We start from the raw sequence: 70765 nt of genomic DNA, 5'->3' as shown, positions 1-70765 counted from the left end.
TCCTTATCCCCACATTACCCCCTACCCTCCCCACTCATGCTCTCACCCCCACCCCAACCCCCCACCCCGTTGTCCGTGTCCACTGGTTAGGCCTATATGCTTGCATATAAGTGCTTTGGTTGATCTTTCCCCCTTACCCCACCCTCCCCTACCTTCCCTCCAAGGCCCAACAGTCCAATCAATGCCTCTCTGTCTCTGGATCAGTCCTTGTTCATCAGTTTATGTTGTTCATTATATTCCACAAATGAGTGAGATCATGTGGTATTTATCTGCTCTCCAGTTCCATCCATGCTGTGGCAAATGGTAGGAGTTCCTTTTTCTTCTTCCTCTTCATAAAGAATACCTTCCAGCATTTCATATAATGCTGGTTTGGTGGTGATGAACTCCTTTAGCTTTTTCTTATCTGTGAAGCTCTTTATCTGACCTTCTATTCTGAATGATAGCTTTGTTGGATAAAGTAATCTTGGTTGTAGGTTCTTGCTATTCATCACTTTGAATATTTCTTGCCACTCTCTTCTGGCCTGCATGGTTTCTGTTGAGAAATCAGCTGACAGTCGTATGGGTACTCCCTTGTAGGTAACTGAGTTTCTTTCTCTTGCTGCTTTTAAGATTTTCTCTTTGTCTTTTGCTCTTGGCATTTTAATTATGATGTGTCTTGGTGTGGTCCTCTTTGGGTTCCTTTTGTTTGGAGTTCTCTGCGCTTCCTGGACTTGTAAGTCTATTTCTTTCACCAGGTAGGGGGAGTTTTCTGTCATTATTTCTTCAAATAGGTTTTCAATATCTTGCCCTCTCCTTCTGGTACCCCTATAATTCTGATGTTGGTACGCTTGAAGTTGTCCCAGAGGCTCCTTACACTTTCTTCATATTTTTTGAATCTTTTTTCTTTTTCGGTTGGGTATTTTTTGTTTCTTTGCATTTCAAATCTTTGACTTGATTCTTGGGATCCTCTTGTCTGCTGTTGGATCTCTGTGTATTATTCTTTATTTCAGTCAGTGTATGCTTAATTTCTAGTTGGTCTTTTTTCATATCCTCCAGGGTCTCACTAAATTTATCGGCGGTTTCCATAAAATTCTTGAAAAACCTTATAAACGTGGTTTTGAACTCTATATCCAGTCATTTTCTTTCCTCCATTTCTGTCATTTGTGACCTGTTTCTTTGTCTCTGCATTTTTTATGCTTCCCTGTGTTGGTAGAGTGGTTTTGTGTGCTAGGTGTCCTGTAGGGCCCAGTGGCTCAGCTTCCCAGTTACCTGAGGTGGACACTCTTGGTGCACCCCCTTGTGGGCTTTGTGCACAGTCCTGTTGTAGTTATGCCTTGATTGTTGTAGGATCACTGGGAGGAATTGACCTCCAGGCCAATTGGCAGTGAGATTCAGCTGTGTCTGCAGTGGGAGAACTTCTGTGCTGAAGACACCCTTCTGGGGCAAGACTTGCTTCAGTGGGGCTTTGGTGCTCACTGAGTCTGCCCCCTGAGTGTGTCCCTTATGGATCTAAGGAGTTGTAATCCGGATGGTCCCCCGCTGACCACTGGGTACACTGGCTCTTGGAGGTTACCCAGCAGGAGCTATGAAGAGAACTTCAGATTCCCCCCCCTTTTTTGGAGTTTGGAGGTGCCCTGATGAGGCCCAGCTGTGAAGCAATGCAAGCTGCTGTGGGGCCTTGGGCCTTCTCTTGGAAGTTCTGGGTCTGTGGCCCAGCTGCAGTTTGTTAGGTAATTTTCAGGTTGCAAAGGGCCAGGGCATTCATATGCAAAAGCCTCTGCCGCAGCCTGGGTGGGGCGGGGTCTCAGGGAATCAAAGGGTGGAGCAAGCAGCTGTGGCGGATTCTCAGCCCTGCCCTAAGGGGCTGAGCGCGTCTCAGTGTCCCGGTAATTTAATTGCTGCGAGCACCTCTGAGGGAAAGCTGCCGTCGAGTTCCGAGTTCTGCCCACTGCCAGACAGTCCAGTTTCTCCCCGTATGAGTCCTGGGTCTCCAGAGACTTCCCGGAACTGGAGTTCAGAGCAGTCGGGAGCTTGTGACTCCCTCTCGATTCAAAAAGACAGCCGCGTCCTCAGGTACCAGCCCCTTTCCACACGCTCGAGCCTCCGTACCTTTGTACTTCCACAGCTCCTGACCCTCAGTGTGCTTTTCTCTTTCCTTCTAGTTGTAGAATTTCCACTCTGCCAGCCTTCCTGTAGTTCTGGATGATGTCTGTTTTGTCTTTTTATTGTGTTTTTGAAGTTGTTGTAGGAGGCAGCAATTTCGGTGTTTACCTATGCCACCATCTTAGTTTCCTCCACGAGACTATTTTTGATCATATTATTTTTAAATGGAATATGAACTTTCCTAATTTAAAATAAGTTATACTAAAGAAAAACAATCTGTACATCACCAGTTATTTCTTCAAACCCTCCTCTCTTTTGTTTTTTCCCAAGCAACAAGAGTTAAGTCTACCACCTACCCCTACACCCCCCCCCCCAAAAAAAACCCACCATGAGAAGATGTCACACTCGAGACCAATATAACTTTCTCTCAATAAATTAAACATAGTCAGCTTGGGACAGATTGCTATTTCTTGAGTTGTGCCCTTGATGAAGTCATGGACATACAGTAAAGACCATGTTATTGAAAAATCCGTAAATTTGAAAGCCACTTGTTGTCATGAGATTCCTCTCAGGCTGGAAATCCATTAGGAGAAAACATTGGATCCACATTTCCTATGCTACCTCACTACAGGGTACATGTTTATTGATTGGGAATAGTGGTGGTAGGGGGCATAGGCAGAATATGAACTATTTAAATATTTTTCTCTATATATAAATATTCAGGTGAATTCATCTCAATTCAATGTGCTTATTATGGTCACCACTATATCCATGCAGGAGTGCCCAGCACCTTTGTCCTTCATCATAGCATATAAATGGATTTTAAAAATCTGTCTAAGTGTGAGGTGAACATTGCTTATATATTCATCTACTGACCTGGCACAGACTTCAGGAGGGGAGTGGAGCAATCTTCAGATAAATGGATGTTCACACTGGGAATAGTCAGAATGGGCTGGAAGGGTGGAGGTGGAAAGGAACTATCAAAACCTGACATAAAGCTACAGGAGTCATCAACAGAGACGTGGTACTTGAAATCATGACAGTCAAGTGAATCACTCAGCAGGAGTCTTGGAATAAAAAGACAACTGAGACTAGAACTCTGAGGAACATTACAGAATGAGGAGGAAAATCATGAATGTAGTATCATGGAAGCCAAAGGTAGAGTAATTTTCTAGAAGCAAGATTTGTTCATGGCATCAAATACTACTGAGAAGTTCCTTCTGAAGTATGTCTGTTGGCTTCCCTAATATGGAATTCACTTATGAGCATAATGAAAACACTTTTAGCAGATGGTTGGGGCAGAAGCCAGATTGCAGTGGATTGAATGCTGATGGGAGGAAAGGAAGTGGTGATAGTGAGTGTGAACTTCTTTTCCCCCTGAAAACCAGAATCTGGGCATTTCCTTTAAAAGTAGAAATATGAGTTACCATATGTTAAATAACAAATGTACAGAAGATGAATATCAAAGTTTTTTTCCATTCCAGCAAACATTTGTTGGGTGCCTTGGCTGTTGGGGATATGAAGAAGAAGTAGCTGTGGTCACTATCCCCAAGGTGCCTCACACTAGTAGGAGTCAGAGATAGGGTCTGAAAGCACAGAAGAGGGAATGTAATTTGTCAGAAGAAGGGGTTGGGAAACTGAGAAGTCTTGCTAGAGGAAATGACATATGTGCTGAAATTAGATAGATGAGTGGAAGTTCTCCTGGTAAAGGGTGGGGAAGGCATTTCAGGTAGAGGGACACATAAGCAAAGGCTTGCATATATAAATGCCTATGTCATGTTTAGTGATGACTAGTGGTTCAGAGCAGATGAGGAACAGGGTTGGACTGTGAAGGGGTCTTTTAGCCATGTTAACGAGTTTGGACATTTTTTTACTTAAAAAAAATTTTTTTTATTGGTTTCAGGTAGGAAGGGAGAGGAGGAGAGAGAGAGAAACATCAATGATGAGAATCATTGATCAGCTGCCTCCTGCATGCCCACAATGGAGATGGAGCCCACAACTCAGGCATGTGCCTTGCCCCGGAATCGAACCGTGACCTCCTGGTTCATAGGCCAACGCTCAACCACTGAGCCATGCCGGCTGGGTGAGTTTGGACTTTTTAAAAATCGTCACCAGAGGATATGTTTATTGATTTTTTTAAAGGGAGAGAAGATGGGAGAAAGAGGGAAAGAAACAGCAGTGTGAGCCCTAGCCAGTTTGGCTCAGTGGATAGAGTATCATCCTGGGGACTGAAGGGTCCTGGGTTCAATTCTGGTCAAGGGCACATGCCTGGGTTGCAGGCTTGATCCCCACTAGGGGGCATGCAGGAGGCAGCCCATCAATGATTCTCTCTCATCATTGATGTTTCTCTCTCTCCCTCTCCCTTCCTCTCTGAAATCAATAAAGATATATTTTTAAAATAGAAGAAGAAACATCAATGTGAGAGAATAACATTAATCGGTTGCCTCCTGTATGTGCCCTGGCCAGGAATCAAACCCGCAACCTTGCCAAAACCAGTTTGGCTCAGTGGATAGAGCGTCGGCCTTCGGACTGAAGGGTCCCAGGTTCGATTCTGGTCAAGGGCATGTACCTGAGTTGTGGGCACATCCCCAGTGGGGGATATGCAGGAGGCAGCTGATCGATGTTTCTAACTCTCTTTCTCTCTCCCTTCCTCTCTGTAAAAAATCAATAAAATATATATTTTTTTAAAAAAACATACCCGCAACCTTTTGGTGCACCAGACAATGCTCCATCCAACTGAGTTACTTGGCCAGGGCAATGAGGTTGGGCTTTAATGTAGATAATAGGAAGCCTTCAGAGGTTTTTGTTTGTTTTGTTTTGTTTTAATATGGATTATTTTCCTAAGTGAAAAAGTAAGTTATTAAGAACAATCAGGAATCAGGAAGTGTGAAAGTGTCTGCATTCCAGCTTTCCTCGAAGGCAGGCATCTATGGGAGGGGCCATCATTGTGGGCCCCAGATCCTGGCAAAACTGGTCTTGTCTCTTCCAGACCAGACAGTTGTTTTGTCTCTTCCTAGAATGCACTGCTCCATTTTGCGTACTCATCCTTCATTGCAGCCAGACCTGACTCTTGAGCCTTACTGCTCTTCAAACTCTGACTACTCAGGACTTGGGGTTGCAACTGGGAGAAACATAACTCAGACAAGCATAAGAGGAAAAGGAAACTTGTGGTGTGTGTAATAGATAAGTCCAGAGATGGATTTCAGGCACAGCTGGATGTAGGCATTCATGCAGTGCATCAGGGCTCTGTCTTAAGCTCCTTCAATATTTTTGACAAACTGGGCACAGTGGTTGCCAGCAGGCCCCAGTTTAGAGGAAATAGTTCCTTTTTGCTTTAGCAGGAAAGTCCCAGGAGGGTCTCTGATTGGTCCAGCTTAGACCTAAACCTAGGCATGGAGACCTCTGATTGGCTAAATCTGGTCCATGTCCACCTGTAGCCAAGGCTCTGTGACTGACAGCCCCTTCAGGACCATGCAGAACTGGGTGGGGCAGCGCCGTGAGAGCAAAGCTCTAGCTCACAGTGCACTATATGTGGACCCTGCTTTCCAGCCAGGGAGGCTTTGTACTTGCTGTTCCTTCCACCTCTTTAAAATGTGGATACAGAGACTGTCAGCTTGGGTCTGTGTTCTGTGAGGGCCCGGATACCTCATGTAGAGGAAGGAGGGGTACTTTGGGGTTCCACACACCTGGGTGAGAATCCCAGCTCTTCCCCAGCAGGCTGTATGACCTAGGCAGGTAACTTTACCTCTCTGAGCCTTATTTTTCCTCCCAACCAGAGTGGTGTTGAAGATTTAAATGAGGTGTGTGGGAGTCAAGACCTGGGGTAGAAAAGAGCCCTCCAGGTGAGACAGCCATGATGAGGATCCCGGGGGAAGATACTCCAGGCTGCGTATTCCTGGGCCAGGAGCTGTGCAGCAGCCACAATGGTCACGTGTCCAAAATTAGAAGGGCAAAACTGCAAGTGGTGAGACCAGTTGAGAGACTTCCATATTGTCTGAGCATGAGGAGATATGAACCTGTTCTAAGAGGGTGGCAAGATGTTAGAGGAGAAGGAAACTAATAGAAAAGTAAAGTAGTTGAACTGATTTAGGAAATAAAGATGATGACTTGATGTTAAATTGATCATAATGAAATTATTGAGCTCTTGAGCTCTGGAATCAGGAAGAATTATGACTTTGCAACATTCCAGTTGTGTGACCTTATACACATTATTTAATATCTCTGAGTCTCAGCTTCCTCATCTGCAAAATGGGGATAATAAAATACCTACCTTATTTATAGGACAAAACAGAATAAATACTTAATAAATGTTAGCTATTATTTTCAATATTATTTTTTTACTGCAAGCTAAACTTCAGTGACTGATGGAAATGTCCAATAGTCAGTTGGAAATGTAAATTGAAGTGCAAAGGGAAGGTATAAACCAGAGATTTCTAATTCACCTTATAGAGAACAGAATTTTGCAGAATGTTCACACTTAGAAGTGGTAGGAGAAGGGGTACAGTAAATTAGTGGCCTGTGAAGGAAAGAGAGGTTCTTACCTTGCAGAAGATCTTAAAATTGCTAAATGCAGTGGCTTCATCTAAGTCTTCAGTTCCTGACCCTGTGCAGTATTGGATGCAAGCGACCTCAGAAAGCCTCTTTTTAGAAATGCTCTTCAGTTTTCATGACATTTTGTTCTCTTCTATCTTCTCTGATTATGCATATGATGTCTCAGCTAAAAGCCTTATAGCTTTCTTGCTCCAACCCCCTCATTTTACAAATGATGAGACTAAAGAGCCAGAAAATGGAAGTAGCTTGTTCAGGGTTCACAGTCAGTTGTTCCTTCCTTGTCTTCCTCCCCCTTTTCTCACTTTCCATGGTTCTTTGCTCTTTGCTCTCCAATATACACTTCCTCTTTCTATAAACCCATTTGTTTGCATAGCTGCTAGGATTGCCTTTAGGTTTATGATTGCCAAATTGAAATCTCCCATCCATGCCTCTCTCCAGAGCTGCTACCCTGACCTTCTGACAGTTAACTATATGTTTCACTAACACTTCACACTTAGCATATCTGAAGTGTCATTTTCCTCCATAAGGCTAGCTTCCCTCTTTGACTCCACTATCTTATTAATGGCACCTCCATTCTCCTAGTCAGCTAATCCCTTATCAAATGTTGTCAATTAGTCCTATATAAATGCCTACATGGTGCAGTGGTCAAGCACACTGCCTCTATGAACAAGACTGCCTGGGACCAAGTCCTGGCTCTGTGATTTTGGGCAAGTGACTTTAGTCTAAACCAAGGCCATTAGAGCTGGAAGAGACCTTTAAGATACTTATTTCTTTAAGCTTCACCCTTTTTTCAGAAAATAAAATTGAATTCCTGAAAGGTAAATTGCCATAGCCTCTAAATGGGAGTTAGGACTGGAACCCAGGGCTATTGGAGCCCTAGTCCAATGCACTTTGTATTTTGTTGTTGTTTTTTAAATATATTTTTATTGATTTCATAGATGAAGGGAGAGGGAAAGAGAGATAGAAACATCAATGATGAGAGAGAATAATCGATTGGCTGCCTCCTGCACACCCCCTACTGGGGATCAAGCCCACAACCCGGGCAAATGTCCTTGACCAGAATTGAACCTGGGACCTTTCAGTCTGCAGGTCAACGCTCTATCCATTGAGCCAAACCGGCTAGCGCCCAACACACTTTGTACTAAACCACATTGCATCTTGCAGTCTTATTGGATCTGTCACTACTGATACTTCCCTATATCAAATGTTTATAACTTCATGCCCAGATTATTGACAAAGCCTGCTACCTATCTTGCAACCTCTGGTCTACTCCCTCCCTAGTTCATCCCACCAAGTTAATCTCCTTAAAACATAATTTCCAACTTGTCATTCTCCTCATTGATAAGCTTTTAATGACTCCTCGTTGCCTACTAAATAAAATTCAAATGTCCAACTTAGGCGTCAAAACTCCTCCAAGCACTGGCTGGGTAGCACATTTGGTTGGAGCATCATTCCACACACCAAGAGGTGGCAGTTTGATTCCTGGTTAGGACACATTCCTGGGTTATGTGTTAGATCCCCGGTGGGGGCACAACAGGAGGCAACTGATCAATGTTTCTCTCTCACTTCTCTCTCTCTCTCTTTCTCTCTCGCTCTCTCAAAAAAAAAAAAAAGAAAGAAAGAAAGAAAGAAAGAAAGAAAGAAAGAAAGAAAGAAAAAAATAATATTTAAAAGTTAAAAAAACTTCTCCAGCCCTAGCTGGTTTGACTCAGTGGATAGAGCATCAGCCTGCAGACCAAAGGGCCCTAGGTTCGATTCTGGTCAAGGGCACGCACATACCTTGGTTGCAGGCTCCTTTCCGGCCCGGGCCCTTGTCGGGGCTTGTGCAGGAGGCAACCAATTGATGTGTTTCTCTCACATCAATATTTATCTCTGTCTTTCTCTCTCTCTCTTCCACTCTCTCTAAAAATCAATGGGGAAATACCCTCTGGTGAGAATTAAAAACAAAAAACTTATTCCAAATCTGGTGCCAGCCCATCTTTCCATGCTTCAGTATCCACACTACCCTTTTTTACCCCATGACCTAGCCATGCCCAATACTCCGTGTTCTTCGAACAGTTCATGCACTTTCATGCCCTGTTGATTTTTCACATATTGTTCTCTCAACTTTGAGTGCCCTTACTTTGATTTTCCTCTTGCCAAATTCTTACTCATATTTCAAGGCCCAACTCAAATGTCTCGATGCATAAAGACTGCAGATTCCCCTAGTTAGAATTAACCTCTATGATAATACATGTGACAAGAGTTGCCATCATAGATGGGTACTTAGTAAACATGAGTTCCCACCTCCCTTCCTTTTTTCACCTGTGTTCCCGCAACATGTTGCTTATACCTCTGTTTAACACTATTCCACTTACTTTATATTAGAGCTGGTTATTTAAACAACTAGTGAGACTTGCCTTGTTCATCTTCACATCCTCCATGGCCCCTAACAGAGTTCCTGGCAAGTGATAGGTACTTAACAAATATTTATCTAAATGAAACAAAAAGTGTGGAGGCAAGCCTTGAGATATCACCTCATTAGTAATTCAGCAAGACCAACTTCTGTTACTGAACATGGAGTGACATATTGAGAGAAGAGAAATCTGGTAAACCCTGTTGGCAGATCTCCAACAACAGGCTTTGAGCAGCCTTAATAATTTCCAACCAGTTTGCTTAAGGGTGATAAGGTAGGAAAGGTGACACAAGTCAGACAAAATTCTTATCCACACATTTTAAAAAATAAGCTGAGGTCAATGTAGTCCCATTTTCTCCAGCCAATGGGTTACAGGTAGCTGGAGAGAATAGTGACTGATGCAGAAGAGGCAAGGAGGTGGAAACCAAAAACTCTTTGAAGCCATTTGTAAAGGGAGGTTACCATGACCCAGGAATTAATCTTTCCCTGAAAAGTGATTATTGACTGAGCTCCTTGCATCATTTCCCTTGGAAGGGTGCTAACTGTGATGGGTGATGCAGGCCAAGAAGGTTGAGATGTATAATACACCTCTATGGTCTCTCAGTAGCAGGGTCTATTCCAGGCAATTGTGGATATGCTTTTAGCTAAGGCTGCTATGCAGATCATTCCAATTTTGGAAGTGATGCCTGGCATATGGCCAAGATCCATTTATTCATTCAGTTGTCACTCATCTAACTTTTTCTAAACAACTACTATGTGCTAAGTACATAGGTGCTCATGCAGAGATGAATGGTTCCTGCCCTTTAAAACTATTCTAATAGAAGAGACACACAAGTAAAGAGACAATATGGTGGGTTACGATGAGTGCTATCTCAGAGATATACAGTGCAGAGGAGAAACAGAAGGATAGAGAAAACGGAGGGAATAAAATCTAAACTTGCCCGATTGGCATGGTTCAGTGGTTGAATGTCGACCTAAGAACCAGGAGGTTGAGGTTAAATTCCCTGTCAGGGCACATGCCCAGATTACAGGAGGAAGCCAATCAATTATTATCTCTCATAATTGACTCAATATTGAGGTTTCTGTCTCTCTCTCCCTTCCTCTCTGAAATAAATAAAAATATATTTTTAAAAAAACTAAATTCCTGAATTTAGCACAAAGGTTACTGGTTACCTCATCACTCCTTAGCCTTTGTATGCAAAGGGTAAACTATCTGAGCTGAGTTTCAAACAATGAAAAAGAGTTGGTAAATAAATGGGGAAAAGGTGTTATAGGCAGGTTTTATCCCAAAGGCAGTGAGAAGCCAATGTATAATTTTAAGCAGGGAAATGATATGATTAGATATACATTTTAGAAAGACCACTCCAAAGAAAGTTTGGAAAATGCATGGGAAGAGGCCATGAATGGAGGTAGGGAGATAGGCAACTGGCTTACTATTTCAATTGTAAAATTATCAGAGTCTATACCAGGGCAGTGGAAGTAGAATAGGAAGGAAGAGGAGGAGTCAGAAGGTATGAGAAGATAAAACTTACAGAGTTTAGTTATTTATTGAATACAAAGTGGTAGGAGGGTGAGCAAGACGGAGAAGCTAATACCAACTCCCCAGATTCTTGGCTTGGACAATTGGGTAGAAATAATACCATTCATTCATTGGGATAAAAGAACACTGGGGGAACAGCAGGTTTGGGAGCAGAATAGATTAGATATTTGGAGTCGAGGAGTGAGATCTGGCTTGAAGATACAGATGAAGCTATGGGAGCATTTGAGACTGCTCTGGGAGAGTTTGAGAAGTGATAAGAACACATGAAATGGAACTCTAAGAAACATTTAAGGGGCAGGGTAAGAGGAAAGCATGGAGCAGTCAGAGATGACAAACCCAGTAGAGGAAAATATAACAAAAATTAAAGGAGACGCCCTATCCGGTTTGGCTCAGTGAATCAACCAAGGACTGAAGGTCCCCGGGTTTGATTCCGGTCAAGGGTATGTACCTCAGTTGCAGGCTCCATCCCCGGCCTTGGTCAGGGAGCCTGTGGGAGGCAACCAATCAATGTGAGAGATGTTTCTCTCTCTCTCTCTCCCCCTCCCTTCCACTCTCTCTAAAAATCAATGAAAAAATATCCTCAGGTGAGAATTAACAAAAAAAATTAAAAGAAATGATGTAGCCATTTTTTAAAAATATTTTTTATTGATTTCAGAGGAAGGGAGAGGAAGAAAGAGATAGAAACATCAATGATGAGAGAGAATCATTAATTGGCTGCTCTTGCATACCCCATCCTGACCAGGAATCAAACCGTGACCCCTTTAAAATCCTGTTTTACAGTAATATTTAGTGATATTTTATTTGGGGGAGGGGGTTAATCCTCACCCAAGGATATTTTTCAATTGATTTTTTTTAAATCAAGAATATCACTGCATTTATTTTTATGCAGGTAATTTTTCTACAGCTTCAACATTTTCTCAAAAATAAAAGAATCCCAAAGCTTAGAACTGGATCACATGGCCCTTTCTCTTCTTACCTCTTCCCCATTCAAAATGCTTGCATCTCTTAATGGCCAGCATCCTCTTGGATCTGCAGTTAGGCTCCACACATTCAAGCCTTAGCACAATCTTCTTTGTGGGTTTAGCCTTTTTTTGGAAAATTGACTTTGTCTGCCCACTGTAGCCACTCTGCTTCCTGCTTCCTACCATAGCGCCACTTTCCCTGGGCGTACAGGGAATCCTTATCCTTCTTATACTGGGTCACTTTGTGAGGCTGATGCTTTCCACACTTCTTACAGAAAGTCTTTCGGGTTTTAGGCACATTGGCCATCTTGGCAGTAGAGCTGTCTATACGATGAAAATGGGAAACTCAATGTCCACACTCCTCACTTCGCTCAGCTCGCTCCTCTCCATTGATTTTTAGAGAGAGTAGGGGAGAGACAGAGAAAGAAACATTGATGTGAGAGAGACACATAAATTGGTTGCCTCCCAAATGTGCCCCAACCAGGATATGTGCCCTTGACTGGAATCAACCCAGGACCCTTCAGTCCTCGGGCCTATGCTCTATCCACTAAGCCAAACTAGCTAGGGCTATTTATTTTTTAATATGTTTTTATTAATTTTAGAGAGAGAGGAAAGGAGAGGGATAGAGAGACAGAAACATTGATGAGAGACATCAATCAGCTGCCTCCTACACACCCCCTACTGGGGATCGATCCTGAAACCCAGTCATCTTCCCTGACCAGGAATCGAACTGGGGACCTCTTGGTTCATGGGTCGAAACTCAACCACTGAGCTATGCCAGCTGGCCATTTTAAAATGGTCATGCTATAATGACAAGTGAGAGAAGATATAAAATAATATGTATTGCAGAGAAGATTGGTAGTTGCCAGAGGTGGTGGGTGAAAGGTAGGCAAACTGGGTTAAGGGAGTCAAAAGAATACAAACACTTCTAGTTATCAAATAAATAAGTCATGGATATATAACATACAGCATGGTAAATGCAGTTAATGATATTGTACTGCACATTTGAAAGTTGCTAAGAGAGTAGATGTTAAATATTCTCCTCATAAGAAAAAAATTATAGCTATGTATGGTGATGGATGTTAACTAAATTTACTGTGGTGATCATTTCACAATATACATAAATATTGAGCCATAATGTTGTACACCTAAAAGTAACATAATGTAATATGTCATTATACCTCAATAAAAATAATAACATGTATCACATGATGAAAATCTTATTTTAAAAGTACATTTCTTTAAAAAGTATATTTCTGTCTTTTATTGAAAAACAACTATAAACTTTTAAACCTATCCTATTTAATAAAGAGGGAATATGCTAATTGACCCTCATGCCATCGCAAAGATGGCAGCGCCCACAGCCACAAGATGGCTGGCAGGGGAGGGCAGTTGGGGGCAAGCTGGCCAGCAGGGGAGGGCAGTTGGGGGTGACTGGGCTGGCAAGGGAGCAGTTAGGTGTGATCAGGCTGGCAAGCAGAAGCGGTTAGGGGCAATAAGGCAGGCAGGCAGGCGAGTGGTTGGGAGCCAGCAGTCCTGGATTGTGAGAGGGATGTGCAGCAGTCAGACATCCCCCTAAGGGTCCCAGATTGGAAAGGGTGCAGGCTGGGCTGAGGGACAGCCCCCCCCCCAAGTGCATGAATTTCGTCCACCAGGCCTCTAATTAATAATAACCATCTCTGAGTGGTGGTGTTACAGACTCTTTTTTTTTTATCCTCATCATTTTTTTTGTATTCTTGTTTTTCCATAAAGAACATGCATTACTTATATAATCAGAAAATATAAAAATTAATATTAAAAGGGGAAAATCAAAGGAGAAGAAAGTTTTGAGAAGGTGGGAATGGTCAACTGAACCAAACACCTCAGAGTCAGTAAGATTCATTCTGAGAGCTGTCTATTGGATTTAACAACAAAGTGACCTTGGTGAAAACTGTTTCAGTGTAGTAGGGAGTAGGGGCAGAAGCCAGATTGGAGTGGAACTGAAGAGTGAATGGGTGATGAAGAAGTGTAGACAGCAAATGTAGAAGTGTCTTTCAATAACTTGGTTAAAAAGGAAAAGAGATAGGGCAGAGGTCCAGTTTAAGATACCATCCAGTTTGAGAATCCCATACTATGTATGGTGGTTTTGAGTATCCTGATGAAAGGTTATGAAGGCCTTCTGATATTCAGATTTGCAGTGTAAGGGTGCCTGGGTCCTCAAACTTTTTAAACAGGGGGCCAGTTCACTGTCCCTCAGACCATTGGAGGGCCGGACTATAGTTTAACTGCTGGCAAGGGAGCAGTTAGGTGTGATCAGGCTGGCAAGCAGAAGCGGTTAGGGGCAATAAGGCAGGCAGGCAGGCAAGTGGTTGGGAGCCAGCAGTCCTGGATTGTGAGAGGGATGTCCAGCAGTCAGACATCCCCCTAAGGGTCCCAGCACACAACAGCGGCAAAAACACCCGGCGGGCCGGATAAATGTTTTTGGCGGACCGCATGTGGCCCATGGGCCGTAGTTTGAGGACCCCTGGGTTAGAGCATAGCGTGCAATTTGAAGCAGCAGCCAGCTCAGAAAATCAATGTCAGACATTGCTCTTCTGATGCAGGGTGGAGGTGGTCCATGGAGAAAAAAAGGGACATCTGTAATACTTTCAACAATAAAGATGAATTTTTTTAAAAAAAGAAAAAGGAACACTCGTGCACTGCTGGTGGGAATGCAGACTGGTGCAGCCACTATGGAAGACAGTATGGAGTTTCCTCAAAAAACTAAAAATGGAACTCCCATTTGACCCCGTGATCCCACTTCTAGGAATATATCCCAAGAAACCAGAAACACCAGTCAGAAAGGATATATGCACCCATATGTTCATAGCAGCACAATTCACCATAGCTAAGATCTGGAAACAGCCTAAGTGCCGATCAGTAGATGAATGGATTAGAAAACTGTGGTACATCTACACGATGGAATACTATGCTGCTGTAAAAAAGAAGGAACTCTTACCGTTTGCAACAGCATGGATGGAACTGGAGAGCATTATGCTAAGTGAAATAAGCCAGTCAATGAAGGAAAAATACCACATGATCTCACTCATTTATGGATAATAAAGACCATTATAAACTTATGAACAAAAATAGATACCGAGGCAGAGCTGCCTCGAACAGTCTGTCAAACTACAGCAGGAAGGCCGGGGAGGGTTGGGGGGCAGGAGTGGGGCGGGTAAGAGATCAACCGAAAGACTTGTATGCATGCATATAAGCATAACCAATGGACATAAGACACTGGGGGATAGGGGAGGCCAGGGGATTGTCAAGGGTGGGGGGAAAAAAAGGAGACATATGTAATACTCTTTGTAATACTTTAAGCAATAAAAAAAATTTAAAAAAAAAAGAAATTGCTCTTCTGGGCTCAGTGACGAACTTATTAAAATTGAGCAAAACACTCCAATGTTACATATATGGCTACATAATTTAAAGTGTGGGATAATCCTTAAAAAGAACCCCTCTCCCCCCCAAAAAAAAAAAATTGTGATGAAGATGAAATAAGTTGTGAAAATTCTCAGGGCTCATGTGATAACAGTCCGGGCTTTTTTTATTATTATTATTCTCACCCAAGGATATTTTTCCATTGTTTTCAGATAAAGTGGAAGGGAGCAAAGGAGGGAGGGAGAGAGAGAGAGAGAGAGAGAGAGAGAGAGAGAGAGAGAGAGAGAGAGAGAGAGAAACATCCATGTAAGAGAGACACATAGATTGGTTGCCTCCTGCACATGCCCCAACCAGGGTAGGGGATCAAACCAGTATAACCCAAGTATGTGCCTTTGACCAAGAATCGAACCCAAGACCCTTTGGTGCCAGCGCCAATGCTCTAACCACTTAGCAACACCAGCCATGGCAAGGGCTTCTTTTTTTTTTAAATATAATTTTTATTGATTTTTTACAGAGAGGAAGGGAGAGGGACAGAGAGCTAGAAACATTGATGAGAGAGAAACATCGATCAGCTGCCTCCTGCACACCCCCCACCGGGGATGTGCCCGCAACCAAGGTACATGCCCCAAACTGGAATCGAACCCGGGACCCCTCAGTCCGCAGGCCGACGCTCCATCCACTGAGCCAAACCAGTCAGGGCGGCAAGGGCTTCTTTATCAAGGTGTGTAGCTCAGTTCCTTAGACAATATTGTTCTGTAGGAATAATGCCAACCTCAGTGGATTCTATGACATAACCCAACTTCGATTATGAGATTAAATGTCAGCAGCGAGAAAGAGCAGTTTATGTTTATTTTAAAGCACTAATTCAGATTCAAAAATCAATAACTGCTTGACATTCTGAAAAGTGCCCTCATGCGGGAAAAGCCATTTCCTACGATATGATGAAGTAACTCCATCATCCTTGTCTTTTGCAGGAGGAAAATGTAATCAAAATGGAAGCCTCTTCAGAGGATCTGAAGTTCTTCCCTTATGCCCAAAGCAAAGGTCCCATAGATTGTGGAATCCTTACTCTGCAGGAGTCTGCTTCTTGGGTAAGCAGAAGGAGGAGGATCCTAGGGGCATCCAACTAGAAAAGAGTTTCACTTGAGGAGGCCCAGGGCAGCAAAGCCACAGAGAAGAACCATAATCTTTAAACAAAAGGCAAGATAAAGATGGAAGTAGAAGAAAGGAGGCCAGCTGGTGTGGCTCAATAGTTGAGCATTAACCTATGAACCAGGAGGTTACTGTTCGATTCCCAGTCAGGGCACATGCCCCGGTTGTGAGCTCGACTGTGTGCAAGAGGCAGCAGATCAATGATTCTCTCACCATCGATGTCTCTAACTCTCTCCCTCTCTTTTCCCCTCTGAAATCAATAAAAATATAAAAATTAAAAATTTTAAAAGAAGGGAGACAAAAATCTTTGGGAGGCATGGGAGCAGGATTTTCCTCTTCGGGTGCGAGGGACATATGAAGGAGAGCAGATTATTTAGAATGAAGGCTGTGAGAGATGAAGATGTATTGGAGCTTCTCTTTTTATATGGTAATCAGAGCCTGTTGCAGGGACTGCTTTGGCAGTTTAAGGAAGGTATACAGGCCCTAGTACAATGTGGCTCAGAAATTAGAGTTGACCGACATCCCAAAGGATCGAGGGTTTGATTCCTGGTCAAGAGCACATACCTGGGTTGCAGGTTCAATCCCTGGCCCTAGTCAGGGCATGTGCAGAAGACAACCAATCTCTCTCTCTCTCTCTCTCTCTCTCTCTCTCTCTCTCTCTCTCTCTCTCTTTCTCTCTCTCAGATGTCTCTCTCACACACACACACACCTCTCTCTCTCTCCCTGCCCTCCCTCCCACTCTTTCTAAAAATCAGTGGGAAAAATATCCTTCGGTAAGGATTAACAACAACAAAAAAGTATACAGGACTAGATCCTATCTTCCCCTTCACACACACACACACACACACACACACACACACACACACACTGCTCTATTGTCTGGGGCTGGAGGTGAGTTGGCTCTATGAAAGGCACAAGGCAGGATGGTGAAAGCTAAGGTTGAACTCAAGCTCTTATGGGTGCCCCTTTTTAGCTCAATGTTCTCTCCTTGGACCAGGTGCTCACGTGTTGGAATCCACATGGATGGGTCTGTCCAGGAATCCATGAAACACATACTCTGGCTCCCTGTCTCTGATAGGATGGATGGATGTGCATGAACAGGGAGGTGGGGAATGTTAAGCAGAAGGCAATGGAGTTTGTGATCTCAGAGGTCTCAATGGGCCTAGAAGTCAGTCCTCTATTTTGCAGCAGGATTGGCTGGACAGATAGAATAGGAGAAAAACTGCCTGGGTTTCCTACCTAAATGGCCCACCATCCCTCCTGCTATAAGCAGTGCATATCAGCAGAAGCCTTGGCCTTCAGGGTGTTTTCAGCAACCTGGCACGCCCCAACATATTGACCTGATAGTGCTGGCTGGTTCCAGGGAGGAACAGGGGTAGTGGTTGTGATTACTGAGGCACGGGGATTCTGGATGAGGCATTCATGGTGTTATTGTTGGCAAATTTGGCTAACAGAGGGCAGAGCAGACAGAAAGGGTATGCACAATGGCTTCCATTTAGGGCCTGGTTTACATGTTTCATTGGATTCTCAGCTTGAGGGGGTGGGTGATAAACCACTGGATTTCTATTTGGAAGACCTGGAAAATGATCCTGTGAACAAAATTTTCTGTATGTACAATATGATTTCAATGATGCATGTGTGTATAAAGAAAGAAAACTGGAAGAAAAGTACTAAACTATTAACAGCTTAATGGGCTCATCAGGTTGTCTTCCCACACTTGGACAATTAGCAGAAATAGTGAACTTCTTCTGTGTCCTTTTCACTACACCCTTCAAGTTTGACACTTAGCCCCATTTTTCTGGCTATGACCTGGACTCCTTTCTGATTCTTCACCCCTACCACACTACCTCTAGTCTCCTTGGGTAAAAATCCAGGATTGGCCAAAACCGGTTTGGCTCAGTGGATAGAGCGTCGGCCTGCGGACTGGAAGGTCCCAGGTTCGATTCCGGTCAAGGGCATGTACCTGGGTTGCGGGCACATCCCCGGTAGGAGATGTGTAGGGGGCAGCTGATCGATGTTTCTCTCTCATCGATGTTTCTAACTCTCTATCTCTCTCCCTCCCTCTCTGTAAAAAATCAATAAAATATATTTTAAAAAAATCCAGGATTGGATTCAACCTAGGACCTTTCTATTTCTGTGCCACCCCTGAGATCCTACAATGCACTATACCCTCAAGAGCAGAGTGATCAGGAAATGGACATCAAGCTGTATTGGCTGAATAAAAGCAACATTAAGACAGGAGCCCAAAAGCCGAATTTTCCATTTCACTTTTTTCACTTGGCTACCTTGTCTAGTATGTCCTTTTGAAAAGGATTTGTGAAAACCAGTAACAATTATTAATATAGGACCACTTCCATCTTTCCCTAGCAGTCCTTACATATAGTTTGAATAACCTTCCACAGCCTGAGCTGGGTCGGCGACATTGGAAATGTTCTGCAGATTTTCAGGGTTTTGCATTTCCTTAATCTCATGGACCCATTTGGGAAGAGTTTTTGCCTGTGTGTCTTAAGTGCCATTTATATTGGAAGCTGTCCCTTTTGACTTCTAAGCCATACAGCAATGCTGTCTCATTGATCAAAGCCATACACAATGCCACATTTTATTCAGTAATGAGGCCCAGGGACCGGCTGGATGATGGACTCCACATGTGAGGCAGTGCTGCTGCATGCCATCTGAGGAAGCCTCAAAATTGCTGTGATGTAATAAGCAGAACTCCCACCAGCCTGCTCATTGATTCTGTTGGTGGGGTCTGAATCGCTGAACTATAATGATGTCACTGGTGAGATGTGTTCTTAAATAATGTGATCAATTTCCTCCATCAATTATCCTGGTCCTGGGTGGAACAGAAATGGGGAAAGTCCTTGATAGGGCTAATGTTTGAGCCATGCCAGAGACAGCAGGCTTATGATTAGGGCCTCTTACCTTGTATGTCTCAAGATTTAATGAAAGGGTTCAGTTGGTTAGATCATCGTCCTGATATGCCAAGGTTGTGAGTTCGACCTCCCATTCGGAGGGACACATACAGGAGTCAACCAATGAATATCTCTCTCTCTCTCTCTCTCTCTCTCTCTCTCTCTCTCTCAGATTTACATTGCTCGGGGTAGTAGTTTTCCTCCTCTCCACTCCATTTTCCTCCCATATCCTCCCTTTTCTCTCCTGCCTTCCTCTCTCTCTTGCAGCATCACTACCTCATCAAGAAGATGTGTTCAGCCCAGCCAGTGTGGCTCAGTGGTTGAGCATTGACCTATGAACCAGGAGGTCATGATTCGATTCCCGGTCAGGGCATATGCCCGGTTTGTGGGCTCGATCCCCATGGTGGGCCATGCAGAAGGCAGCTAATCAATGATTCTCTCTCATCATTGATGTTTCTATCTCTCTCTCCCTCTCCCTTCCTCTCTGAAATCAATAAATTTTTTTAAATAAAAAAGACATGTTCAAGTAGCAATAAACAGGCAGAGAACAAGTCAATTCTAGCAACAGTATTTTTTTTTTACAGCTACAAGCTATTCAAATGGACTTCCTGTAGCCGAGAACTGCAAGCACCCTGAAGAAACTTTGCCAGAACTCCAAGGGACAATGAGTACACATTGATATTAACCTGTAGTTTCCCTTCCGAGGAGCTCTGCTATAGGAACTCTCTCTTCTGGTCAAACAGGTCTGCCCACCATTTCTTAAATATATTTCACAGCTTCCTGTCACCTGAAATGCTTGGCCTTCCATCTCCTTTATGATCTGAGCCCAACTCTGCCTCTTCCATTAAACATACCCTCTTTTCCTACATCTAAATGCTTTCTGGCACCTCATATTTACAAATGGCATTTAGGACATACTCCCTTGTTGCAGGTACAAAGGTACATGTCTCTAACACTGTAGGATGTTCATCCAATTTTTTAAAATGTATTTTTATTGATTTCAGATTAAGGAAGGGAGAGGGAGAAAGAGATAGAAACATTAAAAAAGAAAGAAAGAAACATCAATGATGAGACAGAATCATTGATTGGCTGCCTCCTGCACACTCCCTACTGGGGATTGAGCAGCAACCTGGGCATGTGCCCTTGACCGGAATTGAACCCAGGATTTTTCAGTCTGCAGGCCAATGCTCTATCCACCGAGCCAAACCAGCTAGGGCAGCGGTCGACAACCGGTGGTCTGTGGACCACTCATGATCCGTGAGGTCCGAAAGGTTGGCAACCGCTGAGCTAAGGCATTCGGTTGCCTTCTGTATGCACCCCAACCAGGGGATCAAACCCACCACCTTTTGGTGTACAGGATGATGCTCCAACCAACTGAGCTGCACTGGCCAGGGCCAAAGCACTTTGTATGTTTCCTTAAGAACCGTTGGGATGTTTTCCACTCTTCTGCCACCTGTCCCCAGCATGTCCCCAGCATGAGTATCCAGTAGATGTGCAGTAAAGACTTATCAATTGATGTATTCATATGCCCCGATTTGGCCAAGGGAAGCTGAAGCTTTGGCTCTCTGTGTGGCAGTGAGCTTGGGCTGAGGTGAAGTGCAGAAAGCAGAGAATCAGTTTCTGCTGACTTCACTTTTTTCTTTGCTGCCGTTCAGGCCACAGAATTAATAGGGTCTTCAGGTACATCTTCCTTCAAACTGGACTAATCCTACAGTTAATGGTTAACATTCTTTGTTTACCTTAATGATTGCCAAGATCTGTTGCTGCACATGATACACGTTGCGGTCCAAGTGCCTTGGCCCCGAGGGTAAAAGACCATTTTTGAAGAGGTTTTAGGGTTCTGGGATGGGATTGGTAATACTTTGGTCCATCCCTACTCACTCAAGACATGGACAATAAGCAGAGAGCCCTGGTACTGCCAGGTGGGTGAAGTAGTGTCATCCCCACTTTGACCTCAAGGTGCCAGTAAGCATCCTCCTCAGCATCATATCCTTTTAGAGGCTGGGAGCTATAAGGGATGGAAGGGAACACAGGAACCCTCTCTGCAGCTCACCCACACTACGTATGGCCAGAGGGTGGGGAAAGGTTGAGAGGTGTTGATGAGCTCAGGTCCATGCAGTTCAGTCTCCCAGATGAGATGGGCTAAACATGGGCACACGGGTGACAATGATGCCTCTCTCCCTCTGGAACAGAGCAGTAACTCCAGACTATGTGATCTGTCTACCCAAACCCATTGGAAACTCAGGAGATCAATCTTATTTAATAATTGTGTGTGTGAGGAGGTGGGGCTGGTTAATGTTTGTCTGGTTCCTCTTGGGCTTTGGGCCATATCTGGCTCCAGCCCTGGGTTTTTTGCCCCTCCCCTGGGCTGGGCTGACAATACCTACTGGCATAGTGCAGACACGTCTGCAGACATTCCCGGGAAAGAGCAGCAGCAACAGGTGAGGAAGCTGGGGGCTGAGAGAGGTGGACCAGGGGGCCCTGGTGTGACACAGGGGGGCAGAAATGGGGGCTGGGAAAAGGCTCAGGTATTATCTTCTCTTGGCCTTGGCTTTCAGCAACTTTGATCCCTTCTATGCTTCCCTCCAAGTTGGGGTGAGGAGGCCCCTTCTGCCAGGTGGTGAGCTTGCTTAGCGTCTCTTTGTAGCCCTCAACTCTTATCCTCTTTTCAGGCTCCAAGTCGTTTATCCTCTCAATCTTTTTCCCTGGCTAAGGATTCCCTTCATCCCCACAGGGCCAAGTTCCCAGGAAGATTTGTGAGCCCCCCCACCCTCGCCGCTACCCCCCACCAGCACAGGGTGGCCAAGTTCATCTCTTTAGAACATTTCCTACCACACAGGGTTAGGGTTCAGTGGGACCATTGGGCACTGCTGTTTTCCTTCTCTGATTAGAAGGCAAACCAGGTATTCAACCAATATGGGGGCTGCGGGTAGATGAATACAGTGCACTCAGTAGGCGCAGAGGGCCAGCCAACAGAGCTAAAATTTCGGAGCATGTATTTCCATGTACTTGAGGGAGGCAGACAGACTTAAACAGAGCTTGGAGTAACTGATAATTTGGAGATCTAAATAGACTGCCTTCCAGCTGTTTGAAAGTTGTTCCAGCTGTTAGGAATGGCATGGTAGAATGCATAGACTTAGAAAATGAGATGAGAGGAGGATAATAGAGATAATAAAGAGGGGTTTGAATGGTTAGAGGATAGATGTGGATGCAGCAAAACACTGGGGAAAGGACCCAGGTTTTGGTGAGGAACCAACATGAATCCTAACTGGAGCTCCAGCACTTGCTCAGCTTCATTGAGCCTCTGTTGCCTTGTATAATTAAACATGAGGGCAAAACACACCGGGAACAACACAGAGCATATAAATATCTGGACTTTAACCCAAAGTAAAAAAAAAACAGTTTGGATTTCAAAATCAGGTCATGCCCCTGGATGTTTTTTAAAATGAAACCCTTGAGGTACTAATGTTGGCATAGGGATCAGCTCTCCTTCCAAATAGAAGAGCAAAAATTGAGATCCAAGTGCCCGCACAAGAGTCCTTAGGGGCCCAAAGGGAGCTACTGGCCATGTCCCAGAACACTCAAGAAGGTGAGAGGCTGAAAGCTACAAGAACCTAGAAACTCAGAGGTAGCTAGGCTGTCTGTGGGGCACCCCAAGGGGTAGAAAGAAGAGACAGCTGAAACTTTCTTTGGAGTTGGAGTAAGCAAAGCAAGAAAGCTAAGGAAGGGAAAATAGAACAAACCAGGATGCAACAGAAAACATTGGGAAGGAAGGAAAAGAAAAGAGTTGTCAGTTGATAGGTAAGAGGAGAAGGGGCTACAAGAGAATAAAGCCATACCAGTTTTGAATCTCCCTGTTTCTAAAAACACAAAAAGAAAATTAATTCCAGCCAAAGCAGTAGAGCTTATGGGACAGAATATGGGCTCTGGAGTCAACTTAGCATGGCTCAGATCCCAGCTCGGTCATGTGCTAACTGCGCAACCCTTGGGACCCTTGTACAAATCCCTTCGCCTTTCTTTACCTCAGTTTCCCCATCTGTGACATGAGGACTCAAAGTAACACCTACCTCGTGGGGTTGTTCTGAGTTTTACATGAGATGGTGCATGTGCAAGGGCCTGGCACATGACAGGTGCTCAGTAAACAATTATTCTTAATGTTTCTTGACCACATGTTTCTGAATGTAATGTCCCACTGGACAAAACATTTCTTTATAGCTAACCGTGGTGCCTCCTATAGCAGCTCTGCCTTCAGAACCCTAGGCTTGGGAGAAAGGGCACCTGTGTTCCTGCTCCCCACGCTGGCTTAGCCCCATAGCATGAACTCACTAATGATTTTACATTAAAAGAAGAAACCTTGTTCAAATAAGTAATCTATGTCCTGTGGACCATCCCTTTACCCCTAGTTTCTTTCATCCCATTCCGAAACTTTTCCAGTTGTTAATTCCCCACCCCTCCTCCCTGGAACAGAGAGGACCACCTAGAACTAGATATGGGATTTTTGCCACAACCACTGCCCCTTGCAGTGGGGGCAGGGAATTCCCTGTATTTTCTTCGAGTTCAGGCCTGTGTCCTCACATTCAGTCCCCTGCTTCCAGTATGATCTTCTTACAACTTAATGGCAGAAGTGGTGGGAGGTAGGGGGAGGCCTTCTTGCCTACCTAATGGCTAGAGGTGAATTTCTTCCCTAGAGCAACTGGCAAGCTTGGGAAACCAAGAGGTTACAGTGTACACTTGACATAGGGGGCAGGGCAGCAATGGAACAGTCTGTTCTATCTCGGATGGACACTATAGGTCAACAATAGCATTGAGAAGAAAAAAGAGAGAGATTGGGTTTGGCAGCCCACTTAGTCCCCCAAATCGACATTGTTTTCTCTTCCTGGTAAGGTTCTTACTTCCCTTGATTAGTAACTATGAAAGTGGAGCTGAGCTAAGAACTTTTGCAGGTTGCTTAATAACCCTGGATATTAAGGCTCTTTATACATGAGCAAGCAGGATCTGAGAAGTTCAGTCACTAGTCCAGGGTCATATTCGGTGCAGAACCAGGATTCAAACCCAAAGCTGTGTAACTCTTACCTGTTCCATCTTCTAACTTTCTACTTGATTGTTTGATTCTCTTTCTCGTTCTGGCTTGCTCTCACCATGTATCCACCTGTCCACCCTCTGTATGGGTTCCCTTTCCAGAAGCTCAAGGAGAGGTGGCCAGGGTATGCTCCATGACACTGGATTTGGAATTTACTCACAGGTCAACAGCTTCTTTATTGCTCACACTTTTATGCGTAACATTAGCCTTGGCTTTTGCTGACACTATCTGCAAAAGCACAACTATACTGTGGAAAGAACCTAGACTTCTGCTTCAGATCCTTTTGTGTTTCATCCTACTCCAACACTTCCAAGCTGTGTGACTTGAGTGAGTGACTTAACTTATCTGAGCTGTAGCTTCCTCATCTGGAAAGACAGTCCTTAGAGGCTGGCTAGGTGGAGCAAGAGAAAGAATGTAGCTCTAGCCGGATTGGCTCAGTGGATAGAGCATCAGCCTGGGGACTGAAGGGTCCCAGGTTTGATCCCGGCCAAGGGCACATGCCTGGGTTGCGGGCTCGATCCCCAGTAGGGGGTGTGCAGGAGGCAGCCGATCAATGATTCTCTCTCATCATTGATGTTTCTATCTCTCCTTCTCCCTTACTCTCTGAAATCAATAAAGAAATATATTTAAAAAAAAAAAAAAAGAGAGAGAAAGAATGTATAAGAAAATGCCTGTAACACAGTTCCTGGCTTGATAAACATGAGCTCCCTTTCCTCTCCTCTATCTAGCTCACCCATACCCTGGAGGAGATCTAAGTCTAGGAACAATCCAGCGGACCGTAAGTTTCTAGCAGGGTCATGGGGAAGGGCCTGGGCCAAGAATGTCATGGTTCTCTCTGGTGCCCTCTTACATGTACCTGTCTTTGTTACATCTCCTCCCCCTACGCCCCGGCCATTCTTCTAGTGGGGCTATGGGGTGGTGTGGCGATGGACCGGGCGGGCACAGAACAGGTGGGTGCAGGCTGGGTGTCTGGCGCTGGGACACAAGTGCTCTGTGTGTAGGGTGGGCGGAAGTCAGGGCGTTTGATCTGAATTCTAAAGGGCGTTGTTCAGAGACCCACAAAGGTCCCATTGTGCAGACACTGGGTATAAAGCAGCATATGACTCCCCAGCACCGGGTGGTGATGAATTGGGACGCAGGCGCGGACCCAGGGACCACTCCCCCGGCACAGACATGAGACCATAGGGGACCTGTCTGGGTGGCCTCAGGGATAGGCGCTCCCCAAGGTAACAGGGCTTTTTGGGTTTGCCCCAGCTTCAAACTTTAGGAGCTGGAGGATGGGGAGCTAAAGTGGATGGCTAAAGGCAGAACAAGATGTGCCTGGCAAAGAAAGGGACTAGAAAGGAATGAATGTTGGATGAAAGCAAAAATGGGAGATGGGGCTCAGGGAAGTCAAGTCAAGTGAGTGAGTGAGTGAGTGAGTGAGTGAGTGAGTGAGTAGGAGAGGCTGGCAAGGGAGATGGGGTGATGAGGAAAGTTATGACTATCCTTCTTCCTTTCCTGTCACTGGTTCTTGGAAGGCCTGGTGGAGGGAGGGGGGGTTCAGATGGTGTTATGGTGACTGGCCTGCCCCGGCTCTCTGACAGCTTGCTTTGTGGCTCATGTCTTACAGGTGTGAATGAGGCAGGATGAACTGGACAGGCTTGTACACCGTGCTCAGTGGCGTGAACCGGCATTCTACTGCCATTGGCCGAGTATGGCTCTCAGTCATCTTCATCTTCAGAATCATGGTGCTGGTGGTGGCTGCAGAGAGTGTGTGGGGTGACGAGAAGTCTTCCTTCATCTGCAACACCCTGCAGCCTGGCTGCAACAGTGTCTGCTATGACCATTTTTTCCCTATTTCCCATGTGCGTCTGTGGTCTCTGCAACTCATCTTGGTTTCCACCCCAGCTCTCCTCGTGGCCATGCATGTGGCTCACCAGCAGCACATAGAAAAGAAAATGCTGAGACTTGAAGGCCATGGGGACCCCTTACATCTGGAGGAGGTGAAGAGGCACAAGGTCCACATCTCAGGGACATTGTGGTGGACCTATGTCATCAGCGTGGTCTTCCGGCTGATGTTCGAGGCTGCCTTCATGTACGTCTTTTATTTGCTCTACCCTGGTTACGCCATGGTGCGGCTTGTCAAGTGTGAGGCCTACCCTTGCCCCAACACAGTGGACTGCTTCGTGTCCCGCCCCACGGAGAAAACCGTCTTCACTGTCTTCATGCTGGTTGCCTCCGGCATCTGCATCATCCTCAACGTGGCCGAAGTGGTGTACCTCATCATCCGGGCCTGTGCCCGCCGGGCCCGACGCCACTCCAATCCGCCCTCCCGCAAGGGCTCAGGCTTTGGCCACCGCCTCTCACCTGAATACAAGCAGAATGAGATCAACAAGCTGCTGAGCGAGCAGGATGGCTCCCTGAAAGACATACTGCGACGCAGCCCTGGCACTGGGGCCGGGCTGGCTGAGAAGAGTGACCGCTGCTCTGCCTGCTGATGCCACATACCAGGCAGCCTCCCATCCTGCCCCCACCCTGCCCAGGCCTGAGTTGAGCCTCCTTCTCCTTTGCCAGTGCACTGGCCTCTACCTGCCAGGGAGAGAGAGCTCCATCAAAACTTTCCTTCCCCCCTACTCCCCTTCCTCCCCCATCCACCCTCCCACCCCCTCCACCCCCCCACCCCCCGCCTGCTGCCTGAAGGGCTGAAGAGGTAGGAAGCCTGAGTGCTCAAGATTATTGAGGGTGTGGGTTATTGAGGGTCTTGTTGCCTGTACCCCTTCTTCTTCCTTCTCCTTCCCTGGGGCCACTGGGGATAAGAGATAGGATGCTCTGACAACATCTTCAATTATGAAACTAATCTTAACCCTGTGCTGTCAGATATCCTATTTCTGGAGTCACATCAATAGGGAGGGAAGTGAGCAAGGGAGGGTGCTGTGGACCTGTGGGTGGAGAAGGGAGGGTAGCAAGAAAAAGAGGAGCAGCACTTGTAGCCTCAAGGAAAAAGAGGACATATCTGGGGTGGAGGAGTTAGGGAGAGAGAAAGAAGCAGGCAGATAAATTGGAATGGGGGTTGGTCAGGGCTGCCTTTGCCTCTAGTCCCCAAGGCCTCTCTCTGCCTGAAATGTTACACATTAAACAGGATTTTACAGTAAATGAAGGGGTGGCTTGTGTGTTTGTCAAGTTCTTTCTCCTGTAACCTCTGACCTCTCTCGGCTGAGCTGGCCTTGGCTTTTGCTGATCAAGAAAAGAATGGGTGGCAGAAAACAGTGATTTGAGGAGCTGAAGCTGCAAATGATAAACCGCAGCCCTACTGGCCCACAAAACCAGCCCCTGAACTGTTCTCCCCTGAGTTCTGTTGTTTTTTCTTTTGGGGTTCCCCCCCCATTTTTAATAACATCTTTATTGGGATCTAATTCACTTACTCCCTTCCTCTGATTCTATTTAATTTTTTATCCATTTTAAGTATAAGGTTTTTTGAGTTCTGATAATTGTGTGCAGTTTTATAAATGTGACCACAATATATTAGAAAACAGAAATATCTCAAAAAGTTTCCTTGGCCCCCGTCCTCTGAATTTGAAAATATTAAAATGACAACACCCTCTGGGGACACAGGAAATGATAGAGAAATTTCACAGCTCTTAGAGAGGAGCACACATTCCCTCCGTACCTTGGTGAAGGCCCCTCCTCTGTACTCCTGGGAGAAATAGTCCCCTTTCTCCCTTGAAATTCAGCATTCTTGGCAAACTAGTGCCCCACAAGCCACCTATCCAATTATGCAGTGACTTTGACCCCTTTCCTTGAGACCTAGCCCCTAATTCTTCCCTCCTCCCCAGTTTCCTTCCCCCAGAGATCAATGCCACCCACCCCAGAGATGACTCCACCCCAGGTCAAATATTGCATAGCAACGGTTTCCTCACCAGCATAGCATCACTCTCCAAAGCAGCAAGTAGCCTCCCCTTCCCCTGTCAGCTGTGGTGGGAAAAGGCTCAGGCAGGGACTTGACCTAGCAGTGTTCCAGTCCAGCTTCTGTCACTTATTAGCAAGGTGTTCCCTTCTCCAAGTCTCAGTTTCCTTGAGCAAATAGGGCTGGCCTCACACATCTCTGAGCTCCCTTTAACACTCTGTGCCTCTGGGATTCTTAAAAGTCTTCTCCAGTCTCAAGGAGCTGGGGAGTCCCCTCTCAGAATTGCCGCCCTCACCAATGGCCCCTCACAGTAAAATTCCCCCCCACAGCAAATTTCTCTCCTCAGCTTTCCTACCTCCTAACAGAAAAAAAGGTTTTGCCACTCCCTCTCAGAATGTGCTGGCTTCCCGTGGGAAGAACAGAAGGAAAGAGAAAATCAGGCATAATCTTATCAGAATTGCTCTCCTCTAGAAACAGTCTCTCCTTCCTACAGAAAGCATGGAAGCTTTCTTCATTCGAGGCTGCTTCTCCTTCAGAAAGGAAAAGAAAGAGTAAGTGGTCATTTCCCCCACAGTCAGCAATCCGAGAGAGAGCTTCCTCCTCTCTTAAAAGAGATACATCCCTTTCCTGCAAGAAATTTCCTTTCTCCTTAGAAACCGACATCATACCCTGTCAGAGGAGAGGTCTACACCCCCTCACGGTGGGAGGGATTATTTTTCTTCTTGAAATCAATCTGCCCCTCACCCATAACACAACACACATAGAGCATCTACTCTTTTCCCAAAAGGCCATCAAAAGAAAGATTTTCTTTTTTCCACAAATAAACTTCATGCCCTCCTTGCACTGAGGAATGCTAAATACATCATCACCTCAGAAATCTCCTTTCTTTTAAAAATAAATTCTACAAATCCTCTTTGAAAGAGGCACCAACTCCAGATCCAGGCTTTCCTCTCCAGGGGGCAGTGGTGGGACAGAAAAGCTATCCAGCTGGTGTTACAACCAAAAGGAGGACACTTAACTCTTGTGTCCTGAACCAGGTGGGAGTAGGCCAAAGGAAGCTTGAGCAGAGCCGGTGTACACACGTCACAGGGAGGGAGGAGGAAGAGTAGGGGTAACCCCGGGACTGACTTTTTTAAAAATATATTTTTATTGATTTCAGACAGGAAGGAAGAGGGAGAGAGAGACAGAAACACCAATGATGAGAGAGAATCATTGATTGGCTACCTGGGAATCGAGCCTGCAACACGGGTATGTGCCCTTGACCAGAATTGAACCCTGGACCCTTCAGTCCACAGGCGGACGCTCTATCCACTGAGCCAAACCAGCCAGGGCCTGGACCTGACTTTTTTATTTGAGGCTTTGGTCACAAGAGTGTAAGGGAGAAACAGGAGGCAAATGGGGCTTAATACCTGCCACACAGGAGACAATGTATTGAGTGATTAGGGTAGTGAAGAGGACTTTGGAATCAGGAAACCTTGGTTTCCATTTATTGGACAGGTAATACCCTCTCTCAGTCTGTTTCCTCATCTGCAATATAGGGTTGATAATAACCTTTCTACTTCTTTCTCTGAGCTTCTGTGAGAATCAAACAAGATGTGTTCAAAAGTTGGTTATAAAACCTAAAGTAAGGTAAGATCGTATCAGAACCATAAGACCACAGCCTTAAGGCATGCTAAAACTTGCAATGAACCATAAAGGACTGAGGCTAGTTCAGCTAAGCTAGAGTTAGTGGAAAGAACTTGGCAATAATAGGATTGGCTCCCCCAGGGAACGGCCAGCAGTCCAAATAGCAAAGTCCAAGAGATTTTGCAAGCTTCCCTTGAGCATGATTCATTTAAGGGTCAATATTTAAGGGGTCTGAAAGGTGGCAGAAAGGGCCTAATAACAAGAGTTACTGACACACTCTCGAGCATGGTACTGGGGCTTTTAGGGATATTTATGATCTTTTAGACTTAGAGGCATCTGTGTGCAGAGCTGCCAGGAGCTGGGGGCAAAGGGACAGTCAGCTCTTGGATGAAGGGACAGGCTGAACTAGGAGAGTAATCAAGTTTCCAGCCAGCTGAAATGGGATTTCAAAGCAGGCTGAGGTATCCATAGAGAATTGGCATGGCAACCATGAACTGATTCAGAGACCCAATCAGATAGCCTGGGTACACACAGTGGCAGCTAGATGGAAATGCCTGCCTGTTCCATTTACTGATTCCATAATACTTCAATGCCAAGCCAAACCTATGGTAGAGAAGGGGCTATAAATACCCACCAAGCTAGACCACTTTGATTCCTGGACTAGGCCAGGCAGAACCTGTCAGGTGGGAATATGATTGCGCCATTGTAGGGGAGGAAAATAAAGCGGGCAAAAATCACACCATATCTTCAGATTTAGGCTAATAATCTGCTGTGGAAGGTTTAAGGAATGGAATATCTAGAGGTGAGGTGGGAAAGATAAACTATGATCAACTTATGTTGGGCCATATATGTCACTATAAGGGGTTGAGACTGTCCTATAGGTAGGGGAAAGGTTATGAGTGGGGGAGTGCCAGTTTCAGATATATGATTTGGGAGTTCACTCGGGCAGCCACACAGAAAGTAGATTAGGGATTGGGAAGAGAAGAGGCAGAATGGCCAGCTATGTATAGTCTAGGTAGGGCCCATAAAACTAGGACAGTTGTAGAAGGAATAGGAGAAGACAGATGTGAGAGACACTTTGTAGAATCTACAATAGGACTTGATGTCTGAGTGTGGGGAGATGGAGGAGCCAAAGATAATTTGGACATCTCCTTCCCCTTCCTTGAGGGCAAATATCTAATTGTTCAAGACAGCTCAAATGTCATTTACTATGTGAAGCTTTCAACTTTCTCCTTGCCAACCCTCCCCAGTCCCTTGGCAAGAATGAGTCTCCCTTCCCTTCTGAATTTCTGCCATACATTGTAGTGTATGTTGATTAGAGTGCTTATCAAATTGTGTGGCAATCACTTGCATAACCTTAACATACAGGAGGTGCTTAGCCTGTTCAATTAAGGGCAGTAGGGACAGAATATAGGCATGTGCTTAGGTTCAGCACCTTGAAAGAGTAGTGTGTGCTCAGTGTGATTAGAACAGAGAATGCATGGGATTTGGTGGAGGTCATAGTAGGAAGTGAGGCTGGCAAAGTAGATTGGGGCCAGTTTGTGAAGGTGAAACCGGACAACCAATGGGTCCAGGCTGCCTGTCACTACTTGAGCTAATTCAACAGAGACAGGGTTAAATCATATATGAGCATTTATTCCAGTAATGCCAGCATTATGGGAGAGCAGCAGGTCACCTAAGAAAATCTGCTCTGGACCCCACCATAAACCAGCTGCTTATATTTGATAGAATGATGGTTACATGGGTAAGTAGGAATTACAGGCATCTGGAAGTAGGCAATGGGGGCTGGGGCGGGATTCCATTGTTTGGGCAACAAGGTTGTTAATCTTTCCATGATAATAGGTAGTTCTTGAATGGGAATGGACCCCATTCCAAGGTTGACTCCCAGGTCCAAGGTTGACTGTCAGGCCCCAGGGCTGTACAACTCCCAGCCAGGTTAGAATGTCCTTTCTTTAATCAGAACAAGGCAATTACAATTAACCACGCATGATTAATATTTCTTATAACAATAGCTAGTCTCCAATATTCTATTTTTGCCCCTAACAAAGGAACTCATATAATGTGCATGGAAGTTTGCACAGGAGTTTGAACTCTCAACTATCACATGTAGCAACTCTTGTGACTTCCAAATTAGGCCCCTACTATACTTACAGGCAATTCTGTACTCATAATCATAGACTGACTGTGGAGATCTTGAGGAGATCCAGGTCAGGGCAGACCTTTGCACAAATAGATACATTAAGGTTGATGGTGAACTATGGAAGAAAGAGCAATGATTTAACAGTGGACTTCAAGGAGAAAGGGTAATTTACACAGGATGGTGACCACTGTTCTCCATTCCAACTGAAGGAAGTCTCTCTGAAAAGTCAGTATAGCATAGTGATTAAGAGCATGGTCTACTTCCTACCTGTGTGACTTCAGTTAAGTTACTCAGCCACTCTGTGCCTCTGTTTCCTCATCTGTCATACAAAGATAATTAAAGTCCTTATGTCATAGGGCTATAGTAAGGAATAAATGTGCTGATTATATATAAAGCACTTGGAAGAGTGCCTAGTTGATAGTAAGTTCTATACAAGTGTGTGCTGTTATGATTTCATCTTCCCATCTTTTCCATCCTCCAGCTATTCACCAACTTATTCAAACACTGAGCTAAACTCTTTGTTGCACCTAATTAACATGCTTTCTTGACTGTTTGGTTGTCAATTGTCACATGTGTGTGCTTAAGTAAGCAAGTCTGCATGTTTGCATACATACGTCACAATATATATGACCACATTTGTGTATATATGTGGCAGGATGGCTGTGAAGAGCATCTTAATTCTCAATGTGTATATGTGCATATGTATAGATATATATGTGTGTGTGTGTGTATATATATATATATATATATATATATATATATATATATATATTAGAGGCCCATTGCATGAAGAGATTTGTGCAATAGGCCTTCCTTCCCCTGGCTGCTGGCACTGGTTTTCCTCTGGCACCCAGGACCCAGGCCTTCACTCTGGCTGCAGCAGAGAAGCCAAGCCAACTCAGTCTTCAGTCATCTTCAGTCTTCGCTCGAGCCGGAGCCTTCAGTCTTGGCTCGGCGCCTGGGTATGCAAATTAACCGCCATCTTTGTTGAGTTAATTTGCATACTCATCCTGATTGGCTGGTGGGCATAGCAGAGTGACACCAATTTGCATGTTTCTCTTTTATTAGTGTAGATATTTTATTTTTTACAGAAAGGAAGAGAGAGGGATAGAGAATTAGAAACATCGATAAGAGAGAAACATGGATCAGCTGCCTCCTGCATACCTCTACTGGGGATGTGCCCGCAACCAAGGCACATGCCCTTGACCGGAATCAAACTTGGGACCCTTCAGTCCACAGACCGACACTCTATGCACTGAGGCAAACCAGTTAGGGCTGTAGTTTTTTTTTGGTTTTTTTTTTTTTAAATATATTTTATTGATTTTTTACAGAGAGGAAGGGAGAGAGATAGAGAGTTAGAAACATCGATGAGAGAGAAACATCGATCAGCTGCCTCCTGCACATCTCCCACTGGGGATGTGCCTGCAACCCAGGTACATGCCCCCGACCGGAATCGAACCTGGGGCCTTTCAGTCTGCAGGCCGACGCTCTATCCACTGAGCCAAACCGGTTTTGGCAGGGCTGTAGTTTTAATGAAAAGGAAATGTCTCGCCGAAACTGGTTTGGCTCGGTGGATAGAGTGTCGGCTTGCGGACTGAAAGGTCCCGGGTTCGATTCTGGTCAAGGGCATGTACCTGGGTTGTGGGCACATCCCCAGTGGGGAGTGTGCAGGAGGCAGCTGATCGATGTTTCTCTCTCATCGATGTTTCTAGCTCTCTATCTCTCTCCCTTCCTCTCTGTAAAAAATCAATAAAATATATTTTAAAAAAAAGAAAAGAAAAGGATATGTCTCAATCATAATATAGTCCGAAACTTTATTATCAAGCTTAGAAATCACAGGTGGATGAAAGGAAAGGAGACTACTTATGGAGCATACAGTATGGACCAGATTTGGTGCTAAATTAAGCACTTACATACATCATCTAAGTAATAGTGAGGTAGCTATTACTATACCCATACATGCAGATGAGGGAATGGAGGTTCAGAAAAGGTAAGTAATATGTCCAAAGGTTGCACAGCTTAAAGCTGCAGAGCTAGAATTAAAACGTAGACTTATGCTAATCCAAAATCTGTGCTGTTTCCTTTATAACAAAATAAGTAGTCTGTGTTGCCTGAGGGAGTACTTCAGGACACAGGGTGGGGTGGGGTGGGATGGGAGAAGCTCATTTTGAAATAATATCCCTAAATATTAACTTGCTGAAAAACAACATGTGCATGTGGGGATCCCAAAGGTCAAGGGTGAGAAATGGTGATTTCAAAAGTTTATATTGATTTAAGGGTTCAGAGGGCACGGGTTCTGAATAACTGTCTCTCTCCATCTTGTCTGCACTACCCAAATTGTCTTGCTTCATGGAGATGGTCTTCTGTATCCTGCTCCAGGCAGAGATCTCTGGAGAAGCCCTTTTGCTCCAGATTGCCTCCTTGTCTGAACACAGGGCAGCTCCTTCCTCAACTTTCACCAACTTTCAAAGACAGGCTTGGTTTCCCAACCAGCTCGCCTTGCCCCTCCCCCTCACCTTCCCTTCAAGGGACAAAGCCTTTCATTCCACAGTTAGAGATAAAAGTCTTGAAATGCAGATGCCTTAGAGAATTTATGCCAACTAACACTCATTTACACTAAAATATAATCAGTAAGCCTAGAAACAAGGCTGGTAATGTTGTTTCCCAAATTTTTATCAAGTCCCTTTCCTTCTCAGCTGCTTTTCTTCAGCATATTGTGTGCCTTCCTTCAGGCCATGCTGATAATGTGGACAATAAAAGCTATTGTTTATTAAGTACTTGCTGTGTGCTGGGCACTGTGCTAACAAGTCAGCTCCCTTAATTCTCACCACTGGTTGAGGTAAGTACCATGATTGTCCCCATTTAAAGATGAGGAGCCCAGCCAGTGTGGCTCAGTGGTTGAACATCAACCTATGAACTAGGAGGCCACGGTTCGATTCCCCATCAGGGCACATGCCCGGGTTTCAGGATCGATCCCCAGTAGGAGGCGTACAGGAGGCAGCCGATCAATGATTCTGTCTCATTGATGTTTCTATATCTTTCTCCCTCTCCCTTCCTCTCTGAAATCAATAAAAATATTTCTTTAAAAATAAAGAGTAGGACACTGAGGTCCACATCGGTTAAGTAACTTGCCCAGGCCACATGGCTAGGAAAGAATTGACCAAGCTAGGGAACTAGAACTCATGTCTGCCAGACACCGAAGGCAAAACACGGAACATTTCTGTTCCACTGCCCCCCCTGTATTTCTTCAGCACCCAGTTCTCCCCCACCTCACGCAGACATGCTAGAGTCACTTGAAACATGAAGCATAGCCTGCCAATTCTTTGTGGCTTTTCATCGCTTTGAGGATAAAACATGACTGCTCTGGTTTGCCAGGACCAAGGGCTTTCCCAGGATGCTGGACTTTCATCACTAAAACTGGGAAAGTCGTGGGCAAACTGAGATGGTCAGTCACCCTAGCAGGGATTGGAATGGCCTTCAATGCCTTTCACAACCTGATCCCTAGTTTCTCAGCAACACCTCTCACCACTGCTCACCTTTTTTACTGCACCCTCTCCACCTCCTCTGCAACCCAACCACCCTTGCCTGAAGACATTCCACGTTCTCATATACCTCCATGCCTTTGTGCACACTGATCTCTGCACCTTTATTCTGCCTTACAAGCTATGCTCACTCTTCATGAAAACCCAGCACCCATGTCACCTCTGTGGTCTTGCTTTCCTGGGAGAGAATAAGTACAATTACATTCTGCCCTGGTCATTCTATTGACATGTGAGTCTTCTCCAGGGTCAGGACTAGGGTGAGGCAATTGAGGCACCTAGGGTGCAACATTTCAGGAGGCATTCACTCTCAGGGTTGTGCAAATGCCAATCCTGTACACGCATGGTCCCAGCTGTGAGTGCCTCCTTATATTTTGCGCCTTAAGTACTTTGATTGCCCTGCCCTAGTCCCAGGCCTGGTCCTCCCTATCAAACTAGGGACTTTTCAAGAGCAGACTACAGCTTCTTAGTCAACTTTATATCCCTAGTGACCAGCACAAGGCTGGGCACAGAGTCTAAATCTAGTTGAACAAATGACATCAGACACTTCTCTGTTCCAGCAGGGGAAAGAGGTAGGAGAGCCAGGTGACTTTGAGCCCTGTTGAGGATGGGAGAGGGAGAAGGCAAATTTAATAGACTTCATCTTGGCCTGGGGTATGAGACAGTTTTTCATCAGATAGTTCTGCCTTTGGCATCTGGCAGATTTGGGGCTTCTCCCACTTTTCTGGTCTCTCCCTGTCAGTTCCTTTCTCTGCTTAACTGGAGATATTTTTCCAAGGTACCATTTTTGTCCTCTTCTCTCTTCATTCTATTACTCCCCTCAGTGATCTTGTCCTCTCCCACAGCTTCAGCTAGGAGCTGTTTGCAGATGACTTCTTAATTGACACCTCATGCTTTATGCTAAGTGAACGTCAGACAGAAAAAGACAAATATTATGTGATCTCACTTATTTTTCTTTTTTTAAAAATATATTTTATTGATTTTTTACAGAGAGGAAGGGAGAGAGATAGAGAGTTAGAAACATCGATGAGAGAGAAACATCGACCAGCTGCCTCCTGCAAATCTCCTACTGGGGATATGCCCGCAACCCAGGTACATGCCCTTGACGGGAATCGAACCTGGGACCTTTCAGTCTGCAGGCCAACACTCTATCCACTGAGCCAAACCGGTTTCAGCTGTGATCTCACTTATATGTGGAGTCTAGAGAAGGTGAACTTGCCTGGTCAGTGTAGCTCAGCGGTTGAGCATCGACCTATGAACCAGGAGGTCACAATTCAATTCCCAGTCAGGGCACATGCTGGGGTTATGGGCTCGATCCCCAGTAGGCTGCTTGCAGGAGGCAGACGATCAATGATTCTCTCATCATTGATGTTTCTATCTCTCCTCTCCCTCTCCCTTCCTCTTTGAAATCAATAAGAATGTACCTTTTTTTAAAAAAAGCTGAACTCAGAGAAACAGAGAGTAAAATCGTGGTTTCTAGGGGCTGGAAGGGATATAAATTAAATCGGGAGATGTTGGTCAAAGGGTACAAACTTTCGCTTATAAGATGAGTAAGTTCTGGAGCTCTAATATACAGCATGGTGACTATAGTTAACAATACTGTGTGATATACTTGAAAGTTTCTAAGAGAATAGATCTTAAATGTTCTCACCACAAAAGAAGAAATGGTAATTATATGATAGGATGGGGGTATTAGCTAACACTATGGTGGCCATCATTTCGCAACATTTGTGTATCAAATCAACATAGTGTACACTTTAAACTTAGGCAGTGTTATATATCAACTGTATTTCAATAAAGCTAGAAAAACTAGACAGTCTCTCTTCTATGCCTCAGACCCACATTTCCAACTGCCTAGTATAAATGGCAACATCTAGCCCTAGCCAGTTTGGCTCAGTGAATAGAGTGTCAGCCTGCAGGCTGAAGGGTCCCGGGTTCAATTCTGGTCAAGGGCACATGCCTGGGTTGTGGGCTTGATCCCCAGTATGGGGTGTCCAGGAGGCAGCTGACCCATGATTCTCTCTCATCATGGATGTTTCCATCTCTCTCCCTTCCTCTTTGAAATCAATAAAAACATATTTTTTTAAATGGTAACATCTAGCATAAATATTACTTTTCACATGCATTTTCTCACTGACATTCACAAGTTCCCCAAGTCAGGGCAGAGTAAAAATGCATTTTTAGGTAAGGCTCAAAGAGGTAGGCTTGCCCAAGTTTCAGTGGCAGAGATATGATTAAAAATTCAAGTTTGAGTGTTCTTTCTGCTATGCCATGTTACACTGCCCACCATGTGGATGTTTATATAGTCTTGAACCCAACATGATCAAAACCTCAATTTGTTACCAACCTCTTCCTACCTCCCAACTCCTCAGACAAAAAACAAACATAAAAACAAAACCCCATCTATTTTCCAACTTGGGTAAAGGCATCTCCCAATCAAAACATGGGATTTATGCTTCATGTTCAATTCTTTTTTGTTTCTTGTTTTTTGTTATTTTGGGGTTTTTTTTTTACTTCATGTACAATTCTTTTTTAAAAAAATGTTTTTTATTTGAGAAAACCATCAATGTGAGAGCAAAACATCAATTGTCTTCCTCCTGCACACCCCTTACAGGGGATACAGCCCAAAACCCAAGCACGTGCCCTGAGCAGGAAACAAACCGGCGACCTTCTGATGCACAAGACAACAACCAACCAACTGAGCTACATTAGTCTGGGCTTCATGTACAATTCTTTCCTCTCCCCCAGATCCTGCAGACTTGGCCTTCATGTCTTAAATTCATCTGAATCCATTTTCTCTTTTCCTTCTGTATCCCCACAGCTCCCACTGAGGCCCACATAACTTTTTTTTTTTTCAGGATGGCTTTTTTAAAAAATTTAAATTCTTTATTGTTTAAAGTATTACATATGCCTCATTTTTCCCCATTGACCTCCCAGCCACTCCCACCCCCCAGCACATGCCCTCACCCCTACTGTCTGTGTCCATTGGTTATGCTTATACCCACGTTAACTTCTCAGCCATACTCTTTTTATTGATCTCCTGGCCTTCAGACCTGCTACCACCCCTGTCCTCCATATTGTTCTAGGGATCTTCTCCCTAAAACAGATCTGATCCTGTAATTCCCTGACTGGAAAAACCTCAGCCTTTGCTTGTGCTAGTCCCCAACTCCTCCCACTTACTGAGGCCCAGGTCAAATGTCACCTTGTTCAGAAAACTCTGATGTAAACTCCCTATAATCTCTTTCTTAAATTATTTATTAATTTTGAGAAACATTGATGTATTGTTCCATTTATTTATGCATTCATTGGTTGAATCTTGTATGTGCCCACAAACCCACACAAACTTGGTGTATCAGAATGACACTATAACCAACTGAGCTACCAGGCCAGGGCTAACCTCCCTATAACCTTAAAGTGAGTTCCTTATTCTTCTACTCTCCCACAGCACTAGATATTTCTTTCTGCCTCTTACAACTAACTATGCACTGATCTTTTCCTATCCCCTCTAGCCTGGGAACCTGCTGGGGATAGGATCCTGGTCTAATTAATCTTTGTCTTCTCTGAATCTAAGTCCTTAAACATAATAGGTCCTTAATAGCTAGCTGTAGAATAATTTTTTCCCTTAAGTGTCTGGAAACTTGTTATGAAAAGGACCGTATTCCAAGTGGATTCATTCAGTGAGGTAGGTAAAAATGATTCTCAAACTGAAGTGGGGCACTTCACTTCTTCATGTTCTAATAGATTTGACAATGTCTGGCATGGCTCTTCCATATCCCTCACCCCTCCGAACACTGTTCTTCCTCCCCAGGAAAAGGCAAAAGACAATTTTAACTCTTTATTTGAAACAAACAATTCCAGAGACAGAAGGTTAGTCGTGACAACAGCTTCTCACTACAACACAAGGGCGGGCATGGCTCACTGAAGGGATAGGCCAGGTACCGCAGAACAATATATACAATTTAAACAGTGGCTAAACTGGTAACAGTTATAAAAACACAAAAAGGAGGCTAGGGAACAGCAAAGCCAATAGGAAAAGAACTGGGTACCCCCTTTGCTGGACACTAATAGTTTTCTGGAACTACAAAAGCAAGATGGGGAAGAGAGAAGATAGATGTAGGCAGTGGAGGCAGGACACAGGTCCACAGCTCCTCCCTATTCTCTAACCACAGATCCCATCCTGCATGACCCAAGACCCCCACAGGCTTGGCCTGGCTCTTATGATGGGGGAAGAACAATAGTCTTTGCCTATCACTAGTTGATTGGAACCCAGCCCCAATCCAAATCAGAAGGTAGTTTTTGCCTTGGGCACTGTGTCCATTGAACTAAAGGGAGGCAGTTACAGAAGGGGGCTAAGCATGTTGACACATGGCTCATACAACCTAAGATGGCAGAGAAAGACAAACACATAAACCAAGGGGACAAAAGTTTGCTCCCCATACTTAGTCATTCTCTGCCTTTAAAGAAAAGAAAGCATGTGGAAGTTTTTTCAATTGCAGCACCAAGGATTGGTGCTTGCAGGAGTAGGGAGGGGAACAAGTGGCCAGGGGGTTCCAACAACCAGTTATCTCAGGGGAGGGGAAGAGTAGCTAAGCTCTGTGTTTTAGGTAAATGGTCCCCCTTGTTACTTTCAGAGTTTCTTTCATATCTTTCATAAAAGAACCCTTTATCATGGTACTGGGGAAGAGCGGAGAAAGGAGTGGGCACAGGGCAGAGAAGGCAGCTGAATTCTTCCCTTGGCCAAATCTAGGAACAAGGGGCTTTACCTACGTGGGATGGGTCAGGAAACCCAAAGCCAACAGGATCACCAGAGCTATTAACACTCCATCCAGAGTCTGGCCCCAGCAGAAGGGGTTTACTCTGAAGCACAGAGAAAATGGCCTAGCTGGTTTTTGCCTATCACTAGTTGATCAGCCCTCGAGTAGAGAGGACTGGGGCCCCGTGGTTGTCAAATAGTTTGGAAGAAGGTAAAAGCCAGGGGTTCCTAGGGAAGGCAGGGAATGGATGAGTAGAAAAGGGCAGTCATGGCCCTTCAGAATGAGTAGCATTGGTTCCTGGGCCAGTCGCCCTGTGGGACATGGTGACAAGCCAGACACTGGTGTGAAAGATGGATACAGGTGGGTTCAGTCCAGGTCTTCATCCCCAGTACGACCCAGCTCCTCATAAATCTCACGCACAGCTAGAATGCGATTGAGCATACTCTCCAACATGCTTCGGTCCATGGGGATCACAGAATACCAGAGAGGTGACTCGGCAATGCAGGACCGCTCAGGTTGCAGGTAGAACACATCGTTGCGAGTCCGGAGGCTTTCAGGACTGCAATGATGGGGTGGGACAGATCAGTACTGAGGCAAAGTGGATCCCATGGGTCCCCATGCTAATGCCATTCCTGCAAACCTGCCAACTCACCATTTTGAGAGATAGAATTCATAGAACTTGACAGGGCAGCGGAGGGGATTCATGCGGTTCTCACGCTGCTCTAAGATTGGGGCTTCATCTTCTCTCTTCCGCTTCCCAGAACCCATGTCTGTAGAGGAGGCAAATAACTCAGACTTGTTAAAAGCAGTCTCAACAAGCCACTCTAAGTGCACAGTGGGAAGGCCTCAGGACACATATTACAGGCTCATCATATATAATAAAGTGGTAATATGCAAATTAACTCTCACACCCTCATGCCATCACAAGATGGCTACCTAGGAGGTGGAGCTTTTGATGCTGCATGGCATAGAAACCGACCGATCAGAACCAAATCTGGGTGAACTGTGAGGAGCCAATGGCTGCCTAGAAGGTGGATCTTTTGACACTGACTGACATAAAAACCAAGCAATCAGAACCTAATCTGAGTGAACTGTGAAGTCAGAACCTAAGGTGGGGGCTGATGAGGAGTTTTAAGGGCAACAGCTGTTTGATGTAAGGTATAAGAAAGCGGTTCAATTTTTTAATTGGGGAGGGTACAGGCTGGGCTGAGGGAACTACCTCCCCCCCACACACACGAATTTCATGCACTGGGCCACTAGTAAAGAAAAAAGCAGAAGAGTCCGTAAGTCTCCCCACACCAGCCAAACTTCAGAGTGATGCTCTGTAACCCACTCCCCCTACCCCATTCACATTGTGCAAGTCTTTACAATCTTGCCCTGTTGCAAGGTTGGGCTTACCTTCTGGGATAAAAAAAAAAAAAAAAGGCATGATGGCCCTAGACCCCATTAAACTAGTCTAGGTAGAGGCTCAGATTCCAAGAAGGAACCGTGGGAACTGCACTCAGATGGGTCAGGATTTCAGGGCCAGAACAGAAATCAAGGTGCAGTTCTTGTTATACCCAACAGCAAAAAACCACGGAACGACGGTCTTATTGTCAACTTCTCCCACAGACCACATACCCAACAGCTTCCCATCTGTCCGCTACCCCGCCAAAAGTAGACAAGAAAGTCAACTTCCTTGAAATGAGGAAAGGTGGAAACAGGCAGCTGGGTAACCTCCTATTTATGCAACAACCACTAATCATCAGGTTAAAGGACTGACTGTTTTTACTTGTTCTGCAAACGTACGAATGGAAGGATAGGGAAGACAGTGATAAAGGAAAGGGCCCACCTAGCAATTAAGGTGGAGCATGGAAGATGAGAACAGAGAGGGAGGAAAGCAAAAGAGGGGCAGCCTCATACCTCGCCCTTTCCGTTGGCGAACAGGAGCGTAGTAGCGGATGCTCACCACCTTGGTGGTGCCCCGGGGGGTGGTGCACTTGCGGGACTGCCGCACTACGTTGGTGAAGGAGAGCTGCATGTGTTCCTCAGCTGTCTGCAGCCCAAAAAACTTCGTGTTGAAGAACATGAGGGTGTTGAGAAGGACAAAGGGTGAGTAGACACCCAGCTGCTTACACTCCCAGAGGTGTTCTTCTTCCACTCGGGAAAACACTGTATCTGCAATGGTCAAGGAGAGGCTAGTCAGGAGCGAACAACTACCCAAGCCCTGATCCCAGACATTCTGCTCATAAGCATTTCTGTTTAGTAAGTTGCCACTGTGCATAAAACCCTGACACCCTGCTGTATTACACAATAGGACTAGATGGATTTTTATATAGTTTCCACCTGCATTTGGAGCTTCTCTCACCACCCACACATTATAGGTAGGTAGATGTAAAGTTTGAGGAGTCCCACAACTTCTCTTTTTTTTCAATTACCACCCAAACTCAGGCCACCTTTTGTGGTTCCAGAAATAGTTGTTCAGACTTAAGTCTTGATCCCCTTCTCATATTCAAGGACAGGGGCTCTGTGTCCTCAAACTCTCAACTTCAAGGCACCCAGCTAAATGCTCCTGCCCTCAAACTCTCTGTGAAGAGTGACAGATCAAACAGCCTGGGACTTTTGGAATGGTGTCTCTGAAGAATGGATTGAAGAGTGTAGGGGTTGCTAAGTCCCTGTCCCTTACTGTTGGGAAGGAGTGTGGGCTGCCAGGTACTCAGAGATTTGTTGAGTTCTTGAACGAAAGTCAGGTAGTAAAGGTCCGTGAAAATGTTCACCATTCGGTTATTTTCCAGCAAGTACTGGAGAAGGAAAAAGAGACACACATAAAGCTAGACTCTAGGTCCTAGAGAAAAGACAGTGATACCAAAGGCCCCAGGCACAACAACCTTGATAATTAGGAGATGGTGGTAAATAGCTGCTTGATTTCATGACCCAGAGTGCTTTTCGCCAGGTATACCTACAACTCTGAGGCACCAAGGCCTGGCTGGAAGAGGAGGAGGCATGGAGGAGATGGGTCATAGCAGCTTCTTCACAAGCACAGACCCCTTGTCAGGTAATGATGCCTGGCTGACCTCTCCCAGTGGGTCCTAAACATTACTCCACCACCCGAGGAGCCCAGCTCTACCCATCCCTCCCCCCCTGGAATGGGTTTGAGGATTACAAAGGGGACCCAGAGAGCAATGAAGATGGCTCCTTGGCCAACAGTCCTGGGACACAGCTTTTATTTTAGAGGAGTATTGACATGTGTTGTCCTGCTTGGAGTAGGAGACAAAAGACTGCCTGCTCAGGATAGCAGACAAAGTGAGGACCAGGGAGTGGACAGAATCATTTCTGCTGGGACATTGCCTGCTGTGTTGCTGTGTTGAGAGTGACTACAACTGAGGTGGTGTGCAAGGGGTACCTGTTGGATGCCAAGACACAAGTAGTAAATGCTGTCAGGTTCATATCGTTCACCGTTGGGTCGAGTGATTTCTCTCACAAACTGGGCCAGGCCATAGTTGAGCTCAGCAGCTGAGCAGGCCAGAATATCTTCTTTGATACGCATAGGTTTCGCTGCAGTGATATGTAGTGAAGGTGGATAGGATTAAGAAAACTTCACATTGAGAATTTCATTTAGCTCCACCATTAATTCCTTTATCACTTAGTCATGTCCAGCTCCAGAACAAACCACCAATTACCAAAAGAGCCCTAAGCCTTGAAATCTAGACAGCATCTCCCCTTATTTTGCAACTCCTCCCAATGTTCACAGGACACCCTTGCATAATGACAGCCTTATCATTCATAGACATCTTCAGCTGAATCACAGCCCTGCTCCTTTCCCCTTCCCCTCCTCCTCTCATCCCTGCCTCCCTCCCCTGGGTACTTACGGCCAAAGCGCAACTCATCACCTTTGCTGGTTTCTCCATTGGCATATTTTGATTGCACCCAGCACTTCCAAGCATTGACACCATATGAATAGTTAAGTCCAGTACAGCTTGGCTGGCTGCTCATGGAGTCCCGGGAACAGCTCTCTGAAAGCACCAGCCGCTTTTGACCCTGGAGGGAAAAGAAAGGAGGTGGGTTGAAGGAGATAAGATCAGGAACACCATGGAAACTAGTCAGGACAGTGTTTATCAGCAGGGGAGTGGGGGACTGATATAAGAACACTGCTATGGAAGCACAGAGCCCCAGGAGTAGCTCTGATGACTTCGGGAACTGAGGAGAGAGCAAAGTTTGTGCTCTGAATGATGGAGAAAGGCAGTCAGCCAGGGAAGGTTAAACTAAAGCTGCTGACTTGGCTATGAAAGCACCCCATCCCTAGCCCTTTGAGCCTCCATCCCTCTTCTGTGGATACGGCAGCCCCAGCCCTCACCTTCCTCATGGTTCGGGGAAGGTCTTGTTCAGTAGACACGTCCTCAGGCCCTACCAGGCCACAATCAAAGAGGAAGTCTACACTGGGGTTAATGTCCAGAGGATCTGTTAGAGGTTAAAGGAAGCAAACCGATTTTTAAGATCTCAACACTGTACCCCTCCCACCCCACCCTGCTACTTGCACACCTGACTTGAAACAAGCTTCTCAGACAGCTCCAATTGCACTCAGTAGGAACCAGCAAAGCCAGATGAAGAACATGCTCAGAGGTACAGAGATGCAAAAACTCACAACAATGGGAAAGCTCTTAACACTACTGAACTGCACACTCAAATGTGGTAAATTTCATATTATGTGTTTTACCACAATTAAAACAAAACAAGCCCGATCAGTGTGGCTCAGTTCGATTCCCAGTCAGGGTACATGCCCAGGTTGCGGGCTTGATCCCCAGTGTGGGGCGTTCAGGAGGCAGCCAATGGGTAATTCTCTCTCATCACTGATGTTTCTGTCTCTCTCTCCCTCTCTTTTCCTCCCTGAAACTAATAAAAATATATTTAAAATAAATAAATAAAACAAAACAAGACTCAAGTGTAAGATCGTGCATCTATTCCAGTATCTCTGCCTCTACTTCCTTGACAGCTTTTTGTCACTGGTCACAAGGAGCACTGTTAGGGTCATGATCCAGGTCACAAAAAAAAACCACACTCTTTTCCTTATGGCACAAATGCTACCGTACCCAGTGGGCATGCCTTGAATTCCACTCACTCTTGGGGAAGTCTGCCTCCAAGTCTTGCCCAGGTTCATCCAAGACATTGGCCATCTTGACAGCCATGGCCAGGACATCATCTCGAGCTGGCCCAAACAGGTCACAGTCTTCAAGAAGTCCCTCTGCACTCTGGTTGCTCACAAGATCTGGGAGAAAGAGAAGTTAGCTTAGTCACTGCAGCTCTTACCTAGCTCCCTCACAGGCTTTCAGGGGCTGATTGCAACCACACCCCCATCCCACTAGGTACCAAGGTTACCACTCCCACCCACTTAGGCAGAGACAGACTAGTAAAACCCTGACCCCCTCATTGCTGCTGTCCATGGCATACCACAAAGGTCAGATGAGGCCTTGTCTAACTCTTCAGCTTCTGCAATCATTTCTGCCATAGCCAGGATGTCGGCCTCCAAGGGGTTGGAAGGGATCTTCACCTTCAGCTCCTCAATAGTCTCCACAATCTTGTCTGTGCTCTCCAAGGTAGTGGGCAGGAACATGGGCACAGGCACCTAGAGACATAAATTCCAACTAAATGCCAAGAACCAACCCAGTGGATGAGAGGGACAGGTGGTGAGAGTAAGGGGCAGTGGTGGGTCAACTCTGGACAGGAAACTTACCGGGATGGGCATTGAGAAAGGCACCGGGACTTTCTGGCAGTACAGATGCATAGGCACTGGCACAAAGATGGGCACTGGGATGGGTAGCACAATCACCTGTGGCTTCCACTCTTCTGCTGACAAGAAAGGGGTCTTCTCAGAGCCCATGCTAGGTAGGTCACATCTGCCCACTACCTGATACTTGCCTGTCATCCCCAAAGCTCATTGTCACAAAACTGCCCTTGCATCAAAGGTGGAGAGTCAACTCTGTGATTCTGGGACAACCATATCCATGAAACTTCATCCACCTAAGAAACCCCCTTGTCCAGCTCCTAGGCACAGGGCTGCAGGCCTAGGACTATAAAATAAAGCCTGTGGTATCCAGGTACCCTGGCTCACCTGTCTGACTCCCTTTGGACTTCATCTCCACTTTGCAGGAGACCCCCCGATTCTGCATCAGAGGCTTACACATGGCAGCTTTGTTTTTGCGTGGCGTGGCTGGGGGTGGTGCAGAGGGAGGAGGAGTAGATGCAGTGGGAGCCAATCGGATCTTCACAGGGATCTGCAGACAAAGGAACGTTAGTGCCACCAACTGCTAGACCCTCCTCTGAGACCATCCTCCCCCTTGGCTTTTGCCCTGACCTTGCCCAGATTCCCAGTTCCCTCTGGGGTCTTCACTGTATTGCTGTTCTCCACTTTGGTTTGAGAGGGTGTCTGGGGCTTTGCCTCAGAAGACTGACCTGTAGATCAAAACAAATGAATGTTTTCTGCTGTGGAACCAGCTCTCCATTTTCATCATCCTGTTCCAGGAGAGCTTCATTAAGAGATACATCAAATGTGAACAGGAAGTCTAGAATTTCTCTTCCTCACCACCCCAGGCCTAGTCTTCTCTAGGCCGTAGACAGTGGCCAGGAAGGTTCTTTTGCCCTGGCTGCCACAGAGAATGAAAAAGATTAAGCTTCCCCAATGACCTATAATTTGAGCTCTTCCATTTCATGGCCCTCAGGAGTTTGGTACCCCTGGAGTACCCCAGAGGGGCCAGGATAATAGTCTTGAAACAGTAATGGCCTTCAGTTTCACTAAAGGCAGAGCCTATGCTGATGCTTCCTTCTCTCTGAAAATTAACCACAGTCCCAACATGCCCCATCCTACCTGGTATCCATTCCCTAAAAATACATCCGTTATAGAAAATCAGTGGAAGGTAGCTCTGGAAACCTTTAAACAAGACTCCCCCTAGTATCTGCAGTCCAGAAGCTAAAAGAAAGCACAGTACTAGGAGCTCTGGCCAGGGATGAGATGAAAGAAGAAGAGAGGGGCTGGGCCCAGGATTAGAGTCCAGGCTAGTTCTAACAGAGTGCCTCCTGCCCGGGACTCACTGTTCAGGAGGCTCTCGGGCCCACTCTGGGTGTCCAAGTTGGGTTGGTTCTGCTGGCTGTAGAAGCGCAGCAGACACTGTTGGTTGCAGAAATGACGGATCTGCCCGCGCCAGTGGATGGTCTCTAGCAGCTTCCCCTGTCGCTTACAGGCATGGCACCGGGCAGCCTGCGGGTATTGACAGGATGATCAGACCTGCATCCCTAAAACATGCTGAACCCTTTGCCTTGGGATAAGCTCTTCCTTTGGAGGCTGGTCAGCTGGAGCCCCCTCCCTGGAGATTGGCCCACACCTGATCACAGCACAACAGCCTGTTGCCATCTCCACCCTTTCTGCTCCCCCTTACCTTGCAGTACCACAGCAGGTACTTGCTCTTACAGTCCTCACTGCAGAAGTCCCAGGTGCTGCCATCCAGCTGCTCGGTGACTCCACGCTGGCAGGTCTGGGAGCAGTAAGTACAAGTGATGCAGCACAGTCCCAGCTTCTTAGTGAAGTCCTGTTTGTAGAGCAGCACACAGCCTGGAAAGAGTCCAGAGACACAGATCTTCATGACCGTGAGACCTACCTTTTCAAGGTGGTACAACTGAAAGCTCTCCCCAACAGTCTCTTGGGCCCAAAGCCTTAGGATGGACAGGGGCCCGAGCATCCTGAGTAGAAGGCCCTTGCCCCAAGATCGCATCCCAAGCCCTCATCCTTTCTCTGCCAGTCTCCCTGCTGTATGGCACAAGGCCTCCGACCCCTTCTCCATTTCCTTACCTTCGCTGCAGAAACTCTTTTCCACGCCGCTGAACCGGAGTTTCTCATGCAGGAGTTTCTCCTGCCGGCAATGCTCACACTGGGACACCACACCCCGAAGCCGCTTGAAGTCCTCACAGCAATCACGACAGCAGAACTGGAACACCTGGTCCTAAGATGGGGTCACAGGGCGGGGAGGAGAGTGCTGTGACATCGGGACCTGGCAAGAGCCAAGTGGAAGGACCCCTTAAGACAGATGTCTAGTCATATGGCAAGATGTGGGCAGGGTGGGGGTCTTACCTGCCAGTCCAAGACCTCAGGCTTGCCACTGAAGAGGCTGTGGCAGTAGTGACAGCTCAGGTGAATGCCCCCTTCAGGGCTTGTGCGCTGGAGGGAAGGAAGACAAGTAAGGGAGGGGCAAGAAGTGTGTGGTGGTGGGGGCGGGGGGAGGTCAGACTTGTTCTTTGCTCTGCCCAGGCCTACCTACCCCAATTTTCATACCCTCTCTATGGCGCCACACCCTTTATCCCTGGTCTAGGATCTAAAGTACCTGGAACTTGGTCCAGCAGCTGGGGCTGCAGAATTGGTAGACTGTGCGATCGACCTTGTTGTAGTAACAGGGGTCAGAGAGGCTGCGGCGGCAGAAGCTGCAGGGTCGGGGAGGGCCTGGGGCATAGAGAGAAAGGGAGAGCGAAAGAGAGAGGAGAGAAAGAGAGCACAGAAGGTGTAAGGTAGTGCAGAGATGGAGAGATGGAACAGGAAATCCATGGGAAGATGTGGTTGGGGCTGAGGTCAGGCAGCAGGGGTTACTTTAGAAGAAGAGGGGAGTACGGGGTGGGGAGATAGGAGGAAGGCCAGCAGGGGTCTCAGAGAAGAGGGCTTTGCACCTACCAGTGAGCCCTGCCTGCTTCACTTTGTAAGAGGTGGTACAGCAGAGGGAACAGAACAAGCTCGTCTTGCCATTACGATCCACATGTGATAGCATCTCAAAGTTCTTACACAGGGTCTTGCACCAGACACAGGGGTACACACGTGTGTTTTTCTGTGAGGATGGGGAAGGAGAGGCTGAGGCTGGATTTGTCCCTTCACTTTATTTTTTAAATTTTTAAAACATGAAATATTTCAAGCATACAAAAAAGTATAGATGATGATATAACAAAGACCTGTGTATCTACCAGCCAGCTTCAAAAAATAAAACATAACAGATACAATTGAAACCCCCTTTATTTGTTTTATTCCTCCCAGCCTCGACCCATCAGGCACCTTTATTTATCACCCAAGAACCGCACCCCCTTCCACAGCCCTCTAATGCACTACTCCCTCGGCCCCACCTTCTTGTATGCCCCCAAGCAGGTTGTGTTGCAGAACCGCTTTTGTTGGCCCTCATGGAAGAGGAGCTCGGGGCCAGGGGTCCCGGTCTTGGTGTAGATGTAAGCCCCGCACTGGTCACAACAGTTGGTTTTCAGTCCCTTGTTGGCCCGGAATTTGGAGAAGCAAGAATCACTGCAGAGCCGGTGCACCACGCTGCCATTGCTGACCTCATGCTGGACCTGCCACACACACACACACACACATATCCTAAGCTGGGGTCTGACCATCACCACCCACCCCAATGCAAGGATAGGCCACCCCACCTCACCCTAGACCTTCACAGCATACATTGTACCCAGGGACCCCCCCAACCTGCACATCAGGCTGCCGACTTGATGGTGAGGTCCTGGGAGGCAAGGAAGGCCAGCTGCACACATCCTGGAGAAGCTCTAATCTTGAATACACTTCCTCACAATGGCTGTCTTTCCTCCCCACTCCCCTCCTCCACAGGGCCTGGCCCCTGCAGCCCCAGCATTGCAGAGGCAGGTCAGGACTGGCCAGGCTCTGTAAACCAGCCCTCATTGAGCTTCCTCACCTCTCCGGTCTTCTGGCATATGCTGCAGCGAGTAGCATCAGCAGGATCCCCAGACTGGGGGATTGGGCGCTGCTGCTGGGCCTCATACAGGGAGAGGCAGACGGATGTGCAGAACTCGTGGAAGGAGCCTCCTGAACCAGTCTGCGCCACAACCAAGTCCTTGGTGTTCCAGATCTCCCTGCAGATGGGAACAGGCTTGAACATTCATTTGTTTCATCAGCTTCCAGCCTTCCCCTGGGATCGAGGACCACAGAGCAAATGCTCTCTGAGCCCCTACCCAAACTGCCTCTCTCTCTGAGTTCCACTAGGTTCTTGCCAACATAGTCTCTGTCTCACCCATTATTCCTGGCCTGATGCCTGCCCTTTCCACACCCCAGTACCCTCACGTACTTCTTGCAGAAGGTACAGGTCTTTTTGCCTGAGGGCTTTCTGGAGAAAGTGGTGAGACAGGATGAGGAACAAAAGAGCTGAGGCAGCCCCTTGCGTTGGTAGGCCGTCTGCCCCTTCTGCAGCGGTGTCCGGCAATGTGCACAAGTCATCTTGGTGCCCACCGCAGAGCGCCCAGCCCTTTGTGCCACACTGGAGCGTAGGGACATGCGAGGAGAGCGCCGGGGCCGGAATGGCACAAAATCCTCATCATTGGGGTCATCTACCATGGCGTCAGAATCCTCATCTGACACTGGAACTGAGGAAGGGGGGAGGGGCCATGAGAAAAGGCTACCAGGCCATGTCTCCAACCATCCCCTGACCAACAGGTAGCTCTACTGCTCCTGGGATCCCCTCAGTTCTTGCCTTTATCTCCTCCCCCACCCCATCACATTGATAACTTAAGCCACGGTGTCACTCTCCCTTAGGGAGGGCTCTAAGTGGGGAGATTCTTCAGGACAGGGATTGCAGAGCTGAAACAGGAAACTCCATTCTCACTGCTCTTGTTTTCAATCACCCCCACTGCCCCTGGTTCCCATGCCAACCCAGAGCACAGATAGGCACGTCACACTCTGCATGGAGCCAGGAGATCCATGGCGGCCACTTCCCACTCATCCCACTGGGTCACATTTCCTCAAGTCCTACTCACTGCTCTCAGTGGAATCCACAACCTCAGGTTTTGGAGGTTCTACTCTTCTAACGCGCTCACTTCTCTTCTGTACCTTGGAAACATGGGGAGGGAAAGAAAGTTGATGTCAGGGGCAGGCTAAAGGGCCAGCTGCACTAGCACAGGGTTTAGGGGGTACAGAGATGGGAGGGAGGAGGGAGAGTAGGGACCCTTGACCCAGCCCGTAGGAGGAGGGGAGAAAAGGAGGCTGGACTTTGCCTTAAGAAGCAGTAGACACAAGAGCTCCCTCCCTCCTCCTAACTCTCCTCACACACACCCTCCGAACATCTGGGAGGGAAAATAAAGGGTTGTCCTTCCTAGAGATATAGGGGGAACCAGACTCCTTCCAATCCCCTCCCCCCTCACCCTCTCAGGCGGCTTCTCACTCGCCTTTCCGGTCAGGCCATCTCCTGCAAAGGAAGCAGAAAGCAGCCTAAATCTTCAACCTGCCCTCACACCCCCTTCCTGGACCAACTTCATTCCTGGGGAAGAACTTACTCAAAACTGAAAGGAAAAACTCAAGTGCCTTCTTGAGGCCCCTCTCAGGGTTACCTCAAGCTCTGCACTAAGGGGAAGGTGGTGGTGCAGATACTCTCCATAGAAAAAAAAAATCCTCCCAGCTTTCTGTCCCAATCACTGGGAGTTAAGGAAGCACAGGTAACATACCTTTCATCCAGAATTTATAGTTTACCAACAAAATCCAATGTAATCCCCCAAAGGTAGGTAGCAAGGGGAGAAGGCAGGTCCCCTGGACTCAGGTGGTTATATAAGCATTAAGACCCTGGTCACAGCCTGGGAGAGCTACCACTAGGCAGAACAGGGGAGAAATGAGAGCCTCTCCAAGTCTAAACTGTCCCTCCCCTATCAGAGACTCAATCCTAGGCCCTGCATTTCTACCATTCCCCTAAATTCATGATGCTGCCGGAGGCTCCAGAACCTAGTCATCATTCATAAAACCCAGAATCCCTACTCTCATTTAGAACAAAACATCTGGAAAGATCTTAAAACCAAGAAGCCTGGATTCCTCCCCAAATCCTGAAGGAAGGGCCTGGCACCAAAAAAACCACTGGGCTACAAAAAAGAGAATCTCTCCCACCAAATTCACTCTCTAACCCACCCCCTGAAACATCACCCCTATTCCTCCCCCACAGTAGCTGAGCTTCCCCCCACCCCTACCTTCCTTAATCTTCATCACCCCTCCTTCTCCCTCCCAAACCCCCCACTCCTTCTTCATACACATCCTTTCATCTCTCAAACCTTCTCCTCCCCCTCCCCTTCTTCCCCAAACATACACATTAGCTCCTCCTTACTCCCACCCTCTCTCCAACCTTGATTCTCAAGCTGAGTAGACAACCTACCTGGTAAGGAAGGGTGTGCAGGGGGGCTAGGGCCCCCAGGTTTGGTCTGAGAACTGTTGATTCCATCCCCCAGAGTCTCTCCCACTGAAGGGCTGGGGGGGCCATTTGGGCTCTGTGGCTGCCCCTGGGGAAGATCCTCCTCCTGCCCAGAGGAGCCCCTTCTCCCTGTAGCTATGGAGGTGGTCTCCTCCTCTTCAATATGTGGGGACTGAAGATTTATTGGAGAATCTGGAGCCAAAGGTTCTAGTAGCCCCTCGGGTGAAGAGGGATTTGCCCCAGTCCCTGGGTCAGGTGGCACCACCTCAGGGGTCTGGCCCCCTGGTCCAGGCTCTAGGGTCTGATCTCCTGCATCCCATGCGAGGGTCTCCTCAGGACCATGGTCCACCTCTGTGGGGGAGGGGGCTTTATAGAGCAGCCCCCCCAGCCCCAGCAGCTCAGTGGTTCCATCCAGAACTCCAGGGTCTTTTTCCAGGCCAGCAGGGGTATCAAGCAGGTCCAGGGCTCCAGAGGATGGAGAAGGGCCAGGGGGTGCCCATCCTCGAGTTGGGGCAGTCTGAGATTCCAGTAGATCCTCTCCAAATTCCATGTCTACTGGAAGGTCTCCAGCCAGGGGCTTCTCTGGCAGGGTCAATGGGTCAAACGTACTGGGGAAATCACTGGGGTCCATGAGGACGGCTGGATATGGGCTGTAGATTAGGGGTAGAAGAGGGGGCAGAAGAGGTGGTCTTCGCCAGAATTCCTTCTTATATAGGCTCTGGGACACACCCCATCATCCACTCGGATTTCTCATGAACAGCCCCCACCACAAACGACGAGCATTTCTACAGGCTTAGTCCAAATGACCACTCCCCCCCCCCACCACCACCACAAACAGCGCCCCCTGTGGGGAGAGGCGGTTCCCACCCTGGCCCTGCGCCCACACTTGCCAGGCAGTTAGTCGTTGGCCCTACCAGCCCGCCTGCCCCCACCACCCCAGTGCAACTCCGTTTCCCTCCCTCTTTACCTTTCACCCCCCCCCAACTGAGGCTGAACGCCCCATTAGAGTCGCCTAGGGCCGTTGCCACCAGGAGCCTTCCCGCCCCCGCGATATCAGTTTCTACCCCCTCCACTCGCTCCTAGAGCCCCCCAGCTCTCCAGTCTCTACCTACCCTGTCTTGCCCCACCCCCCTCACCGCGCTGCAAGGCCCTCCCTCAGCCCTTCCCTCGCCCCCACAAATTGCCCTTCCTAACCCCTCCCCCCAGTTACCTTTCATTTTAGTTCGCCCACTTCCTCAGCCTCGTCACCCTTCCCTATAGCTCTCTCGGTCTTCCTTCTCCTGTTGCCCACCCCCCACCTCAGGCATTTACAGGAAGACATTTTGGAGCTACGATCTTTCTCAGACCCCCCCCCCCTCCCTGTTTCTTCAAGATCCCACCTGCAGGTTCGGTTCGGCTAGATCAGGCCCGACCCCTACCTGCGGCAGGGTTAGTGTAACGGCTATAAGCCTAGAACTGCAGACAGAGACGGCCCCGCGCTCCTTCTCCACCTCCCTCCCTAGCAGCCGGGACAGGGGTCGCGGCCCCTTTAAATGGCAGCGCAGCTCGCAGCGCCTAGCGCTCTGCACCAGGCGGGCGGGCGGCGCCAGCAACCAACCCCATTGGCTGGCTCCAGGAGGGGGCTCGCGAGACAGCGACGGCCCCCGGCGCGAGACTCCCAGCCCAGTGGCCGCCTGGAAATTGTGGAGTGGAGCCTAATTCTTGGAGATGGAGCTTGAGCCCCCGCCCGGGGCCCCGTTAGTTAAAGAGGAAAAGATAGGCTCTGGAGCCTTGAAGCCCGCCCCCGAGAAAGGCGGCACCCCCTTTCCGCCGAAGGGCCAAGTACACTAAACCACAAAAAACCGATCAACTCACCTGCTTCCCTTACCTGGCTCAAGAGTCTGCCCCCCTCACACCCGTGCCCGCCCTACCTCCTGGAGCCCACTCTACCCGTGATCCCCTCCTCTCATTCAAATGGTTCCCGGTCCCCTCCCCCACCCCATGTCTCTTCGCTTCCCACTCGCGTTCAATCCCTCGGCGTCCGCCCCCCTCAGCAGTCCCTACCTACGCCATGCAGCAAGCGCCTGCCAAGATTACCCTCCCCCCAACCCCACCTCTCCGGGGCCCGCCCCCTGGGCGACTGTTGGGGGTAATGAGTGACAGCAGAGGGTGAGGGGAGGTAGCGACCCAGCCCTCACGTGCTCCTCCTCCCCTCGCCTGCAGCCCCGACCCCCCCTAACCATTCTGAGAGTCTTAGTTGTGGAGTGTCTTGAGCTTGCTCTCCAGCTACCCAGGGCGGGTTAAATGGCTCTGGCTCAGTAACAACGCCTATGCAGTAACTGTTAGTTGCCGAAGACTCCAAAACCAGGTCCTGCAAAGCCCCCCCCCCCCCCCCCCCCGATTCCCTCAAGGGTCTTAGGGTAAGTTCTGGGATCTTCTCCCAGAGACTTCCCGCAGGGGGCTCCCTGCGTTATCTCTTCAGTAGGTTTCCTCATGGGGGGCCCGTAGCTCTTCTTCCTTGTTTCTCTCTCTCTCTCTCTCTCTCTCTCTCTCTCTCTCTCTCTCTCATCTCAGTCTCTCTCCCTCCCTTTCATTCCGTCCTGGTCGACCTGTTTCCTCCCCCCACCCCCCTCTCCCTCTCCTCCCCACACTCCCCTCTCCCTCTCCCAGGCGCATACTCTCTCTCTCCCAGTCTCTTTTTGTCTTAAGTCTCTATCCCTCAGCCTCTCACACTCACAAGCACCCACACGCACGCGCACATATGCTCCCCTCCTGGATGGTCCTTAGAATGTGGGTGTGGCTGAGGTTGAGGCTGGATAAGTGGAGTAGGGGGGAAGGGGCACTAGCATTGGGCCTACTAGCTTTAAAAAATATGTGCCAGGATCCATTTTCAGTCTTCATTATAGTTTGAGCACTTTACAATCCCCGCTCCCCACTTTGCTCCTCCTACTCCTAGGGCTGAAGACTCCTTAGAATCTGAGGTACTGGTGAAGGCTCAGGCTAGAAGGAGTCCTGCCACAGATTTAGAAACAACGTTTGGTGCCCAGTGCCTACTCCAGTCTGCCTCTGCTTTGGGCCTTTCTTCTTTCCCACACTAAGCCTTACAGGGAGTTTTATCCTCCCTTGTCTCATTTACTTTGCCAGAAACCTTATCCTTCCTGACTCCCCACATGGCCTTGAGGTTATCTTTGCTCTCTCCGTATACACGGAGATAAAACCAAGAGTTTTCCCAGTTTCTCAAACCCAGCTTTCTCTTTCTCTTAACCAGTATTTTGTGTACCATTCCTCCACCTTCTGCTTATTTATAGGCCCCTGTTTCTCTCTTTGCATTTTCAATTTGTTCCATCTCAGTTGGGATACCTCTTTGTATATTGCCTGTCCTTCTCAACGCGCGTGCTTGGATCTTTGGCCACTCTGATTGTGGAGAATACCTGGTGTCAAGTTGAGGAGAGACAATCTAGGACAGTGATGGCGAACCTATGACACGCATGTCAGAGGTGACATGCGAACTCATTTTTTTGGTTGATTTTTTTTTGTTAAATGGCATTTAAATATATAAAATAAATATCAAAAATATAAGTCTTTGTTTCACTATGATTGCAAATATAAAAAAATTTCTATATGTGACACGGCACCAGAGTTAAGTTAGGGTTTTTAAAAATGCTGGCACGCCGAGCTCAAAAGGTTCACCATCACTGAAGGGGGTGGTTAATGGTGTATTATTAATCCAGAGACAGCTCGGTTGCATAAAACTGAGTGGGTTCTGGAGAGATACACCAGGATTCTAAACTCATTTCTGCTCACTTTTTAGCCAGTTGACTTTGGACAAGTCACTGGGTCTTAGTTTTCTCACCTTCAAAAAGATATAAGAAAACAATATAAATGTTCAATCATATGGGAACTCTGTACTTGCAACTCTTTTTCTTAAATATAATTCTTTATTGTTGAAACGATTACATATGTCCCCTTTTTCCCCCCACTGACCCCTTACAGCCCCTCCGCCCCCCCCCATCCCGCCTCAGGCCTTCACCACCTTATTGTCTGTGTCCATGGGTTATGCATATATGCTTACAAGGTCTTTGGTTGAATACCTCCCACCCTCACCTTCCCTCTGAGAATCTGCACTCTATTACATACTTCCATATCTCTGGATCCACTCCTTTCATCAGTTTATTAAGATTCCACATATATGCCGAAACCGGTTTGGCTCAGTGGATAGAGCATCGGCCTGCGGACTGAAGGGTCCCAGGTTCGATTCCGGTCAAGAGCATGTACCTGGGTTGCGGGCACATCCCCAATAGGAGATGTGCGGGAGGCAGCTGATCGATGTTTCTCTCTCATCGATGTTTCTAACTCTCTATCCCTCTCCCTTCCTCTCTGTAAAAAATCAATAAAAATATATTTTTTAAAAAAAAGATTCCACATATGAGTGAGATCATGTGATACTTGTGACTGGCTTATTTCACTTAGCATGATACTCTCCAGGTCCCTCCATGCTGTCTCAAGGGGTAAGAGATTCTTCTTTTTTCCTGCTGCATGGTATTCCATGGTATAAATGTACCACAGCATTTTTATCCACTCATCTACTGATGGGCACTTGGGCTGTTTCCAGATCTTAGCTATTGTAAATTGTGCTGCTATGAACATAGGAGTACATACATTCTTTCTGATCGGTGCTTCAGGTTTCTTAGGATATATTCCTACAAGTGGGATCACGAGTCAAATGGCAGTTCCATAATTAATTTTTTGAGGATCCTCCATACTGTTTTCCATAATGGCTGCACCAGTCTGCATTCCCACCAGCAGTGTACTAGGTTCCCTTTTCTCCACATTGTCACCAACACTTATCATTTGTTGATTTGTTGATGGTAGGCATTGTGTCTGTGTGAGATGGTACCTCATTGTCATTTTGATTTGCATCTCTCTGATGATCAGTGACTTTTATTTTTATAAAACTTTTATTTTTTGTTTTTTTAAGATATATTTTTATTGATTTCAGAGAGGAAGGGAGAGGGAAAGAGAGATAAAAACATCAATGATGAGAATCATTGATTGGCTGCCTCCTGCACAACCACTACTGGGGATCAAGCCCACAACCCAGGCATGTGCCCTTTACCAGAATCGAACCCGAGACCCTTCAGTCCATAGGCCAATGCTCTATCCCTTGAGCCAAACCAGCTAGGGCTGATCAATGACTTTGAGCATTTTTTCATATGTCTCTTGGACATCTGTATGTCCACTTTTTATTTAGGTCCTTTGCCCATTTTTTAATTGGATTGTCTTCCTTTTGTTAAGTTTTATGAGTCCCTTATATATTTTGGATATTAACCCTTTATCAGATGTATCATTGCCAAATATTTTCTCCCATACAGTGGGCTTCCTTTTCGTTTTGTTGATGGTTTCTTTTGCTGTGCAGAAGCTTCTTATTTTGATGTAGTCCCATTTGTTTATTTCCTCCTTCATTTCCTTTGATTTGCACTAGGAAATGTATCCATAAACATATTGCTATCAGAGATGTCTGATATTTTGCTGCCTATGGTTTCTTCTAGGAATTTTATGGTTTCATGACTTAACATTTAAGTCCTTTATCCATTTTGAGTTTATTTTTGTGTAGGGTGTAAGTTGGTGGCCTAGTTTCTTTTCTTTTCTTTTTTTTTTTTTTGCATGTATCTGTCCAATTTTCCCAAAACCATTTACTAAAGAGACTCTTTTGACTCCATTGTATGTTCTTACCTCCTTTGTCAAATATTAATTGAGCATAATGGCTTGGGTCATTTTCTGGGTTCTCTGTTCTGTTCCATTGGTCTATATGTCTGTTCTTGTGCCAGTACCAGGCAGTTTGAGAACAGTGCTTTGTAATATAGCTTGATATGTGGTATTGTGATCCCTCCAACTTTGTTCTTCTTTCTCAAGATTGCTGCAGCTATCCAGGTTCTTTTTTTATTCCATATAAATTTTTTGAGTATTTGTTCTAGATCTGTTAATATTTTAATAGAGATTGCATCGAATCTGTAGTATGGACATTTTAATGATGTTGATTCTACCAGTCCATGAACACAGTATATTCTTCCACTTGTTCATATTTTCTTCTTCTTTTTTTTATCTTTATTGTTCAGATTATTACATTTGTTCCTCTTTTTTCCCCCCATAACTCCCCTCCTCCCAGTTCCCGCCCCACCCTCCATCCTCACTCCCCACCCACTGTCCTCATCCATAGGTGCACGATTTTGTCCAGTCTCTTCCTGCATCTCCCACACCCCTTTCCCCCACAAGAATAGTCAGTCCATTCCCTTTCTATGTCCCTGATTCTATTATGATCACCAGTTCATTCTGTTCATCAGATTATTTATTCACTTGATTCTTAGATTCACTTGTTGATAGATGCATGTTTGTTATTCATAATTTGTATCTTTACCTTTTTCTTCTTCCTCTTCTTAAAGGATACCTTTCAGCATTTCATATAATACTGGTTTGGTGGTGATGAACTCCTTTAGCTTTTTCTTATCTGTGAAGCTATTTATCTGACCTTCAGTTCTGAATGATAGTTTTGCTGGATAAAGTAATCTTGGTTGTAGGTTCTTGGTATTCATCACTTTGAATATTTCTTGCCACTCTCTTCTGGCCTGCAAAGTTTCTGTTGAGAAATCAGCTGACAGTCGTATGGGTATTCCCTTGTAGGTAACTGAGTTTCTTTCTCTTGCTGCTTTTAAGATTCTCTCTTTGTCTTTTGCTCTTGGCATTTTAATTATGATGTGTCTTGGTGTGGTCCTCTTTATATTCCTTTTGTTTGGGGTTCTCTGCGCTTCCTGGACCTGTAAGTCTATTTCTTTCACCAGGTAGGGGAAGTTTTCTGTCATTATTTCTTCAAATAGGTTTTCAATATCTTGGTCTCTCTCATCTTCTGGCACCCCTATAATTCTGATGTTGGTACGCTTGAAGCTGTCCCAGAGGCTCCTTACACTACCTTCGTATTTTCGGATTCTTTTTTCATTTTGCTTTTCCAGTTGGGTGTTTTTTGCTTCTTCGCATTTCAAATCTTTGACTTGATTCTTGCACTCCTCTGGTCTGCTGTTGGGTGTCTGTATAATATTCTTTATTTCAGTCAGTGTATGCTTAATTTCTAGTTGGTTCTTTATCACAACCTCGAGGGTCTCATTAGATTTCTTGAGGATCTCACTACATTTATCGGCAGTTTCTAGCAAATTATTGAAAGACCTTAAAAGTGTGTTTTTTAGCTCTATATCCTCCATTTCTGTCATGTTTCTTTGTCTCCGCATTATTTATGCTTTCTTGGTGCACCCCCTTGTGGTCTTTGTGCGCAGTCTTGTTGTAGTTAAGCCTTGATTGTTGTCGGCAATGGGGGGGGGGGATTTGACCTCCAGGCTAACTTGCTATGAGAGTCCGCTGTGTCTGCAGTGGGAGAGCTTCTCCATATTTTCTTCTATCTCTGTTTTCAACGTCCTGAAGTTTTCCGAGGACAGGTCTTTTGCTGTGGGAAACTGATATAGGGTTAAGCCTCGGTCTGACCTGCTGGCAAAGTCACAAACAATTCCCAGCTTAGAGGGCACAGTCCTCTTAGCATAATTAGGCTTGACCTTATAACACTCCCTAGATCTTATCTGGGAAGCTAAGGGGCTGAGGAAGTGCAGGAAGTATAACCATGGTGTAAACAAGTGAAACTCACAAGAAAAGTGTAACTTTGGTAACCACTACCTTGTTTACCGCTCACTATAAAAAGCTTGGTGAGGCCTGAGCACAGTGGAAGTCCTTCCTCTTGAGTTGGACTTGCCGCCTGGTCCCCCAATATTCCCAAATTATCTAGTGTCTTTTCTTTTTCATTTGTTGTGCGGCTCCTCTTCCAGACCCGAACCCTGAACCACGCAGGACGTGGAGGGAAACACTTACGACATTTTGCTTCCTTGGTTAAATTTATTCCTCAGTATCTTAAATTTTTTTGTTGCAATGGTAAATGGGATTGTTTGTTTAGTTTCTCTTTCTGATAATTCACTATTGGTGTATAAAAAAGCCATCGAATTTTGGGTGTTGATTTTGTATCCTGCTACATTCCCAAATTCATTTATTAAATCTAATAGTTTTGTTGGTGGTCTTTAGGTTTTTCTATGTACAATATCATGTCATCTGCAAATAATGAGAGTTTTAAATCCTCCATTCCAATTTGGATGCCTTCTATTTCTTCTTGTCTGATTGCTCTGTCTAGGACTTCCAGTACTATGTTGAATAAGAGTGGTGAAAGTGGACATTCCTGTCTTATTCCTGTTCTTAGGTCAAATGGTTTTAGTTTTTGCCATTGCATATGATGTTTGCTGCATGTTTGTCATATATGGCCTTTATCATGTTGAGATATGCTCCCTCTGTTCCCAGTTTGCTGGCAGTTTTTATCAAAAATGGGTGGCCCTAGCCAGTTTGGCTCAGTGGATAGAGTGTCAGCCTGTGGACTGAAGGGTTCCAGGTTTGATTCTGGTCAAGCACACATGCCTGGGTTGCGGGCTCAATCTCCATAGCCGATCAATGATTCTCTCTCATCATTGATGCTTCTATTTCTCTCTCTGAAATAAAAAAAAAAATAGTTTTAAAAAATGGGTGTTGGATTTTGCCGAATGCTTTTTCTGCATCTATTGATATATTCATGTGATTTTTGTCTTTCAATTTGTTTATGTGCTGTATCATGTTTATTGATTTGATTTGTAGATATTGTATCAGTCTTGCATCCCTGGAATAAATCCCGTTTGGTCATGGTGTATGATCTTTTGAATATATTGCTGGATCCGATTTGCTAATATTTTGTTGAGCATTTTAGCATCTATGTTCATCAGGGATATTGGCCTGTAATTCTCTTTATTTGTAGTATCTTTATCTGTTTTTGGAATTAGGATAATGCTGGCCTCATAAAAAGAGCTTGGAAGTGTTCCTTCCTTTTGGATTTTTTGGAATAGTTTGAGTAGCATAGGTGATAGTTCTTTGAATATTTGGTAAAACTTCCCTATGAAGCCATCTGAACCAGGGCTTTTGTTTGCTGGGAGTTGTTTTGATTACTGCTTCTATTTCATCAATTGTTATTGGCCTATTCAGGTTTTCAGATTCTTCCTGATTCAGTTTTTGGAGATTGTATTTTTCTAGGAATTTGTCCATTTCATCCATTTTGTCCAGTTTGTTGGCATATAGTTGTTCATAGTATTTTCTTACAATCCTTTGTATTTCAGTGGTGTCAGTGGTTACTTCTCCAGTTTCATTTCTGATTTTATTTATTTGGGTCCTCTCTCTTTGTTTCTTGATGAGTCTGGCTAATGGTTGGTTCATCAATCTTGTTTATCCTTTCAAATGACCAGTTCTTGGTTTCATTGATTTTTGTTTTTTTTCGTTTTGTCTCTATGTCATTTATTTCTGTTCTAATATTTATTATTTCCTTCCTTCTACTTACTCTGGGCTTTTCTTGTTCTCTTTCTAATTCTTTAAGTTGTAGGGTTAAATAGTTTATTGCTAGTTTTTCTTGCTTTTTGAGGTAGGCCTGTAGTGCTATTATCTTCCCTCTCAGGACTGCTTTTGCTGTGTCCCAGATATTTTGGGTTGTTGTGTGTTCATTTTCATTTGTTTACAGGAAGTTTTTTATTTCTTTCCTGATCCTGTTGGTAACCCATTCATTGTTTAGCAACATGCTATTTTGCCTCCATGTATTTTATTGTTTTGGGGTGTTTTTACTGTATTTGGTTTCTAATTTCATTCCACTGTGATTTGAGAAGATGCTTGATATGATTTCAATCTTCTTGAACTTGTGGAGACTTGTTTTGTGTCCTGACGTGTCTATCTTTGAGAATAATCCATGTGCACTTGAGAAAAAATGTATATTCTGCAGCTTTGGGGTATAATGTTCTATGAATGCCTATTAAATCCATCTCATCCAGTGTGTCCTTTAGAGTCAATGTTTTCTTATTAAGTTTTTATCTGGAAGATGTATCCAGTGAAGTGAGCAGGGTGTTAAAATCCCATGCTATAACTATATTGTTGTCGATTTCTCCCTTATAGTCCTCTAGAAGTTTTCTTAATATATTTTGGTGCTCCTATAATGGGTGCATATATGTTTACCAGGGTTTATATTCTCTTGCATGATTTATGCCTTTAGTATTATGTAGTGACCTTTGTTAACTATTGTGATGACCTTCATTTTGAAGTCTATTTTGTTGGATATGAGTATTGCTACTCCAACTTTTTAAAAAATAAATCTTTATTGTTCAGATTATTACAGTTGTTCCTCTTTTCCCCCCCATAGCTCCCCTCCACCCAGTGTCCACCCCACTCCCTGCCCTTACCCCCCCACACCTGTCCTCGTCCAGGTGTACCATTATTGTCCAGTCTCTTCCTGCACCCCTTACACCCCCTTTCCCCTAATAATTGTCAGTCCACTCCCTTTCTATGCCCCTGATTTTATTCTATTCACCATTTTATTCTGTTCATCAGATTTTTTATTCATTTGATTTTTAGATTCACTTGTTGATAGATATGTATTTGTTGTCACTTTGTTGTTCATAATTTTTATCTTTACCTTTTTCTTCTTCCTCTTCTTAAAGAATACCTGTCAGCACTTCATATAATACTGGTTTGGTGGTGATGAACTCCTTTAGCTTTTTCTTATCTGTGAAGCTCTTTATCTGACCTTCAATTCTAAATGATAGCTTTGATGGGTAGAGTAATCTTGGTTGTAGGTTCTTGCTATTCATCACTTTGAATATTACTTGCCACTCCCTTCTGGCCTGCATAATTTCTGTTGAGAAATCAGCTGACAGTCGTATGGGTACTCCCTTCTGGGTAACATTTTTCTCTTGCTGCTTTTAATATTATCTCTTTGTCTTTTGCTGTTGGCATTTTAATTATGATGTATCCTGGTGTGGCTCTCTTTGGATTCCTTTTGTTTGGGGTTCTCTGCACTTCCTGGACTTGTAAGTCTATTTCTTTCACCAGGTAGAGGAAGTTTTCTGTCATTATTTCTTCAAATAGGTTTTCACTATCTTGCTCTCTCTCTTCTGGCACCCTCATAATTTGGATGTTGGTACGCTTGAAGTTGTCCCAGAGACTCCTTGCACTATCTTCATATTTTTGTATTCTTTTTTCATTTTGCTTTTCCGTTTGGGAGTTTTGGGCTTATTCGTATTTCAAATCTTTGACTTGATTCTTGGGATCCTCTAGTCTGCTGTTGGATTTCTGTATATTATTCTTTATTTCAGTCAGTGTATGCTTAATTTCTAATTGATCCTTTTTCATATCCTTGAGGGTCTCACTATATTTCTTGGAGGTTTCTAGAAGATTCTTGAATAACCTTATAACCGTGGTTTTGAACTCTATATCCAGTAGTTTGCTTTCCTCCTTTTCTTTCATTTGTGACCTGTTTCTTTGTCTCTGCATTTTGGCTGCTTCCCTGTGTTGATAGAGTGGCTTTGTGTGCTAGGTGTCCTATAGGGCCCAGTGGCCTAGCCTCCCTAATTACCTGAGGTGGACACTCTTGGTGCACCCCTTTGTGTGCTGTGTGCACAGTCTTGTTGTAGTTAAGTCTTGTTTGCTGTTGGTATCACTGGGAGGAATTGACCTCCAAGCCAATTGGCTGTGAGGACCAGTTGTGTCTACAATGGGAAAACTTCTGTGCTGGAGACACCCTTATGGGGTAGGACTTGTGTCAGTGGGGCTTTGGTGCTCACTGAATCTGCCCAGGTTTTAGGCGGAGAAAGGCCATGCCATTCATATGCAAAAGGCTCTTCTCACAGCTTGGGTGGGGTTGTAAATTGGTTGGGGCGAGGTCTCAGGGAATCACCCGGGTGGAGCAAATCGCAATGGCTGCCAGCCTGCTCTGACTCAGAGAGGTCCCTGGGGTCTGTGTCCCATGGCCTCATGCAGGAACAATGACTGCTGCGAACACCTCTGCGAGGAAGCCACCCTCACATTCTGGCCCACTGCCAGACAGTCCAATTTCTCTCCGTATGAGTCTAGGTCCCCCAAGTCTCACCTGGAACTGGATTCAGAGCAGTCGGAAGCTTGTATCTCCCTCCTGATTGAGAAAGACAACAGCACACCCAGCTGCCAGCCCCTTTGGCACACGCCTCCATACCTCCACACTTCTACACCTCCACACTGCCTACCAGACTCAATGTGCTTTTCTCTTTCCTTCTAGTTGTAGAATTTCCACTCAGCCAGCCTTCCCATGGTTCTGAATGGTATTTGTTTTGTCTTTTAGTTATAGTTTTAATGTGGTTGTACGCGGCAGCAAATTCAGGTGTTTACCTATGCCGCCATCTTGGTTCAGTCTCCCTCCAGCTTTTATTTTTTCTTTTCCATCCCTTCACTCTCATCCTGTTCTGAGGTGGGTCTCTTGTAGTCAACATATAGTTCTGTCATGTTTTTGTATCCATTTAGCTACCCTATGTCTTTTGATGGGAGCATTTAATCCATTTATATTTAAGGTTATTATGATTTTTAATGTATTTTCTATGATTTCAGAGAGGAAGAGAGAAGGAGAGAGAGATAGAAACATCAATGGTGAGAGAGAATCATTGATCAGTTGCCCCCTGCACGCCCCGCAGAGTGGATGGAGCTCACAACCCGGGCATGTGCACTGACTGGGAATTGAACCATTACCTCCTTCTTCATAGGCCGATGCTCAACCACTGAGCCATGCTGGCTGGGCAGAAGGTTATTATTGACTAGAGGCCTGGTGCACAACATTCGTGCATTGGGGGATGGGGGGTCCCTCAGTCCAGTCTGTGCCCTCTCACAATCCAGGACCCCTCAGGGGATGTCTGCCTGCGGTGGAGACAGGAGAGGCTCCTGCCACCGCCACTGTGCTCACCAGCTGTGAACCCAGCTTCTGGCTGAGCCACGCTCCCCCTGTGGGAATGAACTGACCACCAGGGGGCAGCTCCTGCATCGAGTGTCTGATCCTCGTGGTCAGTGCGTGTCATAGCGACCAGTTGTTCTGCCATTCAGTCGGTTTGCATATTAGCCTTTTTTTAATATATAGGATAGGTACTTACTTATTGCCATTTTAATTCTGCATGCCTAGGTTTCTGTCTCTATTTCTTCTTGGTACAGTAGTCTGTTGGGGGCCAGATGTGAGCTGGCAAGGTCCTTGCACCTGAAGGGGCTAGCAAGGCTGGGACCCTTACCCACACAGTTTTCCCAGACATGTTTGGATGGCGGTTATCAGTAGAATAAGAGCAACCTTTGTAGAATGAGAACAGCCTTTCATGGCTTACCAAGAAGTCTGTAACTATTTACTGAGATATGCTGCACTGAGAACTTGTCCTTCTGTTCTGTCCCTCCCTTAGAGATTAAGAGGAACAAAGAATACATTCCTCTTGACAGACCTCCTCTTCAGTGTGTTGGGTATAAATAGGATTGGGTGGCTAATAAACTTGCTTCAGTTCCTCGAGAGCTGTAGTCCTCCCAATCTCGCTTTCCGGTCTTTCTTTCTTTAGTCAATTCCCACCTCCCTGCCTCAGCCTGGCTCAACCTGTCAGGCTGGCCCTGACAGTAGTCCCTTTAGCATTTCTTATAATGCTGGGTTGGTGGTGATGTACTCTAGCCTTTTGTTTTTTGTCCATAAAGCTCTTTATTTGACCGTCTATTTTGAATTATAGCCTTGCTGGATAAAGTAATCTTGGTTTCAGATCCTTGCTTTCCATTACCTTGAGTACTTCATGCCATTTCTTCTGGCCTGTAAAGTTTCTGAGAAATAAGGTTTCAGCATTATGGGAACTCCTTTATAGGTAACAGTTTGCTTTTCTCTTGCTGCCTTTAGGATTCTCTTTGTCAAAATATATATATAACCATAATATGCAAATAGACCAAATGGCGGAACAACCGAACAACCGGTCACTATGACGTGTGCTGAAATGTGGTGGGTGTCAGCTGCGGAGGATGGTGGAGCAGGTGAGCGGGGGTGCCACACCAAGACAGGGCGCCGGTCGCTGTCATCAGGGCAAGCTTCTGGTGGTTACTGAAAATTCTTTGCTCTCATGCACTGCAGTCCCACCCAGCACTTGCACTTGCCGCTGGCGCCAGCTCTGCTTGTACCCGCTGCCTATGCTGGAGCCACTGCTCGCACCTGCTGATGGCGCTGGCCCCCGCTCTCACCCCCTGCTGGCACTGGCCCCAATTTCTCCGCGCAGTCAGCAGTTTCAAGTGGGGCCAGCAGCTTCAGCACGTGGGAGCAGTGAGAGCGGGGCTGTGACAGGAATGGCTGGACTGGGTGGGGGCATGGAGGATGGGCCAAGAACTGCCCCTGTGCCCACCACAGCCTCACATCCCACAATTCCTTTCAAAGTGCATGAATTCATGCACTTGGCCACTAGTAAATAAATTTTAAAAGATTCTCTTTGTCTTTAATTCTTGGCATTTTAATTGTGATGTGTCTGTGTGTGGGCCTGTTTGGATTCTTCTTGCTTGGGGTTCTCTGTGCGTCCTTGACTTGTGTGACTTTTTCATTTACCAGGTTAGGGAAGTTTTCTGCCATTATTTCTTCAAACACATTTTCTATCCCTTTCTCTCTTTCTGCCTCTTGTGGCACAGCTGCTATTCTAATGTTACGATTCACATTGTCCCACAGTTCCCTTAAGCTGTCCTCCTGTTTTTCAATTTATTTTTTCTTTTTGGTTCTCTGATTGAGTGATTTTTTTCAACCCTGTCTTCTAATTCACTGATTGGATCCTCAGCTTCCCCTAATCTGCTATGTATTCCTTCCAATGTGTTCTTTATTTGTGCCAATTCATTCTTTATCTCTGTGTTCACAATTTCTATATCTTTTTTCATGCTATTGAGCATCTTTACCATCATTATTCTGAACTCTATATCAGATACATTTCTTATCTCTATTTCATTTATCTCTTCTTCTGCAGAATTCTTTTGTTCTTTCATTCGGGGGTTGTTTCTTCGTCTCCTTATTTTGCTTCCTGTTTGGGATTGTTTCTCTATCTTACTAGTGGTTCTCAACCTTCCTAATGCCGCGACCCTTTAATACAGTTCCTCATGTTGTGGTGACCCCCAACCATAAAATTATTTTCGTTGCTACTTCATAACTGTAATTTTGCTATTGTTATGAATCGTAATGTAAATATCTGATACGCAGGATGTATTTTCATTGTTACAAATTGAACATAATTAAAGCATAGTGATTAATCACAAAAACAATATGTAATTATATATGTGTTTTCCGATGGTCTTAGGTGACCCCTGTGAAAGGGTCATTCGACCCCCAAAGGGGTCGCAACCCACAGGTTGAGAACTGCTGCTATATTAGGTAGACCTGGTATGCCTCTCAGTCTCTAGTGCAGCACAGTGTCAAACGCTGTGTCTGCCTAATTAGATCATGCAGATACTCAAATCCTCCACAGACCTCCTCTGCCTACTGACTGATAGAATTCCATCTTGAATTTCCCTCTGGCAATCATCCACAGGTGTGGTAAGAATTTTTTCAACAGGGTGGGGCAATTGCTTCTGCCTGGAGGCTAATTGTTATTCTCACTCTCTTAATGGGCCTCAGAAGCTCTGCACAATGGGGCAAGGTGTTTTCCAATAGGGTGGGTCAGCTGTATCCCCCCCACACTCCCACTAGTCAAAACTGCCTGTATAGCAATTGGCTGCATGAGAAAGATGACCTTGGCAGTGTGTGGGAATGGCTCAGCACAGGAAACCAGGGTGTCTGCTTTCTGAGCTGTAACCCCAGAGCCCCCAATCCTGGCTTCTGCTCACACAAGTCCAGTGCACTCTGCTCTACCTCTGCCAGAGCACAAGGTGGGTGGCTTCACAGGGAATTTTGTGGGTTGGCCCTTTAAGAGGGTGCCTGAATTTCCAGCCATCTCTCCCTGGCAGACAGCAACCCTGTTGCGTTTCACAATCAGATGTTATATGGGCACCCTTCTCAGTTGTGGTGCTCTCTTCTGGGGGCCCCAGCTTGGGGATTAGACCCCATAGTTCTCAGTGGCAACCCCCACAGCTGAGATATCTCTCAGGAACTTCAGGTGCTGTCTGTGGGAACCTGCCAGTCTTTTTGCACCTCCCTGCCGCCCCCCTCCCCCCACCTCCTATCAGTCTCTATGAGGTCTCCACTTTAGGTCCTACATTATCAGGTTTCTCTTCAGCATGTCTTCCGTTGATTATTCAGGAAGTTTTCTGTATTTTAGTTGTAATTCCAGTTTGGTTCTGGGAGTGTGTCCATGCAGCATCCACTTACTCCGCTGCCATTTTTAATCTCCTCTCAGCTCATTTTTTATGTAATCATAAAACTTCCCTAAAATATAAAGTCTATTAAAAAACTGACACATGAAAATGCTCCTGACACATTTTTAGAAAGTAGTTAAAATAATACTTTGTAGGGAAATTCTATATATATGTACACATAGCAAAAGACTAGAAGCTAATAATGGAGATATACCTCATATTGATGCTATTAAAATACGTGGGGTGAGGGATGGACACTGGGCAGGCCCTGGGCCTATTTCCTTTGGGGGCCAGGGACCACCTCCACCAGGTGCAATCAGCAATGGCTAGGACCTTGCACACCGCCTCCCCCCAAAAAAAGATTGAGATGTATACCTGTCTGACATATAGCAGGTGTTTCATATATAGTGATTACTATTAGCATTGTAAGAGAAATATATCTGACTTCATGCATGGTCAGGGACTTCACACCCTGGAGCCTTCATATTCTTAAAATATTTTTTTTCTTTGACTAAGCCAAGAGTGCCCACAGTTAATAGGTTTGAGTATGTATCAGCCACTGATGAAAGGCTCTAACAAAGAATGGGTTGATTTGGGGAGGGAAGTTATAGGGTAAGAATCTAGCATACCATTCAAACACTCTTCTTCAGCCTTGAATGTTACAGTTACACATACCAGTAACTGTGGTTTTTAACTCTATATCCAGTATTTTGCTTTCTTCCATTTCTTTCATTTGTGACATGTTTCTTTGTCTCCACATTTTGGCTGATTCCCTGTGTTTGTTTCTATGTATTGGGTAGCTGCTGAGTTGATAGAGTGGCTGCACTTTTTAAAAACATACATATTTTCATTGATTTCAGAGAGGAAGGGGGAGGGAGTGAGAGATAGAAACATCAATGATGAGAAAGAATCACTGATTGGTTGCATCCTGCACACCCCACACAGGATCGAGCCCACAACCCCAGCATGTGTCTTGACCAGGAATCGAACTAGGACCTTCTGGTTCATAGGCCAATGCTCAACCACTGAGCCATGATGGCTTGGCTCACTGCTCTTTTTTTATGTATATCCTTTCAGTCCTTTTTTTTGTATACATATTTTTTACAAAATTGGAATTATCTTGTACAATGTGTTCTACAACATAATTGCAATGATTGTATATTGTTTCAGCATTTGGATGCACTATGCTTTATTTATTTAACTAATTACTGCTGGGTGTCAAACTTTGATTTTCTCATGACAGGCAAATATACATATAACTTAGTCAAACAAATGGAGGCATTAGCGCTGTACAGTGTTGCTAAAGTTAGAGTGTCAGCCCTCACACGGAAGGGTCACAGGTTCAATTCCCAGTCAAGGGCATGTACCTGGGTTGCAGGTTTTATTCCCGGCCCAGGTCAGGATGGGTGCTGGAGGTAACCAACCCATGTGTTTCTCTCACATCAATGTTTTTTTTCTCTCTCTCTCTCCCCTTCCCTCTCTCCCTTCCATTCTCTCTAAAATCCTCTAATGAGGATTAGCAAACAAAAAAACAACAAATGGAGGCACTATTCAGCTGTCATTGATTAGGATGAAGTTCACTCTTTAAAACTCAGTCTGGAAAGACATGGATACTTTTTAAAATTTTTTCCCCCAATTACAGTTGACATTCAATATTATATTAGGTTCAAGTGTATAGTATAGTGGTTAGACATTTATATAACTGATGAAGTGATCCCCCTGATAAGTCTAGTACCCCCTGACACCATACATAGTTATTACAGTACTAGAGGTCCAGTGCATGATTCATGCACTGGAGGGGGGGTGTCCCTCAGCCTGGCCTGCCCCCTCTCACAATCTGGGAGCCCTCAGGGCAGGAGGCGACCCAGTGATCAGGGGTAGGTGACGCCCCCATCACATCTCTGCTGCTGCCACTGCCGGCAGCACAAGCCTCGGCCGGCTCTGGTTACCTGAGCCTTGGGTGGCCCTGGGCGGCTGGGCAGCTGCCATCCGAGGCTTGTCTGTGCCTTGGGCCAGCCCTGGGCAGCTGGGCAGTGGACATCCAAGGCTTGCCTGCACCTCGGGCCGGCCCTGGGTGCCTGGGGGGCTGAGAGCAGGTCCAGCCACACCGTGCGTGTGCCACCCCACCCTGGCTGGGCTAAAAGGACTGGGGGACTCCGGTGGGGTTGAGGGGACTGGGCACTGCCATCTTGTGGCTATGGGTGTTGCCATCTTTGTGATGGTGTGACGATCAATTTGCATATCCCCTTTTTATTAGATAGGACTAGAGGCCCAATGCACAAAAATTCGTGCAAGAGTAGGCCTTCCTTCCCCCAGCTGCTGGCACCAGCTTCCCTCCAGCACCCGGGACCTGGGCTGGCTT

General features: G+C 45.9%; 2 protein-coding genes and 1 pseudogene across 11 annotated transcripts; 1 reads left to right on the top strand and 2 right to left on the bottom strand.

Annotated features, from left to right (window-relative positions):
- Nucleotides 1-11487: 11487 nt before the first annotated feature.
- Nucleotides 11488-11897, bottom strand: LOC132224081 (large ribosomal subunit protein eL42-like; annotated as a pseudogene).
- A 12880-nt stretch (nucleotides 11898-24777) lies between these two features.
- Nucleotides 24778-27208, top strand: GJB1 (gap junction protein beta 1). The gene is made up of 2 exons (XM_059678478.1): nucleotides 24778-24851; nucleotides 25686-27208. Exon 2 carries the CDS (start codon nucleotides 25702-25704, stop codon nucleotides 26551-26553), a length of 852 nt encoding a protein of 283 aa, XP_059534461.1. The 5' UTR covers nucleotides 24778-24851; nucleotides 25686-25701; the 3' UTR covers nucleotides 26554-27208.
- An 11877-nt stretch (nucleotides 27209-39085) lies between these two features.
- Nucleotides 39086-54271, bottom strand: ZMYM3 (zinc finger MYM-type containing 3). 10 transcript variants are annotated; one of them, XM_059680071.1, is made up of 25 exons: nucleotides 54250-54271; nucleotides 52171-52856; nucleotides 51179-51222; nucleotides 50795-50867; nucleotides 50110-50404; nucleotides 49720-49897; nucleotides 49145-49363; nucleotides 48705-48855; nucleotides 48364-48479; nucleotides 48114-48200; nucleotides 47835-47985; nucleotides 47425-47597; nucleotides 47081-47246; nucleotides 46347-46444; nucleotides 46104-46266; nucleotides 45726-45841; nucleotides 45443-45617; nucleotides 45114-45260; nucleotides 44352-44455; nucleotides 43867-44035; nucleotides 43401-43552; nucleotides 42684-42798; nucleotides 41921-42175; nucleotides 40671-40788; nucleotides 39086-40577 (listed from the first exon to the last, which is right to left on the bottom strand). In XM_059680071.1, the coding sequence occupies exons 2-25, from the start codon at nucleotides 52835-52837 to the stop codon at nucleotides 40385-40387; spliced, it is 4125 nt and encodes a 1374-aa protein (XP_059536054.1). In that variant the 5' UTR covers nucleotides 52838-52856; nucleotides 54250-54271; the 3' UTR covers nucleotides 39086-40384. The 10 variants fall into 10 exon arrangements, with proteins under 10 accessions (XP_059536054.1, XP_059536053.1, XP_059536059.1 ...); XM_059680070.1 differs by lacking the exon at nucleotides 54250-54271 and adding an exon at nucleotides 54061-54146; XM_059680076.1 differs by lacking the exon at nucleotides 54250-54271 and adding an exon at nucleotides 53625-54049 and having other exon boundaries at nucleotides 43888-44035.
- Nucleotides 54272-70765: the final 16494 nt, after the last annotated feature.

The sequence above is a fragment of the Myotis daubentonii genome, chromosome X, assembly GCF_963259705.1.
Source record: "Myotis daubentonii chromosome X, mMyoDau2.1, whole genome shotgun sequence".
Taxonomy (NCBI): domain Eukaryota; kingdom Metazoa; phylum Chordata; class Mammalia; order Chiroptera; family Vespertilionidae; genus Myotis; species Myotis daubentonii.
This window is presented reverse-complemented; position numbering and strand designations above follow the sequence as displayed.

Bases quoted from the DNA above. Each gene is read 5' to 3' on its own strand.
- GJB1 (XM_059678478.1), top strand. From the start codon at position 25,702: ATGAACTGGACAGGCTTGTACACCGTGCTCAGTGGCGTGAACCGGCAT.
- ZMYM3 (XM_059680071.1), bottom strand. From the start codon at position 52,837: ATGGACCCCAGTGATTTCCCCAGTACGTTTGACCCATTGACCCTGCCA. The intron at 51,223-52,170 runs GTAGGTTGTCTA...CTTCCTTTGCAG, and splicing joins TGCACACCCTTCCTTACCAG to GAGATGGCCTGACCGGAAAG. The intron at 45,261-45,442 runs GTATGCCATGGA...TCTTTCTCCCAG, and splicing joins GGCCTCATCTGACCTTTGTG to ATCTTGTGAGCAACCAGAGT.